Source organism: Ranitomeya imitator, chromosome 5 (genome assembly GCF_032444005.1).
Source record: "Ranitomeya imitator isolate aRanImi1 chromosome 5, aRanImi1.pri, whole genome shotgun sequence".
NCBI lineage: Eukaryota > Metazoa > Chordata > Amphibia > Anura > Dendrobatidae > Ranitomeya > Ranitomeya imitator.
In genome coordinates, this window is record NC_091286.1 from 253,743,074 (window position 1) to 253,815,162 (window position 72,089).

At 44.1% G+C, this 72,089-nt stretch overlaps 1 protein-coding gene across 2 annotated transcripts; it reads right to left on the reverse strand.

The window, feature by feature from the left end:
* Positions 1–20,157: 20,157 nt before the first annotated feature.
* On the reverse strand, positions 20,158–58,037 carry RNF146 (ring finger protein 146). 2 transcript variants are annotated; one of them, XM_069726075.1, is made up of 2 exons: positions 57,916–58,037; positions 20,158–22,964 (listed from the first exon to the last, which is right to left on the reverse strand). In XM_069726075.1, the coding sequence occupies exon 2, from the start codon at positions 22,961–22,963 to the stop codon at positions 21,917–21,919; it is 1,047 nt and encodes a 348-aa protein (XP_069582176.1). In that variant the 5' UTR covers position 22,964; positions 57,916–58,037; the 3' UTR covers positions 20,158–21,916. The 2 variants fall into 2 exon arrangements, with proteins under 2 accessions (XP_069582176.1, XP_069582177.1); XM_069726076.1 differs by having other exon boundaries at positions 57,864–57,977.
* Between the last annotated feature and the right edge of the window lie 14,052 nt (positions 58,038–72,089).

Genomic DNA, 72,089 nt, shown 5'->3' on the forward strand with positions numbered 1-72,089 from the left:
GGACTTGCCAATGCTCCATCAGTGTTTCAGTCCTTTATACATGACATCTTCCGAGAGTACCTGGATAAATTCCTGATTGTGTACTTGGATGACATTTTGATCTTCTCGGATGATTGGGAGTCTCATGTGAAGCAGGTCAGAATGGTGTTTCAGGTCCTGCGTGCTAATTCTTTGTTTGTGAAGGGATCAAAGTGTCTCTTTGGTGTTCAGAAGGTTTCATTTTTGGGGTTCATCTTTTCCCCTTCTACTATCGAGATGGACCCTGTTAAGGTCCAAGCCATCCATGATTGGACTCAGCCGACATCTCTGAAAAGTCTGCAAAAGTTCCTGGGCTTTGCTAATTTTTATCGTACCTTCATCTGCAATTTTTCTAGTATTGCTAAACCATTGACCGATTTGACCAAGAAGGGTGCTGATGTGGTCAATTGGTCTTCTGCTGCTGTGGAAGCTTTTCAAGAGTTGAAGCGTCGTTTTTCTTCTGCCCCTGTGTTGTGTCAACCAGATGTTTCGCTTCCCTTCCAGGTCGAGGTTGATGCTTCTGAGATTGGAGCAGGGGCTGTTTTGTCGCAGAGAAGTTCTGATTGCTCGGTGATGAAACCATGCGCCTTCTTTTCCAGGAAGTTTTCGCCTGCTGAGCGAAATTATGATGTGTGCAATCGAGAGTTGCTGGCCATGAAGTGGGCATTCGAGGAGTGGCGTCATTGGCTTGAAGGAGCTAAGCATCGCGTGGTGGTCTTGACTGATCATAAGAACTTGACTTATCTCGAGTCTGCCAAGCGGTTGAATCCTAGATAGGCTCGTTGGTCGCTGTTTTTTGCCCGTTTTGACTTTGTGATTTCGTACCTTCCGGGCTCTAAAAATGTGAAGGCGGATGCTCTGTCTAGGGGTTTTGTGCCCGACTCTCCGGGTTTATCTGAGCCGGCGGGTATCCTCAAAGAGGGAGTAATTGTGTCTGCCATCTCCCCTGATTTGCGGCGGGTGCTGCACAAATTTCAGGCTAATAAACCTGATCGTTGCTCAGCGGAGAAACTGTTTGTCCCTGATAGGTGGACGAATAAAGTTATCTCTGAGGTTCATTGTTCGGTGTTGGCCGGTCATCCTGGAATCTTTGGTACCAGAGAGTTAGTGGCTAGATCCTTTTGGTGGCCATCTCTGTCGCGGGATGTGCGTTCTTTTGTGCAGTCCTGTGGGATTTGTGCTCGGGCTAAGCCCTGCTGTTCTCGTGCCAGTGGGTTGCTTTTGCCCTTGCCGGTCCCGAAGAGGCCTTGGACACATATCTCTATGGATTTTATTTCAGATCTTCCCGTCTCTCAAAAGATGTCAGTCATTTGGGTGGTCTGTGATCGCTTCTCTAAGATGGTCCATTTGGTATCCTTGTCTAAATTGCCTTCCTCCTCTTATTTGGTGCCATTGTTCTTCCAGCATGTGGTTCGTTTACATGGCATTCCAGAGAATATCGTTTCTGACAGAGGTTCCCAGTTTGTTTCGAGGTTTTGGCGAGCCTTTTGTGGTAGGATGGGCATTGACTTGTCTTTTTCCTCGGCTTTCCATCCTCAAACTAATGGCCAGACCGAACGAACCAATCAGACCTTGGAAACATATCTGAGATGCTTTGTTTCTGCTGATCAGGATGACTGGGTGTCCTTTTTGCCTTTGGCTGAGTTCGCCCTTAATAATCGGGCCAGCTCGGCTACCTTGGTTTCGCCATTTTTCTGCAACTCTGGATTCCATCCTCGTTTCTCTTCAGGGCAGGTTGAGTCTTCGGACTGTCCTGGTGTGGATACTGTGGTGGACAGGTTGCAGCAGATTTGGACTCATGTAGTGGACAATTTGACCTTGTCCCAGGAGAAGGCTCAACGTTTCGCTAATCGCAGACGCTGTGTGGGTCCCCGACTTCGTGTTGGGGATTTGGTTTGGTTATCTTCTCGTCATATTCCTATGAAGGTTTCCTCTCCTAAGTTTAAACCTCGTTTCATTGGTCCGTATAGGATTTCTGAGGTTCTTAATCCTGTGTCTTTTCGTCTGACCCTTCCAGATTCTTTTTCCATACATAACGTATTCCATAGGTCATTGTTGCGGAGATAAGTGGCACCTATGGTTCCATCTGTTGATCCTCCTGCCCCGGTTTTGGTGGAGGGGGAGTTGGAGTATATTGTGGAGAAGATTTTGGATTCTCGTGTTTCAAGACGGAAACTCCAGTATCTGGTTAAGTGGAAGGGTTATGCTCAGGAAGATAATTCCTGGGTCTTTGCCTCTGATGTCCATGCTCCCGATCTTGTTCGTGCCTTTCATTTGGCTCATCCTGGTCGTCCTGGGGGTTCGGTGACCCCTCCTCAAGGGGGGGGGGGGTACTGTTGTGAATTCTGTGGCAGAGCTCCCTCCTGTGGTCACAAGTGGTACTTCGGCTGATTCTCTCTGTGAGCTTCCATTGGTGGAGGAAAGTGGTACTGCGGCTTCTGAGTTTCCTTCCTCAGGTGATGTGGTGAAGTCGTTAGGTGCTGCTCTATTTAACTCCACCTAGTGCTTTGATCCTGGCCTCCAGTCAATGTTCTAGTATTGGACCTGTTTCCTCCTGTATCGTTCCTGTGGCCTGCTGCTCTGCTGCTCTGCATAGCTAAGTTCCGCTTTGCTATTTTGTTTGCTGTTTTTTCTGTCCAGCTTGTCTATTTGTTTTTTCCTGCTTGCTGGAAGCTCTGGGACGCAGAGGGTGTACCTCCGTGCCGTTAGTTCGGTACGGAGGGTCTTTTTGCCCCCTTTGCGTGGTTTTTGTAGGGTTTTGTGTTGACCGCAAAGTTACCTTTCCTATCCTCGCTCTGTTCAGAAAGTCGGGCCTCACTTTGCTAAATCTATTTAATCTCTACGTTTGTCTTTTCATCTTAACTCACAGTCATTATATGTGAGGGCTGCCTTTTCCTTTGGGGTATTTCTCTGAGGCAAGGTAGGCTTATTTTCTATCTTAAGGCTAGCTAGTTTCTCAGGCTGTTCCGAGTTGCATAGGGAGCGTTAGGCGCAATCCACGGCTGCCTCTAGTGTTGTTGGAGAGGATTAGGGATTGCGGTCAGCAGAGTTCCCACGTCTCAGAGCTCGTTCTATGTTTTTGGGTTATTGTCAGGTCACTGTATGTGCTCTGACCTCTATGTCCATTGTGGTACTGAATTACCTTTTCATAACACTGAACAGACCGAGGAAAGGAAAGGTTACTTTGCGGTCAGCACAAAAACCTACAAAAAGACCACGCAGAGGGCGCAAAAAGACCCTCCGCACCGACTCACGGTGCGGAGGCGCTCCCTCTGCGTCCCAGAGCTTCCAGCAAGCAAGACAACAATAAAAATAGCAAGCTGGACAGAAAAATAGCAAACCAAAGAAATACAAGCTGGAACTTAGCTTCTGCTGGGAAGACAGGTCACAAGAACGATCCAGGAGTGAACTAGACCAATACTGGAACATTGACAGGTGGCATGGAGCAAAGATCTAAGTGGAGTTAAATAGAGCAGCCAGCTAACGAATTAACCTCGTCACCTGTGGAAGGAAACTCAGAAACACCCACCAGAGGAAGTCCATGGACAGAACCAGCCGAAGTACCATTCATGACCACAGGAGGGAGCCCGACAACAGAATTCACAACACCAGGGCAGCTGAATAGCCTGGCACCCGCAGCGTACACAGAGATGCAAGTCGTCCATGATACTGGTCTCGGATGTGGTCAGTCCTGTGCCCGGAGGTGGATATCCTGTGCCCGTAGGAGTCGAATGTGGATAGTCCTGTGCCCGGAGGTGGATGTCCTGTACCCGAAAGAGGACTAGCATATGTAGCGATTGCAAACAGTTGGATATGGTGCCCGGCTGCTATCCGGAGCATATCCTGAACTGTGTACGACTGTGTGAGTAATGAGTCTGTTAGAGACTGTGATACAGCGATGCAGGACACCCACGAGGACTAGTCAGAGGAGGACTGGTGTGAGTAGTGTCTGCAACATATGAGGCTGTGTGTTCGGAGACGTATAGAGACTGTGAGATGGCGTGCGTCGCCCAGGGAAACTGGACAAGGGAAGTCTGGCCTGTTTAGGGACCGCAAATCTAAAGCCATGTGATATGCATTACTTTGAACTGGTGTAAACTGATCACTGAAGTTATATGCATTTATGTGAAGTGGACTTTAATGCTGTGAAAAAACACATTAAGCCTGCCGTCACACTAGCAGTATTTGGTCAGTATTTTACCTCAGTATTTGTAAGCCAAAACCAGGAGTGGGTGATAAATGCAGAAGTGGTGCATATGTTTCTATTATACTTTTTCTCTATTTGTTCCACTCCTGGTTTTGGCTTACAAATACTGATGTAAAATACTGACCAAATACTGCTAGTGTGACGGCAGCCTAAAAGAGGCTTTTGTGTTTGAATTTGTGGGTCACTGCTTCTTCACTGCGTACGAAGCTACTGCAGCTTTACAGCAGATAGAGACCTGGGCACAAATAAGGAAGTTGGGGGTAGCAGTGGCATGGGGGGTGGGGTTAGATCAGTTAATAATTTAAGAAAGAATAGAGGTGCACAGAGATACATAAAATGTATGCATACTAATGCCAGAAGACTTGCAAACAAAATGGAAGAATTAGAATTAATGGTGTTGGAGCATAATTATGACATGGTGGGGATATCTCAAACGTGGCTGGATGAGAGCCATGACTGGACTGTTAACTTGCAGGGTTATAGTCTGTTCAGAAATGACTAAACGGATAAGCGAGGGGGAGGTGTGTGTCTATATGTAAAACAATCCTTAAAACCCATCCTGCGTGATAATATAGGTGAATCTAATGAAATTGTAGAGTCCCTGTGGGTGGAGATAAAGGGAGGGGGAAAAAATAATAAATTACTGATAGGGGTTTGTCATAAGTCTCCAAAAGTAATGGAAGCAACGGAGAATATCCTCATAAAGCAAATAGATGAAGCTGCGACTCAAGAAGAAGTCATTAATATGGGGGACTTCAACTACCCTGAAATAGATTGGGGAACGGAAATCTGCAGTTCCAGCAAAGGTAATTGGTTTTTGACAACTATGAGAGACAATTACCTTTCACAATTGGTTCAGAACCCAACAAGAAGGGGGGCACTGCTAGACCTAATATTAACCAACAGGCCAGACCGCATATGAAATATAAGGTTTGGGGGTCACTTGGGGAATAGTGATCATAAAATAATAAGTTTTCATGTATCCTTTAATAAGATGTGTAGTAGAGGGGTTACAAGGACACTAAACTTCAGGAGGGCAAATTTCCAACGAATGAGAGATGATCTTAGTGCAATTAAATGGGACGATATCCTGAGACATAAAAATACACAAAGGAAATGAGAGACGTATATTAGCATCCTGGATAGGACCTGTGCACAGTATATACCGTATGGGAATAAACATACTAGAAATAGGAGGAAACCAATATGGCTAAATAGAGCTGTAATGGGCGCAATAAGTGACAAAAAGAACGCATTTAGAGAATTAAAGGAAGTAGGTATTGAGGAGGCATTAAATAAATACAGAAAATTAAATAAATTCTGTAAAAAGCAAATCAAGGCAGCTAAGATTGAGACAGAGAGATTCATTGCTAGAGAGAGTAAAAATAATCCCAAAATATTCTTTAACTACGTAAATAGTAAGAAACGAAAAAATGATAGTGTTGGCCCTCTTAAAAATAGTCTGGGTGAAATGTTGGATGAGGATGAGGAAAAAGCCAATATGCTAAATGACTTTTTTTAATCGGTATTTACACAAGAAAATTCCATGGCAGACAATATGATCAGTGATAACAAAAATTCCCCATTAAGTGTCACCTGCTTAACCCAGCCGGAAGTACATCAGCGTCTAAAAATCACTAAAATTGACAAATCTCTGGGCCCGGATGGGTTACACCCCAGAGTACTGCAGGAATTAAGTACAGTCATTGATAGACCATTATTTTTAATCTTTAAAGAGTCCATAATAACAGGGTCTGTACCACAGGACTGGCGTATAGCAAATGTGGTGCCAATATTCAAAAAGGGGACAAAAACTGAACTCGGAAATTATAGGCCAGTAAGCTTAACCTCTACTGTGGGTAAAATCCTGGAGGGCATTCTAAGGGATGCTATACTGGAGTATCTGAAGAGGAATAACCTCATGACCCAGTATCAGCACGGGTTTACTAGGGATCATTCATGTCAGACTAATCTGATCAATTTCTAGGTAGAGGTAAGTTCTGGACTGGACCAAGGGAACCCAGTGGACATTATGTATATGGACTTTTCAAAAGCTTTTGACACGGTGCCACACAAAAGGTTGATACATAAAATGAGAATAATGGGGATAGGGGAAAATATGTGTAAGTGGGTTAAGAGCTGGCTCAGGGATAGGAAACAAAGGGTGGTTATTAATGGAGCACACTCGGACTTGGTCACGGTAAGCAGTGGGGTACACAGGGGTCAGTATTGGGCCTTCTTTTTAACATATTTATTAATGACCTTGTAGGCGGCATACAGAGCAGAATTTCAATATTTGCAGATGACACTAAACTCTGCAGGGTAATCAATACAGGGGAGGACAATTTTATATTACAGGATGATTTATGTAAACTAGAAGCTTGGGCTCATAAATGGCAAATGAGCTTTAATGGGGATAAATGTAAGGTCATGCACTTGGGTAGAAGTAATAAGATGTATAACTATGTGCTTAATTCTAAAACTCTGGGCAAAACAGTCAATGAAAAAGACCTGGGAGTATGGGTGGATGACAAACTCACATTTAGTGGCCAGTGTCAGGCAGCTGCTACAAAGGCAAATAAAATAATGGGATGCATTAAAAGAGCCATAGATGCTCATGAGGAGAACATAATTTTACCTGTATACAAGTCACTAGTTCGACCACACTTAGAATACTGTGTACAGTTCTGGTCTCTGGTGTATAAAAAAAAAACATAGCTGAACTAGAGCGGGTGCAGAGGAGCGACCAAGGTTATTGTAGGACTGGGGGGTCTGCAATATCAAGATAGGTTATTACACTTGGGGGTATTTAGTTTGGAAAAACGAAGGCTAAGGGGTGATCTTATGTTAATGTATAAATATATGAGGGGACAGTACAAAGACCTTTCTGATGATCTTTTTAATCATAGACCTGAGACAGGGACAAGGGGGCATCCTCTACGTCTGGAGGAAAGAAGGTTTAAGCATAATAACAGACGTGGATTCTTTACTGTAAGAGCAGTGAGACTATGGAACTCTCTGCCGTACGATGTTGTAATGAGTGATTCATTACTTAAATTTAAGAGGGGACTGGATGCCTTTCTTGAAAAGTATAATATTACAGGGTATATATACTAGATTCCTTGTTAGGGTGTTGATCCAGTGAACTAGTCTGATTGCCGTATGTGGAGTCGGGAAGGAATTTTTTTCCCCAATGTGGAACTTACTCTTTGCCACATGGGTTTTTTTTGCCTTCCTCTGGATCAACATGTTAAGGCATGTTAGGTTAGGCTATGGGTTGAACTAGACTAACTGCAACGGCCTGTCCATAATGAGAGAGTTGGGAATGTGTAAAAAAGTGAAACAGCCCATGAAGATCTTCTATTTTAATTTGTTTTTTAGAAAGTAGTGTGCACCACTTTTTCTCACAATCAGATGGAAAGGGTGGCCCCACTGGTACGAGGCACCGTTGTCTTTGATCTTGAGTAGGAAGTGCTAAAGCTGCTTTCTCTTATACGGAGTGCGGCTGGAAATATGAGGAAACAAATGGATTTCAGCTGAATCATATCCTCATATACAGAGTCCGGATGAAAAAAAAAGCAAACAAACGGATTTCAGCTCCATCCATTGGCACTGCACCGTGAGACCAGGCGAAGGATTGATAATAATGAAGTCAACAAAGGACTTGATGAAGGTTGGAGGCATTCAGGGGACCAGCATGAGAAACACAATGTATTCTATTGATAATGTACTGTAGGTAACCTCAAGGGGCCTCTTTCATATCAGGTTAAAGATAGAAGTCATCCTTTGTAATAGAATAACAGAGGTGACATTCTCCGGAATCCCTTTGAGGTGAATATTGTTTTGTCTGCTCGGTTTTCTTGGTCATCAACCAGCATTGTGAGAGATTGTATATGTGACTCAGAGTGGGAGATTTCCTCTGAGGCCGGAGTCACACTAGAGAGGAATACAGACGAGTGCTATGGGATAAAAAAAATTGCATAGCACTCGGACCAATGTTAATCTATGGTGAAGCTCCCATCATCCGTTTTTTTTCATGCGTATTATACGTGCGAGAGAAATCGCAGCATGCTGCGATTTGCACAGTATTATGCCCGAGACTCGCCAATGCAAGTCTATGGGTGCGAGTAAAAAACGGATTATACACGGACCATCAATGTGACTTGCGAGAAATACGCACCGGTGTCCTTTCGAAAAGCCGGCAATTCAGTGCGGTGTACAGTTAAATCACACTAACAGGTTAAAATAGAATAGATAAAATAAATGTATACACATAGTATAGGTATATATCTTCTATTTATATAATTGCCTTGTAATGTTTTAATTTCCTGTTCTGTCCAGATGTCTCAGTATCCAAGCGGAGGAAGTTCACCGACCGCCATATTGGGACACCCAAGTGATGGGTGTCTCAATATGGAAACTGCTGCTGGTACCAACCTATTGCTCGGTACCACCAGTGGAACACCGTTGGACCACACACACACCCACACACACACTCTATATGCCGTACGCACCACACACACACTCTTGCAGCCTCTTGCGCGGTACCACCAGCGGAACACCATCACGAACACGCCGCCACCGTGATCAGCCGAATGATTCACTGACTGCCGCCATCTTTGTACAGGAGTGCATGCAAAGTTTTAGGCTATGTTCACACTTTGCAGATTCCACTGCGGATTTTTCCGCAGCAGAATTCCAAAATCCGCAGTGAAAACCGCAGCGCGTTTTCACTGTGGATTTATCGCGGTTTTTACTGCGTTTTCTTCTGCGGATTTTCAACTGCAGTTTTCTATTGGAGCAGCTGAAAATCCGCAGAAAAGAAGTGACATGCTGCGGAATGTAATCCGCAGCGTTTCCGCGCGGATTTTTCTGCAGCATGTGCACAGCGTTTTTTGTTTCCCATAGGTTTACATTGAAATGTAAACTCATGGGAAACTGCTGCGGATCCGCAGCGGTCAAATCCGCTGCGGATCCGCAGCAAAATCCGCAAAGTGTGAATATAGCCTTAATGTGACCGCCGCTATCTGTCTGCACAAAGATGGCAGTGGTCTGGTTTACTGCACCTGCGTGAATTACATGTAGGTGCAGTGAATCATTCGGCTGATCCCGGCAGCAGATGCGCGATGTGTCTACAGGCAGAGGAAGCCGGTCACATTAAAGGGGTTTTCCCCAGAAAGAAAGTTCATTTTAAAAATTGAGTGTGTACGGAGCATACCACATCTCCTGGGCAGGGGAGGAAGCAAAGAATAATACTGACATTACAGCAGGGGATCACAGTGGACTCATTTTGTGAGGTAAAATATTTCACTGACTTTTTAAAAAATATTTTACCTCATAAAATGTATCCTTTGCGATCTCCTGCTGTAATGTCTGTATTGTCTTTTGCTTCCTCCCCTGCCCAAGAGCTGTGGTATGTTTGGTACAATTTTTAAACTCAAATCAACTTTTGTTCGTGGGAAAACCCCTTTAAAAAGCAAATATCAACGCCAACATGGCTCCTCATAAAAAGTACACCAATGACAATGAAAGGAAAGCAGCAAAGGCACAACGTCGAAGACAACAAAGGGCAAATGAGACTCTTGAAGAGCAACAGCATCGCTGGGACAAAAACAATGCATATGGGTATGTGCACATGCAGAAGTAACCTCTGCGGATTTTTCCCGCACCTATTTTGAGAAATCCGCAGGTAAAAAGCACTGCGTTTTACCTACGGATCTACTACGGATTTAATGCTGTTTTTGTGCGGATTCCACCTGAGGTTTTACACCTGCGGATTCCTATTATGGAGCAGGTGCAAACCGCTGCGGAATCTGCACAGAAAATGAACATGCTGCGGAATAAACAATGCAGAGTTTCCGCTTGTTTTTTTCCGCAGCATGTGCACTGCGGATTTTGTTTTCCATAGGTTAACATGGTACTGTAAACTCATGGAAAACAGCTGCGAATCCGCAGCGTCAAAACCGCAACGTGTGCACATGTGCAGCGCCCCAGAGTCCTGGTTCGTTGCAGTAATGTTATTCTTCCACCAGGGGGAGTGATGTTACGTCTGAAGGCAATGAAGGAGATCTTCTGTCCAGGTATCACAACCACCTACATACATTTCACACTCCAGTCCACCAGGGGGAGCAAAGGTTCTATCTACTAGGCCACTCCTCACACAGGGTAAAACTGGTGGGTTGGTTAGAAAGTGAGTCAGAATCAGTCTGAGGAGGAGAGGAGAGCAGACGGAAGGTCTGCAGAGGGAGAAGGATACGGAGCTGCGCCTGCATCCCATGCGGCAGCATCCTAGGAAAGGACACAAAAGGAAGTGTGTTGCAGTGAGTGAGCAACGAAGTCATAGCAACAGGAGTGAAACATCAGAGGGAGACCAACTAGAAGCAGGCTGCCTCTTTCTGGAGCGCAGAACTGGTAGCCAGAATACAGAGGGAGTAAAGAGCTCTATGCCGTTACTTCAGAGACTGGCAGGACAGTTAATTCCACGTTGGCTGTCCGACCCATCATACACAGGAAGCTCGGTGGCAACTTGTGGGGGCCGGGGCGTCTCTAGGGTCCCTATAAAAAAGCCTCAGGCCACCGGTCATACATGTTTTGTTCTATCTGACCACGGGGAACAGTGAGAGGAGTAACAACAGTGAGGATCTTATTGGAGCTTATGCAAGTAGGGACCTACTGTATTACTGTGCGCTAGGGGAAGGCTACTGATTTCAACCTGGATAAGGGGACTCTGGATTTGCCTTCAGACCGGCCGGACTCTGCCTACCCTGTGGTCCCTACCCTGGACTGTGGATGCTGAAGCCTTCAGTAAAGGTAAAGAGACTGCAACATTGTGTCCTCGTTATTCCCTGCGCCTTACATTATCCACCATCCACCACCATCAATCTGGGAAGCCCTGGGGACATACTTCACCTGTGGGAAGGTATACCATCTAGCTGCCATAACATCACCCCAGTGGACCCCTAAGCAGCGTCGATCACCCTGACCGAATACCACAGGTGGCATCACGAACATTATCCTATAAACTTTAGTCCTTTTATTGGACGCCCACAAAAAAAGGGCCACGGACCGGGTCCAGCCACCGTGACATCCCCACCGACTACAGAAGGGGCCCGGTATCGAGTACCCCATTGCCCTGACGTGGGGGCGCTCCACATACCCTACAAGCGTAGGTGTCAAACACATGAGTCCTATGATGCAAAGATCATTAGATTTGTAAGAGAGTAGTGCTGTTATGGACAGTAAGGAACACGCTGTCACTTTAAGAGACTGCACCCCTTGTCTGGTGCGATGGAATGTTCTGCTTCTCCCCTGCAATAGATTGTGTGAATGAGCTGGACTGTGCAGATAGCAGGGGTGGAGCCTGAACAGCCTGTGTGACCTGAAGCTGCTGCAGAGAAAACTTTGCGCTGTTTTCTGCAAGAGAGGACCCACAGCCTATAAACAAAATTAGAAAAATGTTGTCTCTGTCCAAATATATATGGACCTAACTGTATATATATATATATATATATATATATATATTTTTAGTATTTTTTTTTCACAGAAAGGTAGCAGAATAGCCGATAATTCATTTGTCGGCTTCTGTAAAATTATTGCAGAAGCCGACAGGATATGCCACATGGTTTACCTACAGAAAAGCATTGAATATAAGTTAGATTTATACATGTTCCTGACTAATAATGTAGTACTATGTGTGTTTTGGAGATGTAGGTGTTAAATTAACAAATGTATTCAAGGAAAAAAATTGCGTGGGCTCCTGCGCAATTTTCTTCGCCAGAGAGGGAAAGCCAGTGACTGAGGGCAGATATTAACAGCCTAGAAAGGGACTATTGTTATTGGCCCCCCTGGCTAAAAACATCTGCCCCCAGCCACCCCAGAAAAGCTGTATCTATAAGATGCACCAATTCAGGCACTAAGCCTCTCTCTTCCCATTGCCCTGTAGCGGTGGCATATGGAGTATTAAGGGGTTAATGTCACCTTGCTATTGTAAGGTGACATTAAGCCCGGTTAATACTGGAGAGGTGTCAATAAGACACCTATCTATTATTAATCCAATAGTATGAATGGGTTAAAAAATACACACACATTAAGAATAAAGTATTTTAATGAAATAATTAAAAACACAGGTTTTCCATCTTTATTAAACTCTCAACCCAAGCAAAGCCCTCGTTCTGCTGTAAAAAATCCAAAACAAAAAAGCAAAAATATCCCATACCTGTCCGCCGTACAGTCAAGTCCCACACTGCAATCCATCTCAAGGGGTTAAATAGTTTACAACCGGGAGCGGTGCTAATGCTACCGCCCTGACTGTAAAGGAAAGTTTCTGAACTTTTTCCCCACGCTGCCGAGTTCACCTCAGGTCAGGCTGTGAGTCTGCGCATGCTCACTGATGTCAGCGGTCGTCGGCCCCGCCTGACCTGAGATTAACTCAGCGAGCGAAAAAGTTCAGAAACTTTTCCACGCTACAGAGTTCATGTCTGGTCAGGTGGGGAGGCTGCACAGGCAGCTTTTCATTCATTACACAGTGGTTTACAGCCAGGACGGTAGCATTAGCACTGTTCCCTGTTGTAAACTATTTAACCCCTTGAAATGGATTGCAGCGTGGGACTTGACTGTACAGCGGACAGGTATGGGATATTGATGCTTTTTATTTTGGATTGAGAGTGTAATAACGATGGAAAACCTGTGTGTTTAATTTCATTAAAAGACTTTATTCTTAGTGTTTTTTTTAACCCATTCATACTATTGGATTAATAATGGAGAGGTGTCTTATTGACACCTCTCCATTATTAACCGGGCTTAATGTCACCTTACAATAGCAAGGTGACATTAACCCCTTATTACCCCATATGCCACCTCAACAGGGCAATGGGAAGAGAGAGGCTTAGTGCCAGAATTGGCGCATCTTATAGATGTGCCTTTTCTGCGGCAGATGGGTGCTGGTATTTTTAGCCGGGGGGGGGGTGTGTGTGTCAATATACATGGCGCCTTCCTAGGCTATGAATATCAGCCCACAGCGGTCTGCATAGCCTTTCTGGCTATTAATTATAGGGGGACCCACGTCATTTTTTTTTTTTGGGGGGGGGGGCACACCTATTAGGCTGCCGTCACACTAGCAGTATTTGGTCAGTATTTTACATCAGTATTTGTAAGCCAAAACCAGGAGTGGAATAATTAGAGGTCAAGTATAACAAACATATGCACCACGTCTGCATTTATCACCCACTCCTGGTTTTGGCTTACAAATACTGATGTAAAATACTGACCAAATACTGCTAGTGTGACGGCAGCCTTAGAATAGCCAGTAAAAGCTAAATATACAGCTGCGGGCTGATATTCATAGACTGGGAAGATCCAGGGTATTAACCCCTTCCCAGGCTACAAATATCAGCCCCGGCTGTCGGCTTTCCCTCTTTGAAGAAAATTGCGCGAGAGACCACGCAATTTTTTTTGCTTGTAGGATGGAACTTGTGGAGCCAGTAAATAGGCTTCCACATTATTTATTCATGATTTTCTGGGCCGGGATCCAATATATGTCTACTTTGCAAGCCGGGGAGAAAATCTCGCCATACAGATGTCACGCGGATGCCTAGATGCAAGAAAATGGCATTGCACACAGATGACATATGGATCAATGTTTAAGAACATTGATGTGATTCTCGTCCGTGAAAAACGGTCTGATTTTTTATACATTATATGTGACTCCAGCCTAAGGCAGAAATTCTTTCAGAAAGAGCAGAAACTTCCTTATTACAAACAGTTTGCGCTACTATGTAATTTATATCACCCCTTTCGGCAGCAAGGGCCCCGCTCATGAAAGGCCTCCATCCTAGATGTTAAGGTGTTGAGATCCTGCTTAGGCTTCTTTTACACTTCTGTCGGTACGGTGCCGGCGCGTCGTACCGACGGACGTTGTGAAAATTTGGCACAACGTGGGCAGCGGATGCAGTTTTTCAACGCATCCGCTGCCCATTCTAAAGTCCCGGGGAGGAGGGGCAGAGTTCCGGCTGCGCATGCGTGGTAGGAAAGGCCGGACCCGACGTAGGAAAAAACGTTCCCTTGAACGTTTTTTCGTGATGACAGTCCGCCAAAACACGACACATCCAGTGCACGACGTATGACCATATATCGCGATCCGTTGGCAATACAAGTCTATGGGCAAAAAATGCGCATCCTGCGGGCACATTTGCAGGATGCGTTTTTTTCCCAAAACGACGCATTGCGACGAAGGGCAAATGACGGAAGTGTAAAAGAAGCCTTAGTTGGCAAATCCTTGAGGCTTTTTATTTCACTTTGTCATGGGGTGCGAGCTAGGGGGAGTCTGAGTGGTAGTATGGAGTTGTGGCATAGCAGGCTCACTCCTCTCCAGGAAGCCCGGAGTAGTGACTGAGGCAGGTTCCAAGTCATCTGGTAGTTTAGGGCTCTATGAGGCAGTCCTGGTTTGCACTTTCGCTGCCCCTAGGGCTATGGATGTTGAGCCTTGCAGTAGCTGAGGAGGATCATGCGCCATTACGGTTGTGTGCGAGACCATAGAATTATAGAATGTTTGAGTTGGAAGGGACCTCAAGGGTCATCGTGTCCAACCCCCTGCTCAATGCAGGATTCACTAAACCATCCCAGATGTCTGTCCAGCCTGTTTGAAGACTTCCATTGAAGGAGAACTCGCATCATTCCTCACTTCTGTTCTGAAAGAGACGAGCCAGGGTTGACATCTTATTCCAAATCCATAGGCATTAACCTCTTCCTAACATTTACAGTATATATACGTCATGGTTGGGAAGTACATCCTGACCGATGCAGTATATATATGTCACGGCAATCTCCAGTCATTGCCCTGGTGACCCGATGTCATCATGACAAAATCCGGGTCACAAGAGCTACCAAATTTGCTAGATCATGCTTATTATGTAGCAAGTTTGTCTGTTAGTGCAGTTCTGACAGTCTATAAAGAATAGGAATGCTTCTTCATTTTTTAAATAATTCTAGGTTATAGGCTTCTGTGAAGCACCTGGGGAATCAAAGTGCTCACTGCCCATCTACATAAGTTCCCTGAGCGGTCTATTTTCCAAAATGGTGTCACTTGTTGGGAGTTTCCACTGTTTAAGCACATCAGGGGCTCTCCAAATGCTACAAGGAATCCGCTAAGGATTCCAGCAAATTTTTCATTCAAAAAGTCAAATGGCGCTCTTTCTCTTGTGCCATCTATGATGTTCAAGAATTTATAGACTTGTATGGGTAATTTTTTTTGAGGGCACGGGACCTGATGTATTAAAACTTTAAACACTAGAATTCTGGCATAAAAGCTTTGAAAAGTTGCAAAATTTAGGTGCATTTTGGAGCTGTGCCTACATTTAGCAACGTATGGCATTTTCTCTCAAATGGGCAGAGTTGGGGCATCACTCCACAGGGCCTATAATTTCGTCATGAGCTGTGGCATTCCATATGGCAGAAATTGTGAGATCTCTTATATAACACACAGAAGAGCACGCCTCTAGTCAGACGCTGCAGATTCATCACGAGGTGTGCAGCTCTGTGATTTCTGACTCCAGCATAAGCAGCTCTGTAGATATGTTCTATCCATGAAATACACTGATAGAGCAAGTATGGCATGTAAAAAATGGACATCTAAACCGGACCTAAAAATGCATAAGTATGCATATGGTATACATGATACATACTACCTCATGTATTAACTGTTTCGGGTGAACCAAACGCAAACATAAGATCAATATCGCAGAACACATTGCAGATAGTGACAACCTTTGCATTTACCTCCTTCACGACCTTTGACATACAGGTACGTCAAAGATTGTGACCCCATTTGATTTGCACGCCGAGCCCGCACGCTTCCTGTTAGATGATAGCCGATTTAATCATTCATCATGTGCCTCTAAAAGCCGAAGTCAACCTCTAGATAGCAGAATTTAACCACTGCTGGTAAGGGAATGTGTCATTCCACCCATCCATCGGCACGACCGTGACGTGATCACAGAGCGCCGATGGGTTGCCATGACAGCCGAGGGTCTGTTGAAGACACCCGTGATTGGCAATCATAGCAAAAAAATGATGTGGAGAATCATATTGCACGGTCAGTTTTACTGTATGGTGAACATGGTAAATAAAAAATAAATGTAAAAAAAAAAATTGGCAAATTGCACTCTTTTTGCAATTTCTATGCACTTGGAATTCTCCCCACCTTCTCTTGCATCACACAATAAGATGAGTATCATTCAAAAGTACAACTTGTACACCAAAAATAAGCCCTCATATGTCTATGTGGATGGGAAAATAAAAAAAGTTATGTCTCTGGGAAGGAGGAAGACAACAAAAATACAACCCCTGGAAATTGCTGTTTGTGAAGTGGTTAAAATCATCAGGTGTTGACACCTTCATAGTTGAAATTTCAAGTTTCTCAAGTTGTGTCATGAATTTGAATGTGTTGGGAAACAAAAGGGGAGGGGAAAGGAGAGGTTCTGCCCTTCATCATGAGAGGTCCTGTATTCACCATTTACAGACCTACGTCCTCCAGGGGTTAAGTTACAAATTGGATTTATTGCATCTTATTGATTGAACAACCAGGATGCCCTCCATTCAGAGTACGTCACTATATCTTTGATACTGTATGTATATAGATTTTCACAAAAGGGGCTTTCAGCCAATTTTTTTTATATATCAATTTTAAAATTTTTACTATGATGGAATATAGGCTGAACTGGATGGACAAATGTCTTTTTTCGGCCTTACTATGTTACTATGTAATTTCCCATAGGATGTCAGAATTTACATAAGTTCATATACTTATATTTTAAACAACTTTCTTAAAGCACCACAGCAGTGTTTTTTTTATTTTTTATTGTACCTCTGGAGTAGGGCTTTAATCGCAAGTCCCGTGTCTCATACTCACCTTCCGGTGTTTTCATATGTTTTCGCCTTCATCAATCCCCTGCGAATAGTGACCTACTGGCAGCTATAGTGTTTAATGGAGCTGCACTGAGGTGACTTTTCAATCCTTGTTCTGGTTCTCATAGACTTGTATTGAGAACTTGTGACGTAGCTTCTGACTTCTGGCCAAATCAGAAGCTACTGTCACAAGATGGCGTCGCCGGACCAGAAAAAAAAAACGATGAAGACACCAGAGGATGTATATATGACTGGGGGGTAGGGGGCTTACATTTAAAACACCACTTCTGTGCTGAAAAAAAAAAAAAAAAACCACGCTGTAGTGGCATTTTAATACATTTGATCATTTTAATGCAGCATGTACCTACACAGCACAATACTGAGCATTAAAAATGACCAAATATATATATAATAAAAAGAATGACTGGTGATGTATCACTTCAAACTGGGGTACGGTAGTTTATTTAGGCAGATTGAGTTCATCCACAACATACGATTCAAACGTGTTACTCTCGCAGGATAGGTTAGGTATCGGGTATGTGTAGAATTCAGATGTCTGTAAAATACGATTCAAGTATGGACTGGCTGCCGCCTTCTCGATCTGAACTCAACAGCCGCATAGACAGGTAACCTGCGGCCATTCCATACATCAGGGTCCGTTCGCTGATGTATATATTCACGTGTGGCAATAAACTACTGTGTCTTGTTGTGGTCAACATGCAAAGCAAACAATTTATGGCAGTATACGGCCCCACTATATTTTGTGAGTTTTGTTTGTATATTTGTGTTGGATACTGTTTGTTCTATCAACCCTTCCTTTTTACATCACCATTTATTTTGTTATATGGATCTTTTGATTTGTATTTACATTATGTGGTTATTTCATGAATTCAGTATCGGTTAAAAGTGATGAGTGAGCATGCTCGTGTGCTAACAGAGTGTCTTCACGTGCTCGAAAAATATGTTCCAGTCCTCGCCCTTGCATGTATCGCGACTGACAGCCGCAGGGATTGCCTAACAGCTGCGAACACATTTTGAGCACGTGATGACACACTGTTAGCACACGAGCATGGCCATATAATACTTTATCCAAGCATGTTCACTCATCACTAATGGTTAATCAATTTTTTCTGGAGTGTATCGAGATTTACCTTTCTCGCCACTGTGCTTCACATGTTGTGCGTTATGTTTGTGCCTAATAGTTTCACTCGAGTATTTAAACAACTTTAACAAAATGTTACCGTGACATTTCACAAAGACCGCCCACAGTGTGAAGTACTAGGTGGCATTTTCAGCTGTCTAGAGCTGTATGGCGCAGTAGTGTGAACGCCGTCTTCACCAGTTGTGCAGGTGAGGATCCTATAGGAATACCGTATTAATACTGAATTCTCAGCCCTATTACTGTAATAAGTAGAATGCAGAAATACTATTTTGTAGCTGATAAAATGTAATCTTTATTAAATTACAAATCTTGTAATAAAAACAAGACGACTTGAGAGGGGTAAAATCCTAAATACAGACTTGACAGTAAAGTCTAAAGAGAGAAAGGTGTAAAAATTGTCAACAGAACAATATTAGCTCTTTATACATATGCGGCTGGAAGGTTGTTCTAAAATGAAAGCCATTTGCTTATTAAACCACAATACTTCAAACTTACAACTACATCATCATTAAATACACTTTTACTCAGCTCCTGGGCTTTTTGATTTGGTTCCTCACTTTCTTTCAGAGTTATCTGAAATATAGAGAGGCGTTTTGCTGGGAAATGAGAAGTCAGGGATCATGCCAAGCTACAAGAGACAATGAGAGCAGCTAGAATGATTGTAGGAGAATGCTTTTACGTAACAGGAAGGATACTTATAGTAAACTTGTTCTTACCAATTGTGTTTAGGATGGCTTATTAGTGTCAGGGCAATTGTAGCTTGTTAAGAAAGAGCTAGAAGCAATTACAAACCAAACACACACTTGAAATACATGTAAAGACAGAATGGCATCTGCTGAAAAGGCCTGAAGTATATCATCACTGCTGACCATAGTCTGTACATCATCATCAACTCGACACATGAAATAAGGTGGGTGCAAACCAGCGCTGGAGGCATCCCAGTGACCACGAAAGCAATGTGTCTCCCAAAAATGGCAGGTGCCAACAGAACACGTACAAGGTGTTAGAGGCTTTACTACCAGGTCCTGCAATAAACTACAGAACCTGCAGAAGATATTGGGAGTAAAAAAACAAAACCCCCAAAATAACTTATTAAATAAAACCTAGGTGTAATATGTCTAACCCATATAATATAAAAATATAAAGAGTCGACACAGTAAAAATGTTTAACTACCACAAATAAAAAAATAACTTAAGGAGAGTGAAGGGGAAGGGGGTCCTTACAGTCACTGACCATACTGGACTGCAGAGGATGGCACCCCAGGAAGAAGTTACAGTGAGCGTCCTGCCCTTCCGGCTGCATGTTCCATTGTACGAGACCCGAAGGCTCTCTGTAGATCTGCTCTCGACCTGATACTGATTTGACGCAGAGGGTAGTAGCACATCTGGGTGGGGCTAAGGTACGAATATCAAGATAAGTCTACATTTCATTTTTATTCGACATATAAGGGTATGTGCACACGTTGCAGATTTTGGTGGGGATCCGCAGCGGTTTTGACACTGCGGATCTGCAGCAGTTTTCCATGAGTTTACAGTACCATGTAAACCTATGGAAAACAAAATCCGCAGTGCACATGCTGCAGGGGAAAAAAAAAAAGGCGTGGAAACATAGCGTTGTATTTTCCGCAGTATGTCAATTCTTTGTGCAGATTCCGCAGCAGTCTACACCTGCTCGATAATAGGAATCCGCAGGTGAAAAACCGCATGTGAAATCCGCACAAAGACCGCGGTAAATCTGCGGTAATTCCCCAGGTAATCTGCAGTGTAGTTTACCTGCGGATTTACCAAAATCAGTCCGGAAAAATCTGCAGGACTTTCCGCAATGTGTGCACGTAGCCTAATGATGCTTATCACTTTTTTTTGGAGAAGGGGGGGGGGGGGGGGTCATATCGTTCTCTATAAGGTCATTAACTATTTATATTCTAAATGGATTTGTGGTTAACTGAATGCAATCAATGTCTGATGGTGTACCCATCATAATACACCAATGACCATATAGATATATGCAACAGTGTTAGCTCATCAGGATTCTATCTACTTACAAACATTTTTTGCTGATTTTGTCATGTAATTAACGTTATGTATAAACAAACAACAATATTGATAGTTATGCACTTCAGAACTATAGGTGAGTGTGGTGGTTTGCCTTTAAGGGAGGCCACAATAGGATCACAGGGCTAGTCCACATTGAGCAGGGGCGCCATATCGACTTCTTGGGGTGCCGATCTCCACAGTCAGGTAGGGACAGAACCCCCCCCCCCCCACTGCCCAAGGTTTTTTTTTTTTTTTTGAGGTCTCAAGTTATTTTTGATTATTTGTGGTAGCTAAATATTTTTATTGTGTGTTGACTCTATATTTTTTAAAATTATATGGGCTACATATATTATACATACGCTTCATCTGATAAATAGTAAAACAGTTTTTCTTTTTTTTTTGGGGGGGGGGGGGGGGTGGTTCCTTCTTTTTGTTTGGTGTCCTGCAATGAACTAACAGGCTCCTGATAGTAATATATTCAAACCTGGTGTAAAGCAAGATCAAGAGTCGTGTAGCAGAAAACAGGTTAGCTGCATGGACAAATTTTAAGGCCACGTGCACAAGTTGTGTTTTACATCAGTATTTGCATGCCAAAACCAGGAGTAGGTAAAAATCGCAGAAGTGGTGACGTGTTTCTATTATGCTTTTCCTCTGACTAATCTTGGCTTACAAATACAGAAGTTAAAAAAAAACAAAAAAAAAAACAAAATACTCAACGTGTGCACATGGGTCTAGTCTTCTTTCCCAGTCATATAGCACGGGGTACCTTCAGAGGGAAGACTAGAAACACTCCTATGGGAGTACCTTTTTTTTCCTTCTCCTCTATTACAAAAAAAAAAAAAAAAATAATGATTGTTAAATGGGCTTATATGGTGAGATTAAAATAATTGTCTGAGATGTGAAAAAAATATCAGCCATTTTCCCAGTAACAGCTATACTTGACCATATGATGCATCTGGTATTGCAGCTCAGAATTAGTATAATGCAAATGATCAGTAATAACAGACACTGCTCATGGCCAAGTGAGGTGCAGCTTTTGGGGACAAAAAAAACAAACAAAAACAAAAGCAGATCTCTCTTCTGGACAACCCCATTCAACTGAACAGAAAGGTGTTAAATACTTAGACGTCAATCATGTCCATTTACATGTTATGTCCTAGCGCGTGTTAACCCAATGGGGAAAGCACATTGAGAGACTTAAACATACACAAATTTACACATGACATTTATGCATAAAAGTAATATACTTGAACACCTCCACTTTATTCCCATGTTTGCTCCCCATTCTCTCCAAACATCTTCTGCTGTATTTCTGTAACATCAATAAACAAGAAGAGATACTTCAACTCCCTTATTTAAAATGATCCATACCTACTATTTTAGCTGCACTATCAAAATACAATGTAGAAAGTAGCAGGCCGATTCAGCACTTACATTATGTCAACTCAGTCTCTTCAGTTACCTACGTATAAATAGCCCTTCCAGCTTAAAACTGAATTAAAACAAGATACATGTCAAGTTAGGGGGTCAGTATTTTCTTTGTTGTCTGGTCTAAAGCAGTGACATCTCACATGGCTCATTAGAAACACAGATCTCTAGACCTCGGTCACCGTGCACTGTCCATCGGGTCTTCTAGACCTTACAATGGCATTCTGCCCGCCATTAGCTGCTGCAGCAGGGAGATCTGGTTGTGGCTGGGCAGCCCCTATTACTGCGTGTCTTTGCTGAAGAAATACATTCTGTTGCGCTGAAACAATGCCCTGGCTGGTGTCGTCATCGGATTCAGGGTCATCTACAGTGGCTTCAGTGGGTTGCACTCTACTTGCAGGCTGAGGAAGTCCTTCCTCACCTTCTCCAATGTTATTTCTACTTGCTGCATGGTCTCCGACTTGAAGTTGAGAAAATGCATTATCAAGTGAAGTGCTGCCATCAGTATGTGGAATGGTAGGATTTGCAGTCTGGCTACCGAGAGCTAAGAGAGGTCTGACAGGTAAAACAGCCGTAGTTTGGGCTGAAGAGGCTCCAAGAGTTGCAATGTTGTCTGCGCCATCTGCCGAGCTTTCCCTTGCAGGACTTACATTCGCTGCCTCACAGTCTAGTCTTAAACCAGCGACACCTTTTTTTGGTATGTCTACAATATCCCTTTTCATCTTCCTGCGTCGTCCATGCTCATTTCGCCTGTACTGTACCATGTTCTCCAAGTCGGCTACATAAAGAAAGCCAGCAATAAGCATCTCTGTGTTCTTTTTGCCTTTTGTGAAGGCATCTTCAAGCTCTCGGCTGGTCCTCTCGTCATATTGCCACCAACCATTTCTTCCTTCATAGTACCAGGCATACTCCCCATTCCCTCTGCTGGCAGACTTCAGTTCTTCAGGAGAAAGTAAAGTAGGTTTGTCTAGGAAGTCCTCGGGGATCTCTTGTCTACAAAGTGCACATCGTCTTCCCAGCCACGAAGCTCCTTTCACACACAGGTAACAGAAGATGTGTTTGCAAGGAAGACTGACTGGGTGTACACAGGTTTGTAGGCATATCGCACATTCAGGGACTGCAAGGTTTGGAGCACCGTTGGAGCAAGCTTCTCCGAGCTTCTTATTTGAGGGCAGCATGTTTGCAGAGTGTGTAATTTCACCACAACCAGCCATCCTATTATGGGAAAAGAAAATAATGTAAATGTTTGTTCAATTAAAAATCAACATATAATCATGTGTAACTGCAACATAAGGAAATAACTAGAACTGGCAGTTGAATTCTGTGGTCACTACATGGCATGACAAAGGCACTGGCTGTGTAGCTTATTATCACTATGATGCTGCTACATCGCAGCCTAAGGCTTCTTTCACACTTCAGTTGTTTGGCGTCAGTCTGCTTCGACATAGTGACGGATCCGTCACAATTGTTGAGAAAACGGTTCTAACGGATCTGTTTTTTTGACGGATCCGTTACTTGGGGGTTGTCTGGGAAAAGTATCTACTTTTTGGAGCATGCGCAATTGAAAAAGCGGATTGGGGCGACGGATCCGCCAAATGGCGGTCGAAATGGCGGATGTGACGGATCCGTCGCGAACCGCCATTTCGGTGCAGACAAAAAACGTTATAATGTCCATCAATGTCTAGATGACGTCCGCCAAATCTCGACGGATCCGTCTCATGGCGGATGGAACGGACGACCATCCGCCACAATCCGTCGCTAATGAATGTCTATGGGAAAATGGCAGATCCGCTATTTGAGGAAAATGGCGGTTTCAGACTGACGCCAAAAGACTGAAATGTGAAAGAGGCCTAATGCAGGTGAATGACTCATTGCCGAGAACTTTGCTCAGTGCGCATACCCTGCCATTCTAGTATAAATCAAATCAATCAATGCACATCGTTTGCTTTGGTCCATCTACGAAAACAGGCAATTAACCCCTTAATCCCATATGACGTACTATCCCGTCCAGGTGACCTGGGACTTAATTCCCATGGACGGGATAGTACGTCATATGCGATCGGCCGCGCTCACGGGGGGAGCGCGGCCGATCGCGGCCGGGTGTCAGCTGCCTATCGCAGCTGACATCCGGCACTATGTGCCAGGAGCGGTCACGGACCGCTCCCGGCACATTAACCCCCGGCACACCGCGATCAAAGATGATCGCGGTGTGCCGGCGGTGCAGGGAAGCATCGCGCAGGGAGGGGGCTCCCTGCGGGCTTCCCTGAGACGATCGGTACACGGTGATGTGCTCACCGTGTACCGAGCGTCTTCTCCCTGCAGTCCCCGGATCCAAAATGGCCGCCGGGCTGCATCCGGGTCCTGCAGGGAGCACTTCCGGGTCAGGATCAGGCTGCAGCTGCAGCTCTAATCCTGCCCGGCTGTATGTCAGATCACCGATCTAACAGAGTGCTGTGCACACTGTCAGATCGGTGATCTGTGATGTCCCCCCCTGGGACAAAGTGAAAAAGTAAAAAAAAAAATTTCCACACTTGTAAAAAAAAATAAAAAAAAAAATCCTAAATAAAGCAGAAAAAAAAAAAATATTATTCCCATAAATACATTTCTTTACATAAAAAAAAAACAAAAAAAACAATAAAAGTACACATATTTAGTATCGCCGCGTCCGTAACGACCCGACCTATAAAACTGGCCCACTAGTTAACCCCTTCAGTGAACACCGTAAGAAAAAAAAAAAAAAAACGAGCCAAAAAACAACGCTTTATTATCATAACGCTGAACAAAAAGTGGAATAACACGCGATCAAAAAGACGGATATAAATAACCATGGTACCTCTGAAAACGTCATCTTGTCCCGCAAAAAACGAGCCGCCATATAGCATCATAACCAAAAAAATAAAAAAGTTATAGTCCTGAGAATAAAGCGATGCCAAAATAATTATTTTTTCTATAAAATAGCTTTTATCGTATAAAAGCGCCAAAACATAAAAAAATGATATAAATGAGGTATCGCTGTAATCGTACTGACCCGAAGAATAAAACTGCTTCATCAATTTTACCAAACGCGGAACGGTATAAACGCCTCCCCCAAAAGAAATTCATGAATAGCTGGTTTTTGGTCATTCTGCCTCACAAAAAATCGGAATAAAAAGCGATCAAAAACTGTCACATGTCCGAAAATGTAACCGATAAAAACGTCAACTCGTCCCGCAAAAAACAAGACCTCACATGACTCTGTGGACCAAAATATGGAAAAATTATAGGTCTCAAAATGTGGAGACGCAAAAACTTTTTTGCTATAAAAAGCGTCTTTTAGTGTGTGACGGCTGCCAATCATAAAAATCCGATATGAAAAACTCGCTATAAAAGTAAATCAAACCCCCCTTCATCACCCCCTTAGTTAGGCTAGGTTCACATTGCGTTAATGGGTTAACGCTAACGGACAGCGTTGCACGGCGAAAATGTCACAATTAACGCCGTGCAACGGGTCCGTTAGCACAACCATTGACAGCAATGTGATTTTCGGGTGTAGCGCATCGCTAGAGCGTGCCATTTTCGGCTCGCGCTAGCAAGGTGCCGTTCTTTTGTGGCGCGCCTCAGACGCTGCTTGCAGCGTCCGCGGCGCGCCCGAGGTCCGATCCCCGATCTTCCAGAGCGGGGACGTTAACGCGACCACTAAACACGACACCTAAAAAGACATTGCGTTAGCGCAATCCGCTAGTGCTAAACGGATTTCCCTAATGCAATGTGAACCTAGCCTTAGGGAAAAATAATAAAATTAAAAAAAATGTATTTATTTCCATTTTCCCATTAGGGTTAGGGTTAGGGCTAGGGTTAGGGCTAGGGTTAGGGTTAGGGTTTGTATTACATTTACGGTTGGGATTAGGGTTGGGATTAGAATTAGGGGTGTGTCAGGGTTAGGTGTGTGGTTAGGGTTACAGTTGGGATTAGGGTTAGGGGTGCGTTTGGATTAGGGTTTCAGTTATAATTGGGGGTTTCCACTGTTTAGACACATCAGGGGCTCTCCAAACGCGACATGGCGTCCGATCTCAATTCCAGCCAATTCTGCATTGAAAAAGTAAAACAGTGCTCCTTCACTTCCGAGCTCTCCCGTGCGCCCAAACAGGGGTTTACCCCAACATATGGGGTATCATCGTACTCGAGACAAATTGGACAACAACTTTTTGGGTCCAAGTTCTCTTGTTATCCTTGGGAAAATAAAAATTTGGGGGGCTAAAAATCATTTTTGTGGGAAAAAAAAGGATTTTTTATTTTCACGGCTCTGCGTTGTAAACTGTAGTGAAACACTTGGGGGTTCAAAGTTTTCACAACACATCTAGATAAGTTCCATGGGAGGTCTAGTTTCAATATGGGGTCACTTGTGGGTGGTTTCTACTGTTTGGGTACATCAGGGGCTCTGCAAATGCAACGTGACGCCTGCAGACCAATCCATCTAAGTCTGCATTCCAAATGGCGCTCCTTCCCTTCCGAGCTCTGCCATGCGCCCAAACAGTGGTTCCCCCCCACATACGGGGTATCAGCGTACTCAGGACAAATTGAACAACAACTTTTGGGGTCCAATTTATTCTGTTACCCTTGTAAAAATACAAAGCTGGGGGCTAAAAAATCATTTTTGTGAAAAAAAAAAAGAATTTTTATTTTCACGGCTCTGCGTTATAAACTGTAGTGAAACACTTAGGGGTTCAAAGTTCTCACAACACATCTAGATAAGTTCCTTGGGAGGTCTAGTTTCTAATATGGGGTCACTTGTGGGGGGTTTGTACTGTTTGGGTACATCAGGGGCTCTGCAAATGCAACGTGACTCCTGCAGACCAATCCATCTAAGTCTGCATTCCAAATGGCGCTCCTTCCCTTCCGAGCTCTGCCATGCGCCCAAACAGTGGTTCCCCCCCACATATGGGGTATCAGCGTACTCAGGACAAATTGGACATCAACTTTTGGGGTCCAATTTATTATGTTACCCTTGTGAAAATACAAAACTGGGGGCTAAAAAATAATTTTTGCGAAAAAAAAAAAAAAATTATTTTAACGGCTCTGCGTTATAAACTGTAGTGAAACATTTGGGGGTTCAAAGCTCTCAAAACACATCTAGATAAGTTCCTTATGGGGTCTAGTTTCCAAAATGGTGTCACTTGTGGGGGGTTTTAATGTTTAGGCACATCAGGGGCTCTCCAAACCAACATGGCGTCCCAACTTAATTCCAGTCAATTTTGCATTGAAAAGTCAAATGGCGCTCCTTCCCTTCCGAGCTCTGCTATGCACCCAAAAAGTGGTTTACCCCCACATATGGGGTATCGTCGCACTCAGGACAAATTGCACAACAACTTTTGTGGTCTAATTTCTTCTCTTACCCTTGGGAAAATAAAAAATTGGGGGCGAAAAGATCATTTTTGTGAAAAAATAAGATTTTTTATTTTTACGGCTCTGCATTATAAACTTCTGTGAAGCACTTGTTGGGTCAAAGTGCTCACCACACATCTAGATAAGTTCCTTAAGGGGTCTACTTTTCAAAATGGTGTCACTTGTGAGGGGTTCCAATGTTTAGGCACATCAGGGGCTCTCCAAACGCAACATGGCGTCCCATCTCAATTCCAGTCAATTTTGCATTGAAAAGTCAAATGGCGCTCCTTCCCTTCCGAGCTCTGCCATACGCCCAAACAATGGTTTACACCCATATATGGGGTATCAGCGTACTCAGGACAAATTGGCCAACAATTTTTGAGGTCCAATTTCTTCTCTTACTCTTGGGAAAATAAAAAATTGGGGGCGAAAAGATAATTTTTGTGAAAAAATATGATTTTTTATTTTTACGGCTCTGCATTATAAACTTCTGTGAAGCAATTGGTGGGTCAAAGTGGTCACCACACATCTAGATAAGTTCCTTAGGGTGTCTACTTTCCAAAATGGTGTCACTTGTGGGGGGGTTTCAATGTTTAGGCACATCAGTGGCTCTCCAAACGCAACATGGTGTCCCATCTCAATTCCTGTCAATTTTGCATTTAAAAGTCAAATGGCGCTCCTTCCCTTCCGAGCTCTGCCATGCGCCCAAACAGTGGTTTACTCCCACATATGGGCTATCAGCGTACTCAGTACAGATTGTACAACAATGTTTGGCATCCATTTTATCCTGTTACCCTTGGTAAAATAAAACAAATTGGAGCTGAAATAAATTTTGTGTGAAAAAAAGTTAAATATTCATTCTTATTTAAACATTCCAAAAATTCCTGTGAAACCCCTGAAGGGTTAATAAACTTCTTGAATGTGGTTTTGAGCACCTTGAGGGGTGCAGTTTTTAGAATGGTCTCACACTTGGGTATTTTCTATCATATAGACCCCTCAAAATGACATCAAATGAGATGTGGTCCCTAAAAAAAAATGGTGTTGTAAAAATGAGAAATTGCTGGTCAACTTTTAACCCTTATAACTCCCTAACAAAAAAAAATTTTGGTTCCAAAATTGTGCTGATGTAAAGTAGACATGTGGGAAATGTTACTTATTAAGTATTTTGCGTGAGATATCTCTGTGATTTAAGGGCATAAAAATTTAAAGTTGGAAAATTGCGAAACTTTCTAAATTTTCGCCAAATTTCCGTTTTTTTCACAAATAAACGCAAGTTATATCGAATAAATGTTACTACTAAAATGAAGTACAATATGTCACGAGAAAACAATGTCAGAATCGCCAAGATCCGTTGAAGCGTTCCAGAGTTATAACCTCATAAAGGGACAGTGGTCAGAATTGTAAAAATTGGCCCGGTCATTAACGTGCAAACCACCCTCGGGGCTTAAGGGGTTAAATTGCCGCCGATAGATAAAGGTTTACTGAGTTGTAGCCGTTTAGCGTTCAGTGCTGACAGCCAGTCAGTATAAATGGACCCTCTCCCAACGATGTACCCTATGGTTTGCAATACGAGCCCATCCACTAGCATTATGCTGCCATGTAGTAGCGGCATACAGCAATTTTCGCCATGTGACCTGTACCCAGGCAAAAAAAAAAAAACAAAAAAAAAAAAAAAACCCCTGTGTAGCCCCAGCCTAATGCCCACTATAGTACCCTTAATCAACCAGGATCAATAAACAAAAAACAACAACCCGAGAGCGTGACACTGGCTAATAAAATTATTCATTACAAAATTCATGCATGTATTAAAATTCATTTTAATATAGAATACCATAAAGGTAATTGTTGTTTTTCTTTTTTTGCAAGTGAGAAGGTCCTTTAGTTTTAACCCCTTTCTGCCATTAGACGTACTATTCCGTCCATGTGGGGTGGGCTTTACTTCCCAAGGACGGAATAGTACGTCATAGCCGATCGGCCGCGCTCACGGGGGGAGCGCGGCCGATCGCGGCCGGGTGTCAGCTGCTTATCGCAGCTGACATCCGGCACTATGTGCCAGGAGCGGTCACGGACCGCCCCCGACACATTAACCCCCGGCACACCGCGATCAAACATGATCGCGATGTGCCGGCGGTGCAGGGAAGCATCGCGCAGGGAGGGGGCTCCCTGCGGGCTTCCCTGAGACCCCCGCAGCAACGCGATGTGATCGCGTTGCTCCGGGGGTCTCCTACCTCCCTCCCTGCATCAAGTCCCGGATCCAATATGGCCGCGGATCCGGGTCCTGCAGGGAGGGAGGTGGCTTACCAAGTGCCTGCTCAGAGCAGGCACTTGGTAACGCTGCAGCGCTCTGAGACAGATCGGTGATCTGTCAGAGTGCTGTGCAAACTGGCAGATCACCGATCTGTATTGTCCCCCCCTGGGACAAAGTAAAAAAAAAATTTTTTACAAGTGTGTAAAAAAAAAAAAAAAAAAAAAAAAAAAATCCTAAATAATGAAAAAAAAAAAAAAAAAAAATATTATTCCCATAAATACATTTCTTTATCTAAATAAAAAAAAAAAAAACAAGTACACATATTTAGTATCGCCGCGTCCGTAACGACCCGACCTATAAAACTGGCCCACTAGTTAACCCCTTCAGTAAACACCGTAAGGAAAAAAAAAAAAAAACGAGGCAAAAAACAACGCTTTATTATCATACCGCCGAACAAAAAGTGGAATAACACGCGATCAAAAAGACAGATATAAATAACCAGGGTACCGCTGAAAGCGTCATCTTGTCCCGCAAAAAATGAGCCGCCATACAGCAACATCAGCAAAAAAATAAAAAAGTTATAGTCCTCAGAATAAAGCGATGCAAAAATAATTATTTTTTCTATAAAATAGTTTTTATCGTATAAAAGCGCCAAAACATAAAAAAATTATATAAATGAGGTGTCGCTGTAATCGTACTGACCCGAAGAATAAAACGGCTTTATCAATTTTACCAAACGCGGAACGGTATAAACGCCTCCCCCAAAAGAAATTCATGAATAGCTGGTTTTTGGTAATTCCGCCTCACAAAAATCGGAATAAAAGGCGATCAAAAAATGTCACGTGCCCGAAGTGTGTTACCAATAAAAACGTCAACTCGTCCCGCAAAAAACAAGACCTCACATGACTCTGTGGACTCAAATATGGAAAAATAAACTCTCAAAATGTGGTAACGCAAAAAATATTTTTTGCAATAGAAAGCGTCTTTCAGTGAGTGACGGCTGCCAATCATAAAAATCCGCTAAAAAATCTGCTATAAAAGTAAATCAAACCCCCCTTCATTACCCCCTTAGTTAGGGAAAAGTAAAAAAAAATTAAAAAATGTATTTATTTCCATTTTCCCATTAGGGCTAGGGCTGAGGCTAGGGCTGGGGCTGAGGCTGAGGCTGGGGCTGGGGCTGGGGCTGGGGCTGGGGCTGGGGCTGGGGCTGGGGCTGGGGCTGGGGCTAGGGCTAAGGCTACAGTTAGGGCTAAGGCTACAGTTAGGGCTAAGGCTACAGTTAGGGCTAAGGCTACAGTTAGGGCTAAGGCTACAGTTAGGGTTAAGGCTACAGTTAGGGCTAAGGCTACAGTTAGGGCTAAGGCTACAGTTAGGGTTAAGGCTACAGTTAGGGTTAAGGCTACAGTTAGGGTTAAGGCTACAGTTAGGGTTAAGGCTACAGTTAGGGTTAAGGCTACAGTTAGGGTTAAGGCTACAGTTAGGGTTAAGGCTACAGTTAGGGTTAAGGCTACAGTTAGGGTTAAGGCTACAGTTAGGGTTAAGGCTACAGTTAGGGTTAAGGCTACAGTTAGGGTTAAGGCTACAGTTAGGGTTAAGGCTACAGTTAGGGTTAAGGCTACAGTTAGGGTTAAGGCTACAGTTAGGGTTAAGGCTACAGTTAGGGTTAAGGCTACAGTTAGGGTTAAGGCTACAGTTAGGGTTAAGGCTACAGTTAGGGTTAAGGCTACAGTTAGGGTTAAGGCTACAGTTAGGGTTAAGGCTACAGTTAGGGTTAAGGCTACAGTTAGGGTTAAGGCTACAGTTAGGGTTAAGGCTACAGTTAGGGTTAAGGCTACAGTTAGGGTTAAGGCTACAGTTAGGGTTAAGGCTACAGTTAGGGTTAAGGCTACAGTTAGGGTTAAGGCTACAGTTAGGGTTAAGGCTACAGTTAGGGTTAAGGCTACAGTTAGGGTTAAGGCTACAGTTAGGGTTAAGGCTACAGTTAGGGTTAAGGCTACAGTTAGGGTTAAGGCTACAGTTAGGGTTAAGGCTACAGTTAGGGTTAAGGCTACAGTTAGGGTTAAGGCTACAGTTAGGGTTAAGGCTACAGTTAGGGTTAAGGCTACAGTTAGGGTTAAGGCTACAGTTAGGGTTAAGGCTACAGTTAGGGTTAAGGCTACAGTTAGGGTTAAGGCTACAGTTAGGGTTAAGGCTACAGTTAGGGTTAAGGCTACAGTTAGGGTTAAGGCTACAGTTAGGGTTAAGGCTACAGTTAGGGTTAAGGCTACAGTTAGGGTTAAGGCTACAGTTAGGGTTAAGGCTACAGTTAGGGTTAAGGCTACAGTTAGGGTTAAGGCTACAGTTAGGGTTAAGGCTACAGTTAGGGTTAAGGCTACAGTTAGGGTTAAGGCTACAGTTAGGGTTAAGGCTACAGTTAGGGTTAAGGCTACAGTTAGGGTTAAGGCTACAGTTAGGGTTAAGGCTACAGTTAGGGTTAAGGCTACAGTTAGGGTTAAGGCTACAGTTAGGGTTAAGGCTACAGTTAGGGTTAAGGCTACAGTTAGGGTTAAGGCTACAGTTAGGGTTAAGGCTACAGTTAGGGTTAAGGCTACAGTTAGGGTTAAGGCTACAGTTAGGGTTAAGGCTACAGTTAGGGTTAAGGCTACAGTTAGGGTTAAGGCTACAGTTAGGGTTAAGGCTACAGTTAGGGTTAAGGCTACAGTTAGGGTTAAGGCTACAGTTAGGGTTAAGGCTACAGTTAGGGTTAAGGCTACAGTTAGGGTTAAGGCTACAGTTAGGGTTAAGGCTACAGTTAGGGTTAAGGCTACAGTTAGGGTTAAGGCTACAGTTAGGGTTAAGGCTACAGTTAGGGTTAAGGCTACAGTTAGGGTTAAGGCTACAGTTAGGGTTAAGGCTACAGTTAGGGTTAAGGCTACAGTTAGGGTTAAGGCTACAGTTAGGGTTAAGGCTACAGTTAGGGTTAAGGCTACAGTTAGGGTTAAGGCTACAGTTAGGGTTAAGGCTACAGTTAGGGTTAAGGCTACAGTTAGGGTTAAGGCTACAGTTAGGGTTAAGGCTACAGTTAGGGTTAAGGCTACAGTTAGGGTTAAGGCTACAGTTAGGGTTAAGGCTACAGTTAGGGTTAAGGCTACAGTTAGGGTTAAGGCTACAGTTAGGGTTAAGGCTACAGTTAGGGTTAAGGCTACAGTTAGGGTTAAGGCTACAGTTAGGGTTAAGGCTACAGTTAGGGTTAAGGCTACAGTTAGGGTTAAGGCTACAGTTAGGGTTAAGGCTACAGTTAGGGTTAAGGCTACAGTTAGGGTTAAGGCTACAGTTAGGGTTAAGGCTACAGTTAGGGTTAAGGCTACAGTTAGGGTTAAGGCTACAGTTAGGGTTAAGGCTACAGTTAGGGTTAAGGCTACAGTTAGGGTTAAGGCTACAGTTAGGGTTAAGGCTACAGTTAGGGTTAAGGCTACAGTTAGGGTTAAGGCTACAGTTAGGGTTAAGGCTACAGTTAGGGTTAAGGCTACAGTTAGGGTTAAGGCTACAGTTAGGGTTAAGGCTACAGTTAGGGTTAAGGCTACAGTTAGGGTTAAGGCTACAGTTAGGGTTAAGGCTACAGTTTAGGGTTAAGGCTACAGTTTAGGGTTAAGGCTACAGTTAGGGTTAAGGCTACAGTTAGGGTTAAGGCTACAGTTAGGGTTAAGGCTACAGTTAGGGTTAAGGCTACAGTTAGGGTTAAGGCTACAGTTAGGGTTAAGGCTACAGTTAGGGTTAAGGCTACAGTTAGGGTTCTACAGAGGGAGTACAAACTGGCCCCATATCTAGAGAAACTAGAAAACCCCAAAGATCGACAGATCCTGAGCCGGTACAGACTGAGCGCCCACAGCCTACTCATCGAATCCGGGCGGCACCGACAGAACTACAAGCCTCGAGAGAACAGACTCTGCCAGCAGTGCCCCCAGGAAGCCGTGGAGGATGAGGCCCACTTCCTGCTGAGGTGCCCCAAATACTCCGCAGTGAGGGACACTCACTTCAAGAGGCTGTCTGATCTCCTCCCAGATTTCACCTCCAAGGAGGAGGAAGAGAAACTGCCGATAATACTGGGGGAAGAGGAAAGTGCAGTGGCCGTAGCAGCGGAATATGTCAGTGCCTGCCACAGACTAAGAGGAGCCTGATATGTCATGGACTCCCGTACCCCAACACTGGACATATCCCTATCCCCCGACTAAAGAGCCCGATATGTCATGGACTCCTATACCCCACCCTGGAAACATCCCCTATCCTCTAAAAGGAATTTGATATTCCCTGGACCTCTATATGCCCCCCCTCCCCCACCCCCGTATTTTTACCATATGCTTTGGCAATGCTAACATGTACTTAGTCCTGCCAATAAAGCTCATTTGAATTTGAATTTGGGTTAAGGCTACAGTTAGGGTTAAGGCTACAGTTAGGGTTAAGGCTACAGTTAGGGTTAAGGCTACAGTTAGGGTTAAGGCTACAGTTAGGGTTAAGGCTACAGTTAGGGTTAAGGCTACAGTTAGGGTTAAGGCTACAGTTAGGGTTAAGGCTACAGTTAGGGTTAAGGCTACAGTTAGGGTTAAGGCTACAGTTAGGGTTAAGGCTACAGTTAGGGTTAAGGCTACAGTTAGGGTTAAGGCTACAGTTAGGGTTAAGGCTACAGTTAGGGTTAAGGCTACAGTTAGGGTTAAGGCTACAGTTAGGGTTAAGGCTACAGTTAGGGTTAAGGCTACAGTTAGGGTTAAGGCTACAGTTAGGGTTAAGGCTACAGTTAGGGTTAAGGCTACAGTTAGGGTTAAGGCTACAGTTAGGGTTAAGGCTACAGTTAGGGTTAAGGCTACAGTTAGGGTTAAGGCTACAGTTAGGGTTAAGGCTACAGTTAGGGTTAAGGCTACAGTTAGGGTTAAGGCTACAGTTAGGGTTAAGGCTACAGTTAGGGTTAAGGCTACAGTTAGGGTTAAGGCTACAGTTAGGGTTAAGGCTACAGTTAGGGTTAAGGCTACAGTTAGGGTTAGGATTACATTTGCGGTTGGGAATAGGGTTGGGATTAGGGTTAGGGGTGTGTCAGGGTTAGAGGTGTGGTTAGGGTTACCGTTGGAATTAGAGTTAGGGGTGTGTTTGGATTAGGGTTTCAGTTATAATTGGGGGGTTTCCACTGTTTAGACACATCAGGGGCTCTCCAAACGCAACATGGCGTCCAATCTCAATTCCAGCCAATTCTGCGTTGAAAAAGTAAAACAGTGCTCCTTCCCTTCCGAGGTCTCCCGTGTGCCCAAACAGGAGTTTACCCCAATATATGGGGTATCAGCGTACTCAGGACAAATAGGACAACAACTTTTAGGGTCCAAGTTCTCCTGTTACCCTTGGGAAAATACAAAACTGGGGGCTAAAAGATAAGTTTTGTGGGAAAAAATTTTTTTTTTAATTTTCACGGCTCTGCGTTATAAACTGTAGTGAAATACGTGTGGGCTCAAAGTTCTCACAACACATCTAGATAAGTTCATTGAGGGGTCTATTTTCCAATATGGGGTCACTTGTTGGGGGTTTCTACTGTTTAGGTACATCAGGGGCTCTGCAAACGCAATGTGACGCCTGCAGACCATTCCATCTAAGTCTGCATTCCAAATGGCGCTCCTTCCCTTCCGAGCCCTCCCATTCGCCCAAACGGTGGTTCCCCTCCACATATGGGGCATCAGCGCACTCAGGACAAATTGGACAACAAATTTTGGGGTCCAATTTCTCCTGTTACCCTCGAGAAAATACAAAACTGGGGGCTAAAAAATAATTTTGGGGGGAATTTTTCTTTTTATTTTCACGGCTCTGCGTTAGAAACTGTAGTGAAACACATGGGAGCTCAAAGTTCTCACAACACATCTAGATAAGTTCCTTGGGGGGTCTAGTTTCCAATATGGGGTCACTTGTGGGGGTTTCTATTGTTTAGGTACATTAGGGGCTCTGCAAACGCAATGTGACGCCTGCAGACCATTCCATCCAAGTCTGTATTTCAAATGGCGCTCCTTCCCTTCCGAGCCTTCCCATGCGCCCAAACGGTGGTTCCCCCCCACATATGGGGTATCAGCGCACTCAGGACAAATTGCACAACAAATTTTGGAGTCCAATTTCTCCTGTTCCCCTCGGAAAAATACAAAACTGGGGGCTAAAAAATAATATTTGTGGGAAAAAAAATTTGTTTTATTTTTACGGCTCTGCATTATAAACTTCTGTGAAGCTCTTGGTGGGTCAAAGTGCTCACAACACATCTAGATAAGTTCCTTAGGGGGTCTACTTTCCAAAATGGTGTCACTTGTGGGGGGTTTCAATGTTTAGGCACATCAGTGGCTCTCCAAACGCAACATGGCGTCTCATCTCAATTCCTGTGAATTTTGCATTGAAAAGTCAAACGGCGCTCCTTCCCTTCCGAGCTCTCCCATGCGCCCAAACAGTGGTTTACCCCCACATATGGGGTATCAGCGTACTGAGGACAAATTGTACAACAACTTTTTGGTTCCAATTTCTTCTCTTACCATTGGGAAAATAAAAAATTGGGGGCGAAAAGATCATTTTTTTTTACAAAAAATATTTTTTATTTTTACGGTTCTGCATTATAAACTTCTGTGAAGCACTTGGTGGGTCAAAGTGCTCACCACACCTCTAGATAAGTTCCTTAGGGGGTCTACTTTCCAAAATGGTGTCACTTGTGGGGGGTTTCAATGTTTAGGCACATCAGTGGCTCTCCAAACGCAACATGGCGTCCCATCTCAATTCCAGTCAATTTTGCATTAAAAAGTCAAATGGCGCTCCTTCGCTTCCAAGCTCTGTCATGCGCCCAAACAGTGGTTTACCTCCACTTATGTGGTATCAGCGTACTCAGGACAAATTGTACAACAAGGTTTGGGGTCCATTTTCTCCTGTAACTCTTGGCAAAATAAAACAAATTGGAGCTGAAGTAAATTTTTTGTGAAAAAAAGTAAAATGTTAATTTTTATTTAAACATTCCAAAAATTCCTGTGAAACACCTGAAGGGTTAATAAACTTCTTGAATGTGGTTTTGAGAACCTTGAAGGGTGCAGTTTTTAGAATGGTGTCACACTTGGGTATTTTCTATCATATAGACCCCTCAAAATGACTTCAAATGAGATGTGGCCCCTAAAATAAAATGGTGTTGTAAAAATGAGAAATTGCTGGTCAACTTTTAACCCTTATAACTCCCTAACAAAAAAAAATTTTGGTTCCAAAATTGTGCTGATGTAAAGTAGACATGTGGGAAATGTTACTTATTAAGTATTTTGTGTGACATATCTCTGTGATTTAATTGCATAAAAATTCAAAGTTGGAAAATTGCGAAATTTTCATAATTTTCGCCATATTTCCGTTTTTTTCACAAATAATCGCAAGTAATATCAAAGAAATTTTACCACTATCATGAAGTACAATATGTCACGAGAAAACAATGTCAGAATCACCGGGATCCGTTGAAGCGTTCCAGAGTTATAACCTCATAAAGGGACAGTGGTCAGAATTGTAAAAATTGGCCCGGTCCATAACGTGCAAACCACCCTTGGGGGTAAAGGGGTTAAAGGCTTCAGCCATTTACCGTACTTCTCTGTAGTGGATGTAATACACATAATATTAGAGACAATGGATGGATGTGGGAGCTGTATTCTGGCACGTACTGGTATGACATCCATGAGAGGGGCTCTCCTCTTTCAGAGAACTTTCTTTTATAGGCTGGGGTAGCAATAAGAAAAAGGACAAATTTGAGTATTAGGCCATGGACACATGCAGGTTTTTCTTCAAGTGAAAAACACTTCAGAAGCACTCCTCCTTTGGGAAGTGTCTTGAGAAGCTTTTCGTTTCCTGAAGCGAATTTGAACAGTTTTTCAAGCATTTTCAGTTTTATTTTCCTCTGAATGATTTTTTTGCAGCCTTTTGAATGGCCAGTGCATAGTTTGGAGCATTCTCCATCAGGAGAATATTTAAAAAAAGTGACATGCTCTCTTTCTTTCTTCCATCAGTTTGTTTTTTTAAATGTTATTTCATGTGGTTTTTAGAAATAAATTCACTCAAAAAACACAGGAAAAAGACAAAGGTTGAACATATCTTTACTTATCCTCACCTGGTCCAGAGGTGGCCATCCGCTGCTGCCCTGGTCTCTTATTTGTCTGCAGCAACAACAGCACTGCAGCCAATCACTAATCTCAACAACTCTGCCCATACACATGGCACAAGCTACTCAACTCACCAATTGTCTGCAATACTGATGTCATCAACAGCATTGCAGCCAAACACCAGAGAGTGAGGCAGTATCGGAGACATGTCACAGGACCACGGGAGGACAAGCAATAGTCAGTTTGTTTTGGTTTCTTATTTAACTACTGCAACAAACAGCAGAACGTTTTCTGAAAGGGGCTGTGAAACTTCATCTGTCGTGTGCAGCTAAACCATGCTGCATGCAATGGCCACATAATTTTGACAATATCTATGTACCTGCTGAATTGTGAATACGTACATGTGAATAGACTATAATGTCCATGTGATCACTCCGCAAAAACACTAGAACATGCTTGTGAAAAAGAATGTTTGAGGACCAAGATAGTGAGCTATGGCATTCATGTAAAAGTAGAAGTCAACCTAGAAGCTGAGTCATGTCTAACAGTTTGGTTCTTACTCCAGAAATAAGGTTTCCCCTTGAGCATATGCAAGTAGAGATGAGTGAACCCGAACTGTAAAGTTCGGGGATCATACCGGTCTCTGATGCTGAAGTCAGAACAGACTTCTCCTGGAAGTCCGTTTCACAGTTTGCGAGTCTGGGGAGGAGAGGGACTAAAATTCGGCTGAACCCAAACTTCCACAGGTCTGCTCATCCCTGCATGTCTCCATGTCTGCAGGCCTCCTTTTCAGGCAGATGGTTTGGACCTTCTGTGGATAAGCCAAAAATGTCTATGATTGGAATACCATTTAAAGTTTTGACATCTATGTTTATACAGGACGAAACCAGGTTAACCATTCGTTCCCTAGTTTTTATTCTTTTGTCAACGATCTCCTTTCGCACAATGCAAACTGCAGAAAGTGGGATGTTTGTTCACCTGTTTTATTCCACCAACTTGACAGAGGAGCTTCCATAAACAGCAGATTGTGACTTTTTGCTTTCACTTTCGTTGAAAATACGTACGCTACTCACCTGGTAGCAGTGTTTTTTCAGGAGCCATGACAGCACAACGAGAGAGGGGATCCGCCCTTCAGGGACAGGAAACCTCAGACATAAAAAGGGCGGCACCTCACTCCCCCGCCAGTTGGTTTACAGAGTATGAAAGGACCTTCTAGGTTAGTAGCACAAACAATATTAACCCCTTCAAGTCGCGGCCCTTTTTCATTTTTGCGTTTTCGTTTTTCGCTCCCCTCCTTCCCTGAGCCATAACTTTTTTATTTTTCCGTCAATATGGTCATGTGAGGGCTTATTTTTTGCGGGACAAGTTGTACTTTTGAAAGACACCATTGGTTTTACCATGTCTTTTACTAGAAAACGGGAAAAAAAATTCCAAGTGCGGTGAAATTGCAAAAAAAGTGCAATCCCACACTTGTTTTTTGTTTGGCTTTTTTGCTAGGTTCACTAAATGCTAAAACTAACCTGCCATTATGATTATCTAGGTCATTACGAGTTCATAGACACCTAACATGACTAGGTTATTTTTTATCTAAGTGGTGAAAAAAAATTCCAAACTTTGCTAAAAAAAAAAAAAAAAAAAGTGCCATTTTCCGATACCCGTAGCGTCTCCATTTTTCGTGATCTGGGGTCGGGTTAGGGCTTATTTTTTGCGTGCCGAGCTGATGTTTTTAATGATACCATTTTTGCGCAGATACGTTCTTTTGCTCGCCCGTTATTGCATTTTAATGCAATGTCGTGGCGACCAAAAAACGTAATTCTGGCGTTTCGGATTTTTTCCTCGCTACGCCGTTTAGCGATCAGGTTAATGCTTTTTAATTGATAGATCGAGCGATTCTGAACACGGCGATACCAAATACGTGTAGGTTTTTTTTTTATTATTGTTTTATTTAGGATGGGGCGAAAGGGGGGTGATTTAAACTTTTATATTTTTTTCATATTTTTAAAAACATTTTTTTTTTTTTACTTGTGCCATGCTTCAATAGCCTCCATGGGAGGCTAGAAGCTGGCATAGCCTGATCGGCTCTGCTACATAGCAGCGATCATCAGATCGCTGCTATGTAGCAGAAATGCAGGTGTTCTGTGAGCGCCGACCACAGGGGGGCGCTCACAGCAGACCTGCATCAGTAACCATAGAGGTCTCAAGGACCTCTATGGTTACCTTCCTGATGCATCGCCGACCCCCGATCATGTGACGGGGGTCGGCGATGACGTCATATCCGGCCGCCCGGCCGGATGCGGTAGTTAAATGCCGCTGTCTGTGTTTGACAGTGGCATTTAACAGGTTAATAGCGGCGGGTGAATAGTGATTTCACCCGCCGCTATTGCGCGCACATGTCAGCTGTACAAAACAGCTGACATGTCGCGACTTTGATGTGGGCTCACCGCTGGAGCCCACATCAAAGGGGGAGACACGATATGAGCAGTACATGTACTGCTCATGTCAGTGAATAAACTTAGGAATTAACTAAAGGAAGTGTCGAACCCATAAAGCAAAGAGGGTAGGGAATATAAGGGCGCTGTCATGGCTCCTGAAAAAACACTGCTACCAGGTGAGTAGCGTACGTATTTATTCAGTCGCCATGACAGCACAACGAGAGACTTTCAGAGAAGTGAAAAGTGACTAGGGAGGGACCACTGCCTCCAGCACCCTTCTCCCAAACGTGAGGTCGGAGGAGCCACCTAGATCTAATCTATAGTGTCTAAGAAAGGTAGATGGAGAAGACCATGTGGCTGCCTTACAAATGTCCTCAATCGACACCTCTGCTCTCTCAGCCCAGGATGTGGCTACCGCACGAGTGGAGTGAGCCTTTATACCTTCTGGAGTTTCCACGCCACCTGCGGTATAAGCAAGAGATATCGCCTCCCTAATCCATCTGGCTAGCGTATTTTTTGATACCCTAAGCCCCTTCCTAAAGGCCCCTTCACATTTAGCGACGCTGCAGCGATACCGACAACGATCCGGATCGCTGCAGCGTCGCTGTTTGGTCGCTGGAGAGCTGTTACACAGACCGCTCTCCAGCGACCAACGATGCCGGTAACCAGGGTAAACATCGGGTAACTAAGCGCAGGGCCGCGCTTAGTAACCCGATGTTTACCCTGGTTACCATCCTAAAAGTAAAAAAAAACAAACAGTACATACTTACCTACCGCTGTCTGTCCTCCAGCGCTGCGCTCTGCTTCTCTGCTCTCCTCCTGTACTGTCTGGGAGCCGGAAAGCAGAGCGGTGACGTCACCGCTCTGCTTTCCGGCTCACAGCCAGTACAGGAGGAGTGCAGAGCACAGCGCTGGAGGACAGACAGCGGTAGGCAAGTATGTACTGTTTGTTTTTTTTTTACTTTTAGCATGGTAACCAGGGTAAACATCGGGTTACTAAGCGCGGCCCTGCGCTTAGTTACCCGATGTTTACCCTGGTTACCAGTGAAGACATCGCTGGATCGGTGTCACACACGCCGATCCAGCGATGTCTCCAGGGAGTCCAGCGACGAAATAAAGTTCTGGACTTTATTCAGCGACCAACGATCTCCCAGCAGGGGCCTGATCGTTGGTCGCTGTCACACATAATGATTTCATTAACGATATCGTTGCTACGTCACAAATAGCAACGATATCGTTAACAATATCGTTATGTGTGAAGGTACCTTAACTCCCTGGTAGGATAAAAATAAGGAGTGATCTTTTTTCCAGGTGTCTGTTACTGAAATGTATTTGAGAAGACACCTTCGTACGTCCAAACAATTAAATATCTGTTCCTTATCGTTAGAGGGATTAGGACAGAATGAAGGTAGGACCACCTCCTGCGATCTATGAAATTTTGAAGCAACCTTTGGAAGATAAAGAGGGTCAGGTCTCATCACCACTCTATCTTCCCTAAACTGCATATATGGATGTTGTCTGGACAATGCCTGTAGATCACTAACTCTTCTCGCGGATGTGAGGGCAACTAAGAGGGCCGTTTTGACCGACAGGATCTTGATTGGGACAGAGTCAATAGGCTCGAACGGGGCTTGTGTTAGAGCTGAGAGCACAAGATTTAGGTCCCATGGGACTATTTTTTGTTTAATAACCGGCCTGGATCTGGTAACCGCCTTGAAAAACCTTGTTATCCAGTGATTACTGGCTAAGTTAGAATTATATAGCGCCCCTAGAGCTGAAACCCGAACTCTAAGGGTGCTGGTGGCTAAGCCTAACTCTAGGCCCTTTTGTAAAAATTCTAAGATTTGAGTAATATCAGGTCTTTGAACAATTTGTGCCCCTGAACTCGATAGGAACCTTCTCCAAACCCCAACATAAATGTTTGTCGTGGAGGCTTTCCTACTTTTAAGCAGTGTATTTATAAGATTTTGAGAAAATCCCTTCCCCTTCAGAAGTGACCTCTCAAATTCCACGCTGTCAGGTGTAAGTTGGTTACTCGTGGATGCAGGACTGGACCCTGGGAAAGGAGGTCTGGTATTTCTGGGAGGATCCATGGCTGGGAAATGGACATGCTTCTCAGCTATGGGAACCACGACCTTCTGGGCCAGAACGGGGCTATTAATATCACTCGGGCCCTGTCTTCCCGAATTTTCCTCAGAACTATAGGAATCAGATTTAGAGGGGGAAAGGCATAGGCGAGACTGAAGTTCCAGGAGATTAGAAGAGCGTCGACTGCATACGGGTTGTCCTCCGGATTTAGGGAACAGAATTGATGTAGTTTCCTGTTTCCTCGACTGGCAAAAAGATCTATTTCTGGACATCCCCATAAACGTACGATCTGATTGAAGACAGCCGGTTTCAGAGACCAGTCCCCTTGTTTGAGCTCGTTGCAGCTTAAATAATCGGCCATGGTATTTAGCTTTCCCTTTATATGAAGGGCCGTAAGGGAGAGTAGGTGATTTTCGCCCATCTGAAAAATACGATTTGTAACGTTCATTAATGACCTAGACCGCGTACCTCCTTGGTGGTTAACATAAGCAACGGTCACCTGGTTGTCAGAGAGTAGTCTGACATGTCTACCCTGCAGAGGTATAAGGAATCCATTCAAGGCGCGTTCTACCGCCACCAATTCTTTTAGATTGGAAGACATGTCTCGCTCAGACTGGGACCACAGACCCTGAATGCAATCATCTTCCCAGTGTGCCCCCCAACCCGTGGGGCTAGCATCAGTTGTTATTACACGCGTTATTTGATTTGTCCAGGGTACACCTCTACGCAGATTCGGAATGTGCGTCCACCAAATTAGTGAATCGATGGCCTCAACAGATAGAGAAAATTTTTTATCAAGGTTGGCGCCCAGCCGACGAAAATTATGTAGAACATCCCATTGCAGAGACCTGGAGTGAAGCTGTGCCCACAGCACCGCCGGAAAACAAGAAGTAAGAGAACCCAAAAGTGACATGGCACCTCTTAAGGTACCGTCACACTAGACTATATCGCTAGCGATCCGTGACGTTGCAGCGTCCTGGCTAGCGATATCGTCCAGTGTGACACGCAGCAGCGATCAGGCCCCTGCTGTGATGTCGCTGGTCGGGGAAGAAAGGCCAGAACTTTATTTCGTCGCTGGCTCTCCCGCTGACATCGCTGAATCGGTGTGTGTGACACCGATTCAGCGATGTCTTCGCCGGTAACCAGGGTAAACATCGGGTTACTAAGCGCAGGGCCGCGCTTAGTAACCCGATGTTTACCATCGTTAAAGTAAAAAAACAAACACTACATACTTACCTACCGCTGTCTGTCCTCGGCGCTGTGCTTCTCTGCTCTGGCTGTGAGCGCCGGGCAGCCGGAAAGCAGAGCGGTGACGTCACCGCTGTGCTTTCCGGCCGCTGTGCTCACAGCCAGACCAGAGAAGCAGAGCGCCGAGGACAGACAGCGGTAGGTAAGTATGTAGTGTTTGTTTTTTTACTTTAACGATGGTAACCAGGGTAAACATCGGGTTACTAAGCGCGGCCCTGCGCTTAGTAACCCGATGTTTACCCTGGTTACCGGCATCGTTGGTCGCTGGAGAGCTGTCTGTGTGACAGCTCTCCAGCGACCAAACAGCGACGCTGCAGCGATCTGGATCGTTGTCGGTATCGCTGCAGCGTCGCTTAGTGTGACGGTACCTTTAAGGAGATAACGGGATTATTAATTGCTCTGGAGGCCAGCCGATGAATACTATCAACCTTTGAGTCCGGCAGGCGACATTCCTGCTGACCCGAATCTACAATAAGACCCAAAAACTGCTGTGATGTTAAGGGCTAAAGACGCGATTTTTTGAGATTGATAATCCATCCTAAGTTATGTAATGCTGCCATCACCTTCTCCAACTGCTCTTTACAGTGTGACTCTGAACGCCCAACGATCAATAAATCATCCAGGTAGGGAATTATTAGTATGTTTTGCTCATGAAGGTGTGCCATAACCTCTACCATAATCTTAGTGAAAACCCGTGGTGCGACTGCAACACCAAAGGGAAGTGCCCGATATTGAAAGTGCTCTACTGTGCCGGCAAGAGAAACCGCCACCCTGAGAAAGCGCTGATGATTTACATGTATCGGGACATGGTAATAGGCGTCTTTCAGATCTAAGACAACCATGAAGCAATTGTGAAAAAGAAGCTTTATTGCCGTTTTCACAGATTCCATTTTAAAGGATGGGACCAGCAAGAATTCATTCAGGCCTTTCAGATTGATGGTGGTACGATATGACCCATCTGGCTTCTTTACCAGGAATAAAGGGGAATAAAACCCCGTACCTTGTTCTTCCGTGGGTACTTTAATAAGAACCCCCTTTTGTTGGAGATCTTGAACCTCTGACTCCAATGCCAACTGTTCTGCAGGAGAAGAACGGATAGGAGTTAATTTAAATTTGTCCTGAGGGATATGATGGAACTGGAACTTTAACCCCTCTTTAATGATACTGAGTATCCATGGACTATTGGTGATCTTTAACCAGGCCGGGTAGTAGGCTAAAAGCCTACCGCCCACCTGGACCGCCAGTCATTGAGGTTTTTTAGAGTCTCTAGAGGAGTTAAACATATAACCTCTACCTCTTCTTCTGTAAGAGTTATATCTGGTCGATTCTCTATTTGAATCTCTGTCCGATCTTCGGCGATACGGCCCTCCTCTGTTGTAATCCCGCCTATAGAAGGGTCTTGTCAAAAGAGGGAATCGTTTTTTGCTGTCACCCGCCTTTTCTAGAAGTTCATCTAGTACTGGGCCAAACAAATGAACACCCTCACAGGGGATGCCACATAGCTTCGATCTGGCCTGTAAGTCTCCTGGCCAACATTTTATCCAAAGAGCTCTACGGGCTGCATTAGACAAGGCTGAGGACCTTGCGGCCAGCCTAACGGAATCTGCTGACGCATCCGAAAGGAAGGCTGCTGCATCCTGAATCATGGACATAGACGATAGGATCTCGTTCCTAGGAACTTTATCCTTGAGTTGGTCTTCTAGGTGGCCCAGCCACACCATCAACGACCGGGCTGAGCAGGTGGCCGCAATTGCTGGCCTCAGGGAACCCGCCGACGTCTCCCAAGCTCCTTTAAGGAACACCTCGGCCTTCCTATCAAGCGGGTCCTTTAGGTTTCCCAAATCCTCAAATGGGAGAGAAGTTTTCTTACATGCTTTGGCCACCGCTGCATCCAATTTCGGGACCTTGTCCCACGAGGATGAAGCTTCTTCCTCAAAGGGATACTTCCTTTTGAATGCTGGTGGGAGTGATCCCTTCCTTTCGGGTTTCTTCCATTCTTTTGTAATCAGCGTCTTAATTTTATCAACTACAGGAAAGACCCTTCGGGATTTGCGATCTATGCCTTTAAACCAGTGGTCCCCAACTCCAGGCCTCGAGGGCCGCCAACAGTGCAGGTTTTCAGGATTTCCTTAGTATTGCACAGGGGTTGGAATCATCACCTGTGCAGATGATCACATTACCACCAATGCAATACTAAAGAAATCCTGAAAACCTGCACTGTTGGCGGCCCTCGAGGCCTGGAGTTGGGGACCCCTGCTTTAAACATTATGTCCTGGATGGAACATTCCGTCTGGGTCTCCTCAATGCCCATAGTGTTGTTGACGACTTTGACTAGGTGGTTAATCCTATCCAGTGACAGACAGGCTCGGCTAGAATCCATGTCCTCTGATGATGATGATGGACGAGAATCTGAGCTTACACCACCTGTGTCTGAATCTACATCTGAGGCTGGGGATAATATCTCCTTCCTCTTTCTGGAAACCGTCTTCTGAGACCTCATGGAATCTCTGACCTCCTGTCTAACAAAATCCCTAAGAGTAGACGTAAGGTCAGGGGCCTCCTCCTCAATTAAACGTTGTATGCAGATGTTGCACAACTATGTCCATCTGGAAGTGGCTCCGTACATATGGCACACTCCCTATGTTTGGACTTGGACACTGATTTCCTCCCCTAATAAGGAGAGAGGGAATACAAGGAGGGACAGCAATCAGAAAGCGTACTTTCACGAAGCTCACTTACCCATCCCTGTAACGAATGGTACCGTGATCGGGGGGTCCTTCTTAGCCGGAGATTCCTTACGGCCCGAGGACTTGGTTGATTTCTGAGCCGCTTTAGCTCCTCCAGCGCGACTACTGCCACTAGAACGTCGCTGGGAGCTTCTCAAAGGCTGCTCAAGTGGTTGCTGCTGTTCCCTCCAGTGACTCCATACCGGAAAAGGTGGACAGGAACACGCTGAGGCCTCAGTGCAACGTTTAAATCCATCCCCCTGGGTACCACCCCCGGATGGGGGTCAGCAGGGAAATCCCTCAGTGTACCGCTGATTGGTACTGCACTGCTAGGGTCCGACCGCTGGCCGCCTGAGAGCGCCGGACACCCCGAGGCCAAAATCCCACCCCCGACGCTGGGCGCCGCCATTAGCCGGAATAAGGCGCCACCGCGCATGCGCGGCTGCGTCATCGCCCTGTGCCGCTCGCCGCGTCATCCGGACACGCCTCTTCCGGACGCGGCTGCGGCGCTGAGAGCAGACGCGCCGAACAAGGACGGCAGCACTCCCCAGCCATCGCAGACCCCAGCGCCAGCGGCGGACAGACCCCGGAGGCTCCAGCAGATGCGGCACCATGGGGACCTTACGTACCAGGTATAAAGCGGCACTTTTAGAAGCCAACCCCTCTGCCTAGGGCTGCTTCCTCCTGCTGTCACCTACACAGACAGTCCCCCTGCCGTGTGGTGCTTCCATCATCCTGACCAGGCCGAGGTAGGGGACCACCGCTACCTGCATCGGCCTGTCAGGAGTGGGATAACTTCTTTTCTTCGACCCTCTTCTCAGGGCCTGTCTGAAGAGGTTCCACTGTCAGGAACAGGAAACCAACTGGCGGGGGAGTGAGGTGCTGCCCTTTTTATGTCTGAGGTTTCCTGTCCCTGAAGGGCGGATCCCCTCTCTCGTTCTGCTGTCATGGCGACTGAATAAATGCAGTTATCAGCAGGCACGATATCAAAGTGATTTCTGTCCTGTATAAAACATTTGTGCTGTGTATTTTGTGGACTATTGTCTTTTTCTGACACAAATGTGTGTAAAAATAAAGAAGACTAAATGTCCATTGAAGAGAGAATCTCCCTAGCTAAATGTTACTTTAGATAGTTTTATTTACTGAGAGGGATGATCATTTTAGAGATTAGAGAAAATACAGTATGTAAAGGCTATAGATAAAGTTAGAACTATTCCTGGGTGCATCACTGCAGGCATTTCTAATAGACGCATGAAAAATATTTAGAATTGAGAGTCTTCAGTGGTTGATACCTTTTAATGGCTAACTGAAAAGATGGTAACAAATTGCAAGCTTTCGAGACTACACAGGTCTCTTCATCAGGCAAAGACTAAAGCAAATTCTGAAAAATCACATATTTATGCACAACAGCACAGAACTGTCATTATGGGAGAGTGATAAGTGATAAACAGTTGTCCATAAATATTGGACAGTTCCTAGATTAGGAGTGAATGTTTTGTTGTCCTCTAATTGGGGTCTGGTTCTGTTATGATGACCCCACATGGTCTGAAGTGCAAATTCCTTAATTGATGTAAAAAGACATAAATCCATGCGACACATTAATTCCTGCACTAAGTGTGTCAAAGATCGTATGGACCTAATAGACGCATGGGATTTTAACTACTGTACAAAATATTACAGAACATTTGCCAATGTGATTACTGCAGTTTCCTGGCATAACTGCCTAGACTACACTGTAAGGCCAACTTCACGTGTTCAGTATTTCACATCAGTATTTGTAAGCCAAAACCAGGAGTGGGTGATAAATACAGAAGTGATGACGTGTTTCTATTATACTTTTTTGTCTGATTGTTGCACTCCTTGCTTTGGCTTACAAATACTGATGTAAAATACTGACCAAATACTGAAAGTGTGAATGTGGCTTTACTGGAAGAATAAAAGCATATATATATATTTTTTTTACTGCACCCTCTTACCAATGTGTGTGCAAAACATGCATTTATGTACTTACCAGATGCAGTCTTCTGCTATTTCCAGCATAGCTCTCATCCTGTCCTGAATCATATGACCAGTTGGCACCAACAGCATCTTGTGCGTACTAGAAGTCCATGAGGCCAAGAATGAGGCACTCATAGACTTACATAAGGAAAGCAACCAACAGTCTCTGGAGGGAGCCAGCAAGTCAGAGCCGCAGTAACATGACGCAGGAGAGAGACAGGCAGAGCAGTGCTGGAAACACCAAAAGACGGCAACTAATGTTAAAATGCAATCATCACTTATTAGTAAAAAGATAGCAATTTAAAAAAGTATAAAAAGTGAGAGCAATACTTTAAAATATCAGAAAAATATGCTCTTAAACAGATCAAGGGAGAGGAAAAGTATCCACTGCTGGCATTGCCCTCTCTAGTTACAGGTGCATCTCACAAAATTAGAATATCATCAAAAAGTTAATTTATTTCAGTTCTTCAACACAAAAAGTCATATTATATAGAGTCATTACAAACAGTGATATATTTCAAGTCTTTATTTCTGTTAAATGTTGATGATTTTAGCTTACAGCCAATGAAAACCCGAAAGTCATTTTCTCCGCGAATTAGAATACTTTATAACACCAGCTTAAAAAAATGATTTTAAAATCCAAAATGTTGGCCTACTGAAATGTATGTTCAGTAAATGCACTCAACACTTGGTCGGGCTCCTTTTGCATCAATTACTGCATCAATGTGGCGTGGCATGGAGGCGATCAGCCTGTGGCACTGCTGAGATGTTATGGAAGCCCAGGTTGCTTTGATAGTAGCCTTCAGCTCGTCTGTATTGTTGGGTCTGGTGTCTCATCTTCCTCTTTACAATACCCCATAGATGTTCTAAAGGGGTTTAGGTTGGGCAAGTTTGCTGGCCAATCAAGCCCAGTGATACTGTTGTTTTTAAACCAGGCATTGGTACGTTTGGCAGTGTGGACAAGTGCCAAGTCATGCTAGAGAATGAAATTTCCATCTCCAAAAACCTTATTAGCATAGGGAAGCATGAAGTGCACAAAAATTTCCTGGTAGACGGCTGTGCTGACTTTGGTCTTGATAAAACCCAGTGGACCTACATCAGCAGATGACATGGCTTCCCACACCATCACTGATTGTGGAAACTTCACACTAGACCTCAAGCAGCTTGGATTGTATGCCTCTCCACTTTTCCTCCAGGCCCTGACCTTGATTTCCAAGATCTAGTGTGAAGTATCCACAATCAGTGATGGTTTGGAGAGCAATCTTATCAGCTGGTGCAGGTCCACTGAGTTATATCAAGACCAAAGTCAGCCGTCTACCAGGAAATTTTAGAGCACTTCATGCTTTCCTCTGCTGACAAGCTTATTGGAAGATGGAAATTTCATACTCCAGCGGGACTTGGCACCTGCCCACACTGCCAAAAGTACCAATTCCTCATTTAAAAACAACAGTATCAGGCTGCCATTAAACTAGCAGTATTTGGTCAGTATTTTACATCAGTATTTGTAAGCCAAAACCAGGAGTGGGTGATAAATGCAGAAGTGGTGCATATGTTTCTATTATACTTTTCCTTTAATTGTTCCACTCCTGGTTTTGGCTTACAAATACTGATGTAAAATACTGACCAAATAATGCTATAGTGTGACGACAGCCTCACTGTGTTTGATTGGCAAGAAAACTCGCCTGACCTTAACCCCATAGAGAATCTGTGGGGTATTGTCAAGAGGAAGATGAGAGACACCAGACCCAACAATGCAGACGAGCTGAAGGCTGCTATCAAAGCAACCTGGGCTTCCATAACACCTCAGCAGTGCCACAAGCTGATCGCCTTCATGCCATGCCGCAATGATGCAGAAGGAGCCCCGACCAAGTATTGAGAGTATTTATTGAACATACATTTCAGTAGGCCAACATTTCAGATTTTAAAATCATTTTTTCAAGCTGGTGTTTTAAAGTATTCTAATTTACTGAGATAATGGTTTTCATTGGCTATAAGCCATAATCATCAACATTAACCCCTTTCTGACATTAGACGTACTATCCCGTCGAGGTGGGGTGGGCCCCTATGACCACCGACAGGATAGTACGTCATATGCGATCGGCAGCGCTCAGGGGGGAGCGCCGCCGATCGCGGCCGGGTGTCAGCTGCCTGTCGCAGCTGACATCCGGCACTATGTGCCAGGAGCGGTCACGGACCGCTCCCGGCACATTAACCCCCGGCACACCGCGATCAAAGATGATCGCGATGTGCCGGCGGTATAGGGAAGCTTCCCGCAGGGAGGGGGCTCCTTGCGGGCTTCCCTGAGCCCCCCGCAGCAACGCGATCACATCGCGTTGCTGCGAGGGTCTTACCTCCCTCCCTGCTCCAGCCCCGGATCCATGATGGCCGCGGATCCGGGTCCTGCAGGGAGGGAGGTGGCTTCACAGAGCCTGCTCAGAGCAGGCACTGTGAAGCCTGCACTGCTCTAAGTCAGATCGGTGATCTGACAGAGTCCTGTGCAAACTGTCAGATCACCGATCTGTGATGTCCCCCCCTGGGACAAAATAAAAAAGTTAAAAAAAAATTTTCCAAATGTGTAAAAAAAAAAAAAAAAAAAAAAAAAATTATATATATATGTAAAAAAAAAAAAAATTCCCATAAATACATTTCATCTAAATAAAAAAAAAAAATACACATATTTAGTATCGCCGCGTCCGTAACGACCCGACCTATAAAACTGGCCCACTAGTTAACCCCTTCAGTAAACACCGTAAGAAAAAAAAAACGAGGCAAAAAACGCTTTATTATCATACCGCCAAACAAAAAGTGGAATAACACGCGATCAAAAAGACAGATATAAATAACCATGGTACCGCTGAAAACGTCATCTTGTCCCGCAAAAAACGAGCCGCCAAACAGCATCATCAGCAAAAAAATAAAAAAGTTATGGTCCTGAGAATAAAGCGATGCAAAAATAATTATTTTTTCTGTAAAATAGTTTTTATCGTGTAAAAACGCCAAAACATAAAAAAAATGATATAAATGAGGTATCGCTGTAAACGTACTGACCCGAAGAATAAAACTGCTTTATCAATTTTACCAAACGCGGAACGGTATAAACGCCTCCCCCAAAAGAAATTCATGAATAGCTGGTTTTTGGTCATTCTTCCTCACAAAAATCGGAATAAAAAGCGATCAAAAAATGTCACATGCCCGAAAATGTTACCAATAAAAACGTCAACTCGTCCCGCAAAAAACAAGACCTCACATGACTCTGTGGACCAAAATATGGAAAAATTATAGCTCTCAAAATGTGGTAATGCAAAAAATATTTTTTGCAATGAAAAGTGTCTTTCAGTGTGTGACGGCTGCCAATCCTAAAAATCCGCTAAAAAACTCGCTATAAAAGTAAATCAAATCCCCCTTCATCACCCCCTTAGTTAGGGAAAAATTAAAAAAATGTATTTATTTCCATTTTCCCATTAGGGCTAGGGCTTAGATTACAATTACAGTTGGGAATAGGGTTGGGATTAGGGGTGTATCAGGGTTGTAGTTATGGTTGGGATTAGGGTTAGGGGTGTGTTTGGATTAGGGTTTCAGTTATAATTGGGGGGGGTTTCCACTGTTTCGGCACATCAGGGGCTCTCCAAACACGACATGGCGTCCGATCTCAATTCCAGCCAATTCTGCGTTGAAAAAGTAAAACAGTGCTCCTTCCCTTCCGAGCTCTCCCGTGTGCCCAAACAGGAGTTTATCCCAACATATGGGGTATCAGCGTACTCAGGACAAATAGGACAACAACTTTTGGGGTCCAATTTCTCCTATTACCCTTGGGAAAATACAAAACTGGGGGCTAAAAAATAATTTTTTGGGGAAAGTTTTTTTTTTTTATTTTCACGGCTCTGCGTTACAAACTGTAGTGAAACACTTGGGGGTTCCAAGCTCTAACAACACATCTAGATGAGTTCCTTAGGGGGTCTACATTCCAAAATGGTGTCACTTGTGGGGGGTTTCTACTGTTTAGGTACATTAGGGGCTCTGCAAACGCAATGTGACACCTGCAGACCATTCCATCTAAGTCTGCATTCCAAATGGAGCTCCTTCCCTTCCGAGCCCTCCCATGCGCCCAAACAGTGGTTCCCCCCCACTTATGGGGTATCAGCGCACTCAGGACAAATTGGACAACAACTTTTGGGGTCCAATTTCTCCTGTTACCCTCGGGAAAATACAAAACTGGGGGCTAAAAAATAATTTTTGTGGGAAAAATTTTTTGTTTTATTTTTACGGCTCTGCATTATAAACTTCTGTGAAGCCCTTGGTGGGTCAAAGCGCTCAAAACACATCTAGATAAGTTCCTTAGGGGGTCTACTTTCCAAAATGGTGTCACTTGTGGGGGGTTTCAATGTTTAGGCACATTAGGGGCTCTCCAAATGCAACATGGTGTCCCATCTCGATTCCAGTCAATTTTGCATTGAAAAGTCAAATGGCTCTCCTTCGCTTCCGAGCTCTGTCATGCGCCCAAACAGTGGTTTACCCCCACATATGGGGTATCGGTGTACTCAGGACAAATTGTACAACAACTTTTGGGGTCCATTTTCTCCTGTTACCCTTGGTAAAATAAAACAAATTGGAGCTGAAGTAAATTTTTTGTGAAAAAAAGTTAAATGTTCATTTTTATTTACCTTAGGGAGAGACCCAAGTTGGGCTAAATGTAGCGGGACGAAAGAGACCGAAAAGCCCTCTACTTAAAGGAAATACATAGTGGATGCTTTCCTGAAACGGAAAGTACTTGCAAGCAGCATAATACAAAGAATAGCTGGTTTACCCAGAATCCTTTGCAGTAGGCGGAGCTATGCAAATCATCTCTTTCCACCCCAGTCTAATCCACAGCGCTTGGAACCGCCAAGCGTGCAATGCTGCGGATTAGTTTCTAAATTTACACAGCCAACCAATTCCTACCTGTGGACACGTGTTTCGGGCTTTAGGCCCTCATCAGCACAGGGCTGGAATTGGTTGGCTGTATGGAGTGGGGCTCAGTGAGCAAGCGATACACACATGCTAGCCACCTTAGGGAGAGACCCAAGTTGGGCTAAATGTAGCGGGACGAAAGAGACCGAAAAGCCCTCTACTTGGTTGGCTGTGTAAATTTAGAAACTAATCCGCAGCATTGCACGCTTGGCGGTTCCAAGCGCTGTGGATTAGACTGGGGTGGAAAGAGATGATTTGCATAGCTCCGCCTACTGCAAAGGATTCTGGGTAAACCAGCTATTCTTTGTATTATGCTGCTTGCAAGTACTTTCCGTTTCAGGAAAGCATCCACTATGCATTTTTATTTAAACATTCCAAAAATTCCTGCAAAACACCTGAAGGGTTAATAAACTTCTTGAATGTGGTTTTGAGCACCTTGAGGGGTGCAGTTTTTAGAATGGTGTCACACTTGGGTATTTTCTATCATATAGACCCCTCAAAATGACTTCAGATAAGATGTGGTCCCTAAAAAAAAAAATGGTGTTGTAAAAATGAGAAATTACTGGTCAACTTTTAACCCTTATAACTCCCTAATAAAAAAAAAAATTTGGTTCCAAAATTGTGCTGATGTAAAGTAGACATGTGAGAAATGTTACGTATTAAGTATTTTGTGTGGCATATCTCTGTGATTTAATTGCATAAAAATTCAAAGTTGGAAAATTGCGAAATTTTCATAATTTTCGCCAAATTTCCGTTTTTTCCACAAATAAACGCAGGTACTATCAAATAATTTTTACCACCATCATGAAGTACAATATGTCACGAGAAAACAATGTCAGAATCACTGGGATCCGTTGAAGCGTTCCAGAGTTATAACCTCATAAAGGGACAGTGGTCAGAATTGTAAAAATTGGCCCGGTCATTAACGTGCAAACCACCCTTGGGGGTAAAGGGGTTAACAGAAATAAACACTTGAAATACAGTACAGACCAAAAGTTTGGACACACCTCATTTAAAGATTTTTCTGTATTTTCATGACTATGAAAATTGTACATTTACACTGAAGGCATCAAAACTAGGAATTAACACATGTGGAATTATATACCGTATTTTCCGGCGTATAAGACGACTTTTTGACCCCCAAAAATTGTCCCAAAAGTCGGGGGTCGTCTTATACGCCGGGTACAGCGTGTGCAGGGAGCGATCCTGCATTTCGGCGTGTGGTTCCCAGGGTCTGTAGGGGAGGAGACTCTCCTTCAGGCCCTAGGATCCATATTCATGTAAAAAATAAAGAATAAAAATAAAAAACATGGATATACTCACCCTCGAACGGGCCCTGGCTGTCACCGCTGCTAGCGTCTCCCTCCGTTCCTTAGAATGCGGTGAGTGAAGGACCTTCAATGACGTCACGGTCACATGAGCGGTCAGGTGACCGGTCTCTCTTGCTCTCTTTACTATAGATGCTGCCTATGCAGAATCAATAGTAACAAGATAAAATGATATATATATATATATATATATATCGCAATATTCTCACCTACCGGCGTTCCCGCGAAGAGTCACCGATGCTCCCGGCAGCTAGTGTTACTTCCTAGTAATACATTGCGAAATCTCGCGAGAAGTCACGGTCTCGCGAGACTGCGACTTCTCAAGAGATTTCACAATGTATTACTAAGAATGCTAGCTGCCGGGAGCATCGGTAACGCTGCACGGGAATGCCAGTAGGTGAGAATACTGCAATTTTTTATTTTTTTTTACTTGGTTTGTGTTGTGTATGAGTTTTCACAGCGGAAAACCACTGCGAAGACGCATACACAAAAGTCTGGTGGATACACAGCTGATAGTCCTATTGAATAGACTATTAGAATTTGTATTATGGCAAGAAAAAAGCAGCCAAGTAAAGAAAAAAAGTGGCCATCATTACTTTAAGAAACGAAGGTTAGTCAGTCGGAAAAATTGGGAAAACTTTTTTAGTGTCCCCAAGTGCAGTGGCAAAAACCATCAAGCGCTACAAAGAAACTGGCTCACATGAGGACCGCCCCAGGAAAGGAAGACCAAGAGTCACCTCTGCTTCTGAGGATACGTTTATCCGAGTCACCAGCCTCAGAAATCGCAGGTTAACAGCAGCTCAGATTAGAGACCAGGTCAATGCCACACAGAGTGCTAGCAGCAGACCCATCTCTACAACTGTTAAAAGGAGATTTTGTGCAGCAGGCCTTCATGGTAAAATAGCTGCTAGGAAACCACTGCTAAGGACAGGCAACAAGCAGAAGAGACTTTTTTGGGCTAAAGAACACAAGGAATGGACATTAGACAAGTGGACATCTGTGCTTTGGTCTGATGAGTCCAAATTTGAGATCTTTGGTTCCAACCACCGTGTCTTTGTGCGACGCAGAAAAGGTGAACGGATGGACTCTACATGCCTGTTTCCCACCGTGAAGCATGGAGGAGGAGGTGTGATGTTGTGGGGGTGCTATGCTGGTGACACTGTTGGGGATTTATTCAAAATTGAAGGCATACTGAACCAGCATGGCTGCCACAGCATCTTGCAGCGGCATGCTATTCCATCCGGTTTGCATTTAGCTGGATCATCAATTATTTTTCAACAGGACAATGACCCCAAACACACCTCCAGGCTGTGTAAGGGCTATTTGACCAAGAAGGAGAGTGATGGGGTGCTACGCCAGATGACCTGGCCTCCACAGTCACCAGACCTGAACCCAATCGAGTTGGTTTGGGGTGAACTGGACCGCAGAGTGAAGGCAAAAGGGCCAACAAGTGCTAAGCATCTCTGGGAACTCCTTCAAGATTGTTGGAAGACCATTCCCGGTGACTACCTCTTGAAGCTCATCAAGAGAATGCCAAGAGTGTGCAAAGCAGTCATCAAAGCAAAAGGTGGCTACTTTGAAGAACCTAGAATATATAAGTTATTTCACACTTTTTTGTTAAGTATATAATTCCACGTGTTAATTCATAGTTTTGATGCCTTCAGTGTGAATGTGCAATTTTCATAGTCATGAAAATGCAGAAAAATCTTTAAATGAGAAGGTGTGTCCAAACTTTTGGTCTGTACTGTATATTTATGGAGTAATCAATGCGTTCGCAACCCGGGGTCCACCGTGCAGGAGTAAAACCCGCTGCTAGTAACTGACGGTACTATATGGCGGTATAAGTGAACTCTGTTGCCTCACACAGTCACTAAAGACAAGCGAACGCTGTGCCCTGTTAACCTCACAGAGGAACACAGCTACCAAATAGAGCGATCAGTGGGCATGCAGACAGAACAGCACACGCAAAACTCCTCACCGGAGGTGCCGGTATTCTAGGGGCTTATTTCAGCTGAACCCTGAAACCACATACACATGACCACACTGGCGCAGAACACATAAGTTATTTGGACCTTTTATAGCTGCAGCAACTTCAGGACCTTCCTAGAGGACCAATGGGAGCTGCTGCAGTACCGGAGCATGTGACCCCTATCCTCCAATGAGAGATCTTACCCTGGGCATGCTCAGAAGGGGAAAAGCAGGACTTCGTCCCAGAGACGTCTGCTCACCACTGACCAGTACAAGTACAATGGCTGAATCTGGAAATGCAGCAGTAATCATCCCCACCATATCAGGCTGAGCCAGGCGCTGGGACCGACGTCTCTGATGAGCAGGCTCCACTGCGGCTGGAGAAAAATGGGAGACCGCAGCAGAGATGGCTCGAGATTCCCTCTGTGCAGAGGCAGGAACTAGACCCCTAACACATGCATCCAAACCAAGTCATTGCATCTCCCCTAAAAGACGGATGTTTGCCCATACAGTGGGGGCTTCCCCTGCCCAGAGGAGACAGCACAACACGATCACATTATCTCCCTTATAAGATGGATGTGTGCCCATACAGTGGGGGCTTCCCCTGCCAGGAGATGACAGCATCTCCCCTATAAGATGGATGTGTGCCAATACAGTGGGGGGCTTCCCCTGCCAGGAGATGACAGGATAACAGCATCTCCCCTATAAAATGGATGTGTGCCCATACAGTGAGGGCTTCCCCTGCCAGGAGATGACAGCATCTCCCCTATAAGACGGATGTGTGCCCATACAGTGGGGGCTTCCCCTGCCAGGAGATGACAGCATCTCCCCTATAAAGTGGATGTGTGCCCATACAGTGAGGGCTTCCCCTGCCAGGAGATGACAGCATCTCCCCTATAAGACGGATGTGTGCCCATACAGTGGGGGCTTCCCCTGCCAGGAGATGACATTATCTCCCCTATAAGATGGATGTGTGCCCATACAGTGGGGGCTTCCCCTGCCAGGAGATGACAGCATCTCCCCTATAAAGTGGATGTGTGCCCATACAGTGAGGGCTTCCCCTGCCAGGAGATGACAGCATCTCCCCTATAAGACGGATGTGTGCCCATACAGTGGGGGCTTCCCCTGCCAGGAGATGACATTATCTCCCCTATAAGATGGATGTGTGCCCATACAGTGGGGGCTTCCCCTGCCAGGAGATGACAGCATCTCCCCTATAAAGTGGATGTGTGCCCATACAGTGAGGGCTTCCCCTGCCAGGAGATGACAGCATCTCCCCTATAAGACGGATGTGTGCCCATACAGTGGGGGCTTCCCCTGCCAGGAGATGACATTATCTCCCCTATAAGATGGATGTGTGCCCATACAGTGGGGGCTTCCCCTGCCAGGAGATGACAGCATCTCCCCTATAAAATGGATGTGTGCCCATACAGTGAGGGCTTCCCCTGCCAGGAGATGACAGCATCTCCCCTATAAGACGGATGTGTGCGCATACAGTGGAGGTGACGGAACACACAACCGAGGACAACAATGGAGGCACATACACAATACAGCAGGAGTTGAGGAAAGCACAGCGGCTCATAAACAGGAAGCTCCATAATGGCTGAGGGCTGTCCGCCATAGTGACGTACACAATATAATGCTCAAGTAACGACAACATACCACAGGCAGGAAACACCCCGTCGGTGTAACTCACACAGAAGACGTCACATACCTTCCCGGTGTACCGTGTGACCCGGTACTACCCGTTGTGAATCGTTGTCACGGACCAGAGCCCCGGAAGTAGATTGGTGAACTCATCTATTGACGTCTTTTCCTTACACGCCTGTCGCTGCCCAGCAGCCACTCCTGGCCAATCAGCGGCGTCGGAGGTGCGCAGCCAATAGGAGCCAAGGCTGTTCAGAGCGCAGCATCAGACCTTAGCTGACGCTGTGATAGGACGAGCAGGCGCATGCGCACTAGGCGGAAGTGGAGTGTTCAGTGAGGCCTGTGGTACTGAGGGCCGTTACCAGGCAGACGTTTCCTGGTGACGCACGTCGCACGAGGACATTCCGCCCTGTTTTCTAGTCCTCTCACGTTTCAGGGTCATACTGCATTTTATTCAGGTGCTTGTTTGCACCCAGGGTGGTGACCCCCTGCTCTGCCATGCTTCTGTGGCAAGAAATGGTGACTAGTCTTTATACATTGCCGCGTTTGTCACCTAAACTATCGTCTGGGACAAAAGGGACGTGTCCTGGGTATAATTTCACATCCTATCCACTGCTTATATTGTTGAGTCCTCTTCCGTCCCTGGCTTCCTGGATTGAGGAATCCAAGTAAATGACACGCAGCACAAAGGTTGTGTGTTCATAAACAGGGGTAGCCCTGGAGCACGCCTGCCTCACTGGGCGCTGCCCCTTCTTTATATAGTAAGAAGTTAGGCATTTACAGACATGCGCACAAGCGCTCATATTTCATAATCACTTACAAAGCAAATCTATACTAGTGAAAAGTTACAATATCTGGTATGTGGGTGAAAGGCTACAATATCTACAATATCAAGGAGAAATGCGCGCGTGATTACTTCTATAAAAGGAAATGTCAATTTTGCTGTGCAGAAGCAGATTTAATCTGGGAGACAAAATGGATCCTTTGGTTCAGTCTGGTCTCCACAATTCCCCCCTTTGACATATTCTTTTATTATTTGTCATAAATTTTTGCATGAAGCTTGTGCATTTTCTTCTTTATGCGGCAGTATACTAAAATATAAAAGAAAATTAGTACGGCAATAATAAACTTTATACTCTTGCATCTATTACACAAAATTTATTTGTGCATACTGAGATACCCTTGAGTACAATCTTGAATAACACATATATGATTACAATAATCATAACTATATGTATTATGCTCTGCATAATCCCGGCAACCCACCCACCGATCCCTCTGAACCAGTTGGCTGGGTTAAGAAAAGAAAAGGTATCTGACCACCAGCTATCCTTATTCTGGTCATTGTCTTTGTCATACTGATCTCTGAGTCGTTGTACGTCCTTTAATTTGAATGTCATACTCATAGTACTATTCGGGTCTATATAATGACAGCAGGTGGGTCCAATGATTTGACACATACCCCCTTGTGAGGCAGTTAGGTAATCCAATACCAGGGTATGTTGGTTGACGACTATTATAAGCTGATTCTGTACAGCTACACTAGTGTTTAGTATATCCAATATATCCCAGATCTGATCATCTAGATAATCCGTGGCTCTAACTAATTTATCCCACATTTGTGTTAACATAGGATAAATAAAAATGGTACTAGCAATTTTGTTGGGAATTCCCATTTGTACTATATGTGGCCTCCCCGAGGGACGTGGTGAGTTATCTGCAGCTCTTTTATACAGTGTGTGCTTGGGTACGGCTTGCATATTCACTTGTTTATTTGAAATTATGAAAGTAGCTGGGGTTAGGCGTCCTAATGTACAAGTACCCTTTATACCTACGGGAAGCCATTTATATGCTCCTTCTCCGCATATCCAAAATGTGCCCTCAGGCAGATCCCATAGAGCTGAGTGCTGCAATACCAATCTGTGAGCCAAATCCACAAAACTAGATACATTTTGAAGCATACACCAAGAGGGTTTTTGTCCCAAGGGGCTACAGTACCCGGCTGCGGGATTACCACATACATGCATTCCGTTGACATACTCATTGGATTCATTACAAACCAGGTTCCCCGGCTTACTTGTACAACTGTTATCATCACCTTGGGGGAACAACTCAGAATGTTCCCATTTTCTATTATGTATGTATCTTTCCAATACTACAGGTTTGAAAGCATCAGAGGGAGGGGCGGTTGTACTGAAACTGAGCTGTAGATTTTCTGTGGGGACCTGTCCTAAATTAGTTAATCCAGTCTTATTCCTAGGGACCCAGGCTCCACCCTTATAGGCCAAATATTGTAGATGTGTACTACTCCCTGAGAGATTACCCTGCCACCAAGGAAATTCTACCCATCCCACAATTGGTATGGCGATTGTAGTATTCCATAGCCTAGTATTACCAGTTTGGTTGTTGGCCAGGTTGTCTGAACAATTAGGCCAAGCGAATATTTCTTCTGCTGATACGGGAACTGCTAGAAAAGGTATACTTGTGGCTGATACCGGCGAATGGGTACAGATCCAACAATCTGTCAGGGTTTGTGTATTGTTTAACAAGTCGTGCACTAATTTTCTATGATGTTGTACGAATCTATTGTTCAAAGGGGCTAAAGAATTTAGTCTTTCCCATGCCTTCGTTGTGGTTAACATTATTAACATCAATATCATGAGTTTTATACTGCTTTTTTGCAATGGCTTGCATGTATCCATGATGCCTTTCCTTCAAGCTTGACTGATGTAGGTGTTGTCAACAGGACTTGGAAGGGTCCGTCAAATCTTGGTTCAAGAGCCTTTCTGGTGTGTCTTTTTATATAGACTTGATCACCTGGTTCCAACTTGTGACTTCCTTCAGTGTTATCAGGATCTGGAAGGGAAGCAAAAACTTGTGCATGCACCTTAGTTAATTGTTTCTGAAGATTTTGCACATAGGAAGTCAGTGATTCAATATTTAACACAAGTTGCTGTGGAAAGTAACATCCTAAATTGGCAGTCCTGCCAAACAAAATTTCATATGGAGACAGTTTAGTCTTACCCCTTGGGGTATTGCGTATTGAGTAAATGGCCAGTGAAAGGCATTCTGTCCAAGGCTTTCCTGTTTCAGCCATGGCTTTCTGTATTTTTAATTTTAAAGTTCCATTCATGCGTTCTACCTTACCAGAACTTTGAGGATGATACGGAGTGTGTAACTGACTTTCAACACCCAACATTTTTAGTACATTTTGAAATATTTCTCCAGTGAAATGAGTACCCCTATCTGACTCGATCACTTCAGGGAGACCATAACGGGGCACCAGTTCGGTAACTAGCTTTACAGCAGTGTTTTTAGCTGAAGCCTTCCGAACTGGATAGGCCTCTGGCCACCCCGAGAACATGTCCACACACACCAACACATACTCATACCCATTACTCTTTGGCAGCTGGATAAAGTCTATCTGCAACCGTTGAAACGGGTAGAGAGGTCGGACATGGTGCTTCATAGGGGTCTTTGCTGTCTGTCCGGGATTATGTGTCAGGCATATAGCGCATGCAGCACAATAGTCTCTTGCGTAGTTGCCAAAACCTGGAGCCAACCAGACTTGCTTTGCCAGTAGTGTCATTGCATTTGCAGACACATGCGTAGGGTGATGTAATCCACCAACTACTATCGGGTACCAGGCTCTAGGTAGACATATTAGTCCATTTTTCTTCCAAATTCCCTCTTGTTCTTCTGCCCCTTCCTTTTTCCACCTGTCCCTCTCCTCTTCTCCTGCATCTTCCTGTGCTTGTCTCAGTCTATCTTCAGTATTTTCTGTGGGATTTACAGTATGGACCTGTTGTAAGGGTTTGACTGCTGCTGCTTTGGCTGCTTTATCAGCCCTATCATTTCCCCTAGATTCCCTAGTGTCGAGTCTCACATGTGCAGCTACCTTGATTACTGCTACTTCTTTTGTTTCTTGTGCAGCCTCTAAGATCTGTTTGATCAGAGAAGCATGTTTTACAGGTTGTCCTGACGCTGTCATGTAACCTCTAGCTCTCCAGATTACTCCAAAATCAAACACAATACCATGTGCATACCTAGAATCAGTGTATATATTGGCTGTCTGATTCTCAGCTATTTTTAGAGCTTCAATCAATGCTGTTAGTTCTGCTTCTTGTGCAGATTGTTTCGGTGGAAGCGGTTCTGCTTTGAGAGTTTCAGATCCTGACACAACTGCATACCCTGTATGGAAGTTACCTGTGTCATCTGCAAACCTACTACCATCTATAAACAGCTCTAAATCTGGATTTTGAAGTGGTGTTTCGGATACATTGGGTAAGCCTACCGTTTCTTGTAAAATGAGCTCTGTACAATCATGTGTGTCTGTAGGGAAAAAATTTGTGTGTGTATCAGTGTCCTTATTCCCCCCTTCAGACTCGAGAGGTAGCAGTGTAGCTAAATTGAGAGTCTGAAGCCTTGCAAATGTGATAGTGGAGGGTAGCAGCAAAGAACACTGAAGCCGCAAATGTCTGGCCATGGAAATGTGTTTTGGTTGGACCTGGTTTAATATCCCATAAACATCATGTGTAGTTTGAACTGTGAGTGGATGCTCTAGGACAATTTCTGATGCTTTGTCCAACAATAGTGAGACAGCAACAACTACACGTACACAGGTTGGCGCTGCTCTAGCTACGGGATCTAACCTTGCTGAAAGATATGCAATTGGTCTTTGTTTCCCTGCATGCTTCTGGGTAAGAACTCCTGTAGCATGGGAATCAACTTCTGCAGCCATAAGCTGAAATGGTTTGGTGTAGTCTGGTAGCCCTAACGCTGGAGCTGAAACAAGGGCATCTTTTAATTGTTGGAACGAAATCTGACCTTCTTTTGTCAACAAATAAGGTTCACTTTTTACACAGTCATACAGTGGTTGCGTTAGTTGACTGGCATGTATAATCCATTGTCTACAATGAGACACTATTCCTAAAAATGCTCGTAGCTGTTTATGATTTCTAGGCTCATTCATCTGTCTTATTGCTTCAGTTCTTTGAGGTGTAAGATGCTTTTTACCTTGAGAAATGCAATGACCTAGAAAGACCACTTTGGTCTGACAAACTTGTAGCTTTTGTCTATTCACTTTACACCCTTCTTTTTCTAGGAAACATAGTAAACTCACAGTGGACCTTTCTGCAGTTTCTAGATCTGGGCAGCAAAGTAGTAGGTCATCCACATACTGCAAAATTACTACCTGTGGTTCGGGTTCAAACCTCTGAAGGACTGTTTGTAGGGCATTTGAATAAAGAGTAGGGGAGTGTATCATTCCCTGTGGAAGGCGTGTCCACGCCAACTGTTTGCCCTTAAATGTAAATGCAAACAAATGCCAACTGTCTTGGTGTAAAGGAACCGAGAAAAATGCATTTGAAAGATCTATTACAGTAAACACTTGAGAACTGGCTGGTATCTGTGATAGTAACGTATGAGGATTGGGTACAACTGGGGTGATTGGATCTAGAACTTTGTTTATTTCTCTTAGATCATGTACCATACGATATTTGGGCATAGAACCCTTATCAAGAGTTCTCTTCTTGACTGGATACAGAGGAGTGTTAGCAGGTGATTGTATCTCTACCAAAACCCCTTTCTCTCTATATCCCTCTATCTGTTTTGTAATCGCTAGTTCCTGCTGGGCACTCACAGGGTATTGTCTGAGCTGTGGGAGAACAGTTCCTGGTTGCACAGATAGTTTTACAGGAGAGATATGCAATAATCCCACATCAGTGTCACCCTGTGCCCACAGTGTTTCTGGGACTGTTGAGAGGTCTAGATCTGTGGTGTACTCTTTTTCTTCAGTATAATCCTCAAAAGCCTGAATTCTGACATATTGTTCTAATGTTTCCGCATCATCAGGGATAGTCAGCATGACTGTGCCATCTTCCCTAAAATTGATGTTAGCTTCTAATTTCTTCAAGACATCAGTTCCCAACAAACATGTTGGGGCACCTCTGGCATACAAAAATCTGGATGCAAAACATTTAGGTCCTAAGGAGACCTCTAGGGGCACAGTGTATGGTAGTGTTTGAATTACCCCATCATAACCCTCAGCAAAAGTTGTTTGTTGTGAAATATCTTCCGGGTTTGGAAGAAAATCTTGATTCAAAATTGAGGAAGTTGCACCTGTATCTATTAAAAATGGAATCTCTCTTCCCCCCACATTCACCTGTATTATAGGTCTTCTAGCTGGTAGGGAAGTTTGTAACACATTGAGTCAATCTGAGTCTGGTATGGGACCATCCACTATGGATGTCTGTTGGATGTCTGAGGGCTTATTCTTTGGTACAAATTTTCCTGATTTTATGTCTGCCTGCTTCTTTCTACATTCTTTCTGGAAATGTCCTGGTTTCTTGCAGTAATGACAGGGAAAATTATGTCTTGCCCTTCCACCTGTTGTGTTTGCTTGCGCTATTCTGACAGGCTTATGATTTTCTCTTAAATCCAACTCTATCCCTACGGCTTTTTGCCTGGCCAAGTGTGGGTCTTCCAAGGTTCTCCAATCAGGAGTTGCAGCCTTAAGTTTTTCCTTTACTTTTGGAGACAATCCATCTATAAAGGTTTTTGTAATTAACCTCATCATTCCTGGAGCGGTTAGATCTATTCCTTCATCTCTAAAATTATTCTCTACCCCTAGATAATATTCATCTACCGATTGTCCAGGTCTCTGAGCCACCACTCCCGTTGTTCCTCTCTGCCTCTGTTTCTGCCTCATGAAAACTATTAAATGGTCTACAAATTGTGTTCCTGATTCTATCGTTTGTAAGGCACCTTGTCCCGCTTGTCCCTCTTGTAGCTCCTGTCCCACCTGTGGCCTGTGTCCCTGTAGATGTGTTAGCAGTTCCTGGAAGAGACCAGGAGTCATTTTCATTCTACATAATTCCTCTCCATCTGCCCAGACTCCTGCATGAGTCTGCATAATTTGCTGTATATACTGTGCGAATCTAACTGGGTACTGGGTAGGATCTGGTGCATTATGTAGAAGAGACATTCCTTCAGCGGGGGACCAAGGGAAGTATTGTCGGGTTTGGTGATATCTAGTTGCCATTGCTCCATCTACACCAGTTTCTCTGAAGGGTTTCGGTACTATCCTAACAGGAGCTAACAATTGATGACCTCTGGGGGCCCCACAGGCAGAACATTCAGTTCTCCAGTCTGGATTCTGCTGGCCACAATTTTTGCACACCCATCCTTCCACCCCATTTAACCCAGGATATAAATTTGGTTTGGTTTGTCCTCCTTCAGAAGGTACAAATGGTTGAACATTCGGATCTAGGTAAGGAGGAGGAACTGGATGAGTCGTGGCACAACATTTTCCCGTACCCATACTCCATTTGGAAGTGTCTGGATCATACTTCCAATTCTCCTCTTTAGCTGTTTTTGAGACCTTTATCATACAGTGTATGATTTCTTCCCACCCATTATCTTTGATAATTCCACCTCGTTCTTTACTCAGTCTTTCCCATTCAGTGCTAAACATAAGTGCTTCTGAAATTCCCAATTTTTCTCTTACCCTTCTGATCTGCCTTCTGACTGTCTTTCCACATCTTTCCTGTATGATATCTTTTGCTTCTACTTGTCCTAAGACAGATTTTGTCTGTTTATTTCCCATTTTTCTTTTCAATAATAGCTACACTTATCCTAGGTGACGTTTGGACAATCACCTCACTAGAGTGATGTCTCGTTGTCTTCTTTCCTAGGGAGCTAAGATATTGAAGGGCTGATCTGCTCCGTTCTTTCTAATGTGCAGAATAAACTTGATTCCTACAATGCACGCAAACAGGATCAGCAACACCAAACAGATCACCAAACTCTCCGTCTCTGTTATCATACTTGTCCCAGGCTCATGGACTCGTGTCCTGGGCTCATTCTATCAAACTCTTATCCAAAAATGAAGGAACAAGTTTCTCAAAGAGAGTCAAGCATGGGCGGAGGTCTCCCCGAAAGGACGCAACCACATGACCCAGTTAGGCTGACTTCACTAATAAGACTTGTCCTAACAATTTCGGCTTATTGTTCTACGTACTTTTATCCTTCTTTCATAACATGCCACAACCTTCACACTTGTTCACACACTGCCAGGGACAGGACTCATAAATCTATACAATATGGTAACCCGAGTGTTATAGGTATCTACTCACTACTAGACTAACCCAGCGTGACACGGCTCGTAGAGATCTTTCGGATAATACAGGGCAGATAAAAGAGAACTAATAATGTCTCTTACCTGGCCAGGTTTTTCAGTTCATTTGCCGTCCATTATCCCAGATCTCCGTTGTCCGTATCCGTAGGTGAATCTCGAGTAGACACTCTCGCCTCGGGTCCCTGTTTCGGGCGCCAAGAAATGTTGAGTCCTCTTCCGTCCCTGGCTTCCTGGATTGAGGAATCCAAGTAAATGACACGCAGCACAAAGGTTGTGTGTTCATAAACAGGGGTAGCCCCGGAGCACGCCTGCCTCACTGGGCGCTGCCCCTTCTTTATATAGTAAGAAGTTAGGCATTTACAGACATGAGCACAAGCGCTCATATTTCATAATCACTTACAAAGCAAATCTATACTAGTGAAAAGTTACAATATCTGGTATGTGGGTGAAAGGCTACAATATCAAGGAGAAATGCGCGCGTGATTACTTCTATAAAAGGAAATGTCAATTTTGCTATGCAGAAGCAGATTTCATCTGGGAGACAAAATGGATCCTTTGGTTCAGTCTGGTCTCCACAATATCTTGGGTTGGCTAAGCAGTAAAATAATGTTTAAGCTTCCTGATTGAGGGCTTGGCACATTTTCTGTCACCTGGAGATGTCCGGCGTATTTTTCGCAAGTCACACTGCTAGTCAGTGTGTAATCCGTATTTTTCTCGCCCCCACAGACTTGCATTGGCAGATTTTTTGCGCAGGACGCTGATAAACGTAGCATGCTGCGATTTTCTACGGCCGTAAATACGGCTGCGAAATATACGGCAGATAGGAGCTGCCCCTTAGAGCATCATTGGTCCGTGTGCAATACGTAGTTTTTGCGCCTCTCATACGTCCGCAAAACTCTCTAGTGTAACTCCGGCCTAATAATTGAAACACCAAAATTACACATTTTTATATATTCAATAAAAAGAATATTTTCATATAACAAAAATTGGTAGAACTCACATTCACCTTCATAACATGGTATAATTATTTCATGTCATTATTAAATACACTTTGGGGTTTTTATTCTGGTGTATGATTTAATTTTTCTTATTTCAACACACTATTGAATGTGTTTATTTACCATTTTGGTGTGTGACTTTATATAATTTTTTCACCTGCACTGTGGAAAAATTCATGGACACTAGTAATTTGCAGTTTTGTGATGTCGTTCTAGTATTTGCTACTTTGCTTGCTATGTGTAACACCCAATTGTTAATTGAATTAAGAACATCTGTGTTATACTTTGTAAAAGAATATATAAATGACTGCATGTTATCTGACCATTAGTCATACACTTTGCGAGAAAAAAGACAGCATCATAGAAATGGGATCACCACAAATCGATTAACAAAAGTATAACAAATTTTATTAGAATCACACCACACAAACAACTGTAGTAAAAACAATTAAAAGCACCCATAAACAATGGGAAATGAGGGTCCATATGATACACAGTGAAATACTATTATTATTTATTATTATAGGGCCATTTATTCCATGGCGCTTTACATGTGAGGAGGGGTATACATAATAAAACAAGTACAATAATCTTGAACAATACAAGTCACAACTGGTACAGGAGGAATGAGGACCCTGCCCGCGAGGGCTCACAATCTACAAGGGATGGCTGAGGATACAGTAGGTAGGGTAGAGCTGGCCGTGCAGCGGTTTGGTCGATTGGTGGTTACTGCAGGTTGTAGGCTTGTCGGAAGAGGTGGGTCTTCAGGTTCTTTTTGAAGGTTTCGATGGTAGGCGAGAGCCTGATATGTTGTAGTAGAGAATTCCAGAGTAGGGGGATGCACGAGAGAAATCTTGTATGCGATTGTGGGAAGAGGAGATAATAGGGGAGTAGAGAAGGAGATCTTGTGAGGATCGGAGGTTGCGTGCAGGAGAGTACCGGGAGACGAGGTCGCAGATGTATGGAGGAGACAGGTTGTGGATGGCTTTGTATGTCATGGTTAGGCTTTTGTACTGGAGTCTCTGGGTGATGGGGAGCCAGTGCAGGGATTGACAGAGGGGAGAGGCCGGGGAATAGCGGGGGGACAGGTGGATTAGTCGGGCAGCAGAGTTTAGAATAGATTGGAGGGGTACAAGAGTTTTAGAGGGGAGGACACGGAGCAGGAGGTTACAGTAGTCAAGGCGGGAGATGACGAGGGCATGGACTAGGGTCTTTGCAGATTCTTGGTTTAGGAATGTGCGGATCCGTGAAATATTTTTGAGTTGGAGGCGGCAGGAAATGGAAAGGGTTTGGATATGTGGTTTAAAAGAGAGATCAGTGTCAAGGATTACCCCAAGACAGCGGGCTTGTGGGACTGGGGAGAGTGGACTATACTATAACAGCATATTAGGGTCTGATCATCATGAAGAGTACCGGCTCATACAGTGGTGGGAGGAAAAAACAAGTATCGATAAGACACAACCCCTATGTGCTAATAAACAAGTAGTACCGAATTATACAGTCTAAATGGTGGGAGAAAAGGACACATTTATATAAGGCACAGCCCCTATGTGCATGCTGTGTCACCTACAATACTCTGGTTAGTCTCCCAACCTAAATTTTCACAGATATAGAGCACATATTGTTCATGCAGACTAATGAAGGTGTGCTGAACCACTCCCAGGGGAACTAACTGGGGTCGGCTATAAGATGAAAGAAGAGCCGCCCAGAGTAAAGCCCCCTTCCCACAAAAAGCAAATTACCGGCTGAATAAAAACCAAGACCCTAAAGCTGCATGACCCACGCGTATCGACGCTGGAGGCGTCTTCCTCAAGGTCCACTAAGTGTCGATACGCGTGGGTCATGCAGCTTTAGGGTCTTGGTTTTTATTCAGCCGGTAATTTGCTCTTTTTGTGGGAAGGGGGCTTTACTCTGGGTGGCTCTTCTTTCATCTTATAGCCGACCCCAGTTAGTTCCCCTGGGAGTGGTTCAGCACACCTTCATTAGTCTGCATGAACAATATGTGCTCTATATCTGTGAAAATTTAGGTTGGGAGACTAACCAGAGTATTGTAGGTGACACAGCATGCACATAGGGGCTGTGCCTTATACAGGTCCTTCTCAAAAAATTAGCATATAGTGTTAAATTTCATTATATACCATAATGTAATGATTACAATTAAACTTTCATATATTACTAGATGGCAGCCCGATTCTAAATCGGGAGTCTAGAATCCATATATACTTTATTTATTCAAATGTAAGAATAATACAATTAATAAATAATAGTAAGAAAGAACAAAAAATGGCTGCACTCACCAGCTCTGCATTATTAGTATACTTTATATCAGACCTAATCTTACGTGCGCCATCAGCAGCTTTGGGCTCTGTGTCATTAGTATCCTTACTATTAGAGCTCATGTTGGCTAAGCTAAACAGCTTTAAGCGTGGTGGTGGCAAACAACAGGTTAATAAGAGGCAGTGTCAGGTAGTAGGAAAATAGCCAGTAAATAATAGGCAATAGTTCTTTGCAGGAATGCAGATATTAATAAATAGGCAGTTTACATTGCAGAGAAATTGCTGGGCAATAATGGACAATGTCCTTATGTGGCAAATAATAGAGCAATATACCCAATGTGGCAAAGAAGAGGTTAATAAACGGCAGTCTCTCAGTATAACAGTCAGTGATTAATAGACAGTATATGGAGAAAACACCAAACAAAAGTTCAAAATTGGTGTGAAAATGTCACTGAACCACTTCACAACTAAATATATATAGTTTTGGTAAATGGTATTATCATTTTTTTGACGAAATTCGGCAGGAGCTTGAAGAGCAACGTCACTGGGCCCGCCTCCACGCAGTAGAAACTTCCTGTGAGGTAAAAATTCAAAAATCACACCAAAATGGCGGGCGGAGTGTGTCACAGTACGGCACGTTTCTGATTGGTCGCTCGCAGCAGGCGGCAACCAATCAGACACTGGACACTGTTGACGTCACTTATCTCCGGACATTAGCTCCGGACATTAGCTCCGGACATTAGCTCCGGACAGGAAGTTGGCACAAATTGCAGGAAGTAGTATTCTAGGCAATTATATATTAAATAGATTCATTATCCACCAACTGAAATTTGTCAGGTCTTTTATTGTTTTAATACTGATGATTTTGGCATACAACTCCTGATAACCCAAAAAACCTGTCTCAATAAATTAGCATATCAAGAAAAGGTTCTCTAAACGACCTATTACCCTAATCTTCTGAATCAACTAATTAACTCTAAACACATGCAAAAGATACCTGAGGCTTTTATAAACTCCCTGCCTGGTTCATTACTCAAAACCCCCATCATGGGTAAGACTAGCGACCTGACAGATGTCAAGAAGGCCATCATTGACACCCTCAAGCAAGAGGGTAAGACCCAGAAAGAAATTTCTCAACAAATAGGCTGTTCCCAGAGTGCTGTATCAAGGCACCTCAATGGTAAGTCTGTTGGAAGGAAACAATGTGGCAGAAAACGCTGTACAACGAGAAGAGGAGACCGGACCCTGAGGAAGATTGTGGAGAAGGACCGATTCCAGACCTTGGGGAACCTGAGGAAGCAGTGGACTGAGTCTGGTGTGGAAACATCCAGAGCCACCGTGCACAGGCGTGTGCAGGAAATGGGCTACAGGTGCCGCATTCCCCAGGTAAAGCCACTTTTGAACCATAAACAGCGGCAGAGGCGCCTGACCTGGGCTACAGAGAAGCAGCACTGGACTGTTGCTAAGTGGTCCCAAGTACTTTTTTCTGATGAAAGCAAATTTTGCATGTCATTCGGAAATCAAGGTGCCAGAGTCTGGAGGAAGACTGGGGAGAAGGAAATGCCAAAATGCCTGAAGTCCAGTGTCAAGTACCCACAGTCAGTGATGGTGTGGGGTGCCATGTCAGCTGCTGGTGTTGGTCCACTGTGTTTCATCAAGGGCAGGGTCAATGCAGCTAGCTATCAGGAGATTTTGGAGCAATTCATGCTTCCATCGGCTGAAATGCTTTATGGAGATGAAGATTTCATTTTTCAGCACGACCTGGCACCTGCTCACAGTGCCAAAACCACTGGTAAATGGTTTACTGACCATGGTATTACTGTGCTCAATTGGCCTGCCAACTCTGCTGACTTGAACCCCATAGAGAATCTGTGGGATATTGTGAAGAGAAAGTTGAGAGACGCAAGACCCAACACTCTGGATGAGCTTAAGGCCGCTATTGAAGCATCCTGGGCCTCCATAACATCTCAGCAGTGTCACAGGCTGATTGCCTCCATGCCACGCCGCATTGAAGCAGTCATTTCTGCCAAAGGATTCCCGACCAAGTATTGAGTGCATAACTGAACATTATTATTTGTTGGTTTTTTTGTTTGTTATTAAAAAACACTTTTATTTGATTGGATGGGTGAAATATGCTAATTTATTGAGACAGGTTTTTTGGGTTATCAGGAGTTGTATGCCAAAATCATCAGTATTAAAACAATAAAAGACCTGACAAATTTCATGTGGTGGATAATGAATCTATAATATATGAAAGTTTAATTGTAATCATTACATTATGGTAAATAATGAAATTTAACACTATATGCTAATTTTTTGAGAAGGACCTGTATAAATGTGTCCTTTTCTCCCACCATTTAGACTGTATAATTCGGTACTACTTGTTTATTAGCACATAGGGGTTGTGTCTTATCGATACTTGTTTTTTCCTCCCACCACTGTATGAGCCGGTACTATTCATGATGATCAGACCCTAATATGCTGTTATAGTATTTCACTGTGTATCATATGGACCCTCATTTCCCATTGTTTATGGGTGTTTTTAATTGTTTTTACTACAGTTGTTTGTGTGGTGTGGTTCTAATAAAATTTGTTATACTTTTGTTAATCGATTTGTGGTGATCCCATTTCTATGATGCTGTCTTTTTTCTCGCAAAGTGTTTGATCAATTCTGCATGCATCTGGTGATCCCCGTTATATTTTGGTAGTGGATGGTGCCCGCTCAACCTTAGATCCTGACCATTAGTCATGAGTAGTGTTGAGCGAAACGAATCGGACAAATTCAAAAGTCGCCGACTTTCGGCAAAGTCGGGTTTCGTGAAACCCGACC

Excerpts from the sequence above, each read along its gene's own strand:
- RNF146 (XM_069726075.1), bottom strand. The coding sequence starts at position 22,963 with ATGGCTGGTTGTGGTGAAATTACACACTCTGCAAACATGCTGCCCTCA.